General features: G+C 43.5%; 1 long non-coding RNA gene across 1 annotated transcript; it reads right to left on the minus strand.

The window, feature by feature from the left end:
* Positions 1-31,774: 31,774 nt before the first annotated feature.
* LOC142796332 (uncharacterized) lies at positions 31,775-44,786 on the minus strand. The gene is made up of 4 exons (XR_012893751.1): positions 44,393-44,786; positions 41,404-41,513; positions 37,903-38,112; positions 31,775-33,781 (listed from the first exon to the last, which is right to left on the minus strand). It is a non-coding gene; the product is annotated as an uncharacterized LOC142796332 (long non-coding RNA).
* Positions 44,787-72,089: the final 27,303 nt, after the last annotated feature.

A 72,089-nucleotide genomic window follows, 5' to 3' on the forward strand; every position in this document is an offset into this window, starting at 1 on the left:
TGATGTGCAATGGTGAATAATATTTCCAGGACCTATGCATTTATTTATTTAGGAATATGAAGCAAAATGGCGATTTTCTCAATATGATTAGAAATTTCAGTGTTGTGAATGTAGTTCAAGCATACAATCTTCACTACTTACATGCTCATACATAACTCAGTTATAAAAGGACGAAAATATGAACGCACAATTTTTAGTGAAATTTCAGGAGCCGCACGGGGAAGAAAAATCGCAGTAAAGATATTGAGCTTCTAACACCTTCCCAAGCAGCTTTTCTTGACCTATACTAACCAAACGTGGCAGTAAGTAATGAGCTTTACTGATAGAATGAATTTAATGAAAATAATTCTTATAAATTAAAAGGGCTTCCGATCAAAAAAACTATCAAAATTATTGTTCAACAATGCTGGTTTGAATTAGATACATAAGCAAGATATTTCGCAATACAAGGGAGATGGCTGTGAAAATTACTGTGACGTCTGGCTTGGAATGACAACTTAACATTTACATTCGCACAACAAAATACGCTAAGATTTTGTGATGCTCCGGATAACCTGGCTGCATGTAATTCATCAAACTGCCAATATGAGAGATCACAGACAAATTTTCGCGTTCCTTCTTTACATTTTGGGTATAGTGGACATGACCTTACCTCAAACGTATTCTCCGGTGCTGTGTTTATATCGCCACCCAGTTGTGGCAGCGCTTTGAGATTGAAATAAAATAGAATGGTGGAATTGTGTGCATGAAGCTTAGTAGCATTTCTGTCTAACAAAATAGAAAAAGCTACTAAACTTCATATTCTGCGCTTTAATTCAAGGATAGTTGCACCTGTGTGCCAAAAGCGTCTTGAAATCCTTCATTACTTCCGTGAAGTAGCCACCTGTTATATTTAACAAATTGTAGTTTAATTAGGCAACCACAGAAAAAGAAGTAAACCACTATTTGTAAACATCTCTGCTTACAACTTACGACCTCCTGCAATCGACAAGCAATGGCCTAAGTAAGAAGCAACCATTCTCTACGCCATCATGGCTAAGACTAAGATGGAAAGTAGTGGTGCAATCGATTAGTACGTGCTAGCTGCTATCGGAAGCATTTAACTGTGTTATCGCTGATGACTTTTTCATTGCAACAGTGCTCAGGTTCAATCCTACAGGACGAACTGTTCTGGTGCCAGATTGCTTCACTGAGAAAAGTTTGTGCCCCAGTGTGTCTTCAAAGACTCGTTATCCAGTTCTTTCAAAGTTATGAAATATACAATTCAGCCACATCGGTGCTGTACAACAGGTTGCTACTGATTCTTCAGAAAAAAATTTATGTTTGTGCTGGATATTCAAATCGTTTCTAGGATGGCTGAATTGAGCTGTATTACTTTCAACTTGTGTAATGCGGAAGTATTTTGTTCAGCCTAAATATCCACGAAAATGCGTGCGCTATACAATCAGGGCATCGAAGAACCACACAAGAACACTCGAAGAAGTCCAAAGCGGCACCACAGCTCCCAAAAGTTTCCATAAAAAGCGGCAAAATGTCAATAAAGAAGGGCGTGAAGTATGTAGACACGGCCTTCCCTAAGCTATTTATGAACGACGGGCTCAGATGAAGTTTTAAGGACACCAAGCTTAAGCTCTTAGGAACACGATTCAATGATGAACTGCAGTTTAGTGATGTGCTATTTTAATATGATATCGCCTTAAACCGAGCTTACTAAACCGCACAACAAACATAGATTGTAGCTGCAAAACTAATGCGCACAAAACTCTGGGAATGTCGAAGTATCTCGCAACAAAACACTTCTTTGCAATATGTAGCGAGGTACTGAACGTGGTAAACAAATATGCCTAAGTCGTGTTAGCGGGGCCCAACATGACGCCTAATAAATAAAGTAATAACAATATACTGGATAACATTGAACGGACATTCTCACGTCATGATTATTAGTTCACAACTATCCCTCAAGAGGAAGATGTGTAACAGCTGCATCTTTGCATAAAAGTATATGGGGCAGAAACTTCGGGCTTCAAGACGAGGGCTCTGCTCAATTTCACAACGACACCTCCAGTTATTTCATTGTCCGACGATGCAAAATGGATACCAAACACTCATTAGCTAGTTCATCCATGGTAGAGCAACGCCTGAAAATTGGTTCTTGAGTTATAGCAGTGTAAATGTGATATTTATTAGACTGCTATAAAAGCAGAATCAGCATTTTTAACAAAACTGTCATTGACCCCAACATGACGCCTTGATTATAAAAAAAACACATTTATTGTTCATTCTTTCGTTACAAAATAAACACCTAGCACCGCCACGATAATTTGAATCAAACGGATATTGTAGGGGCACTGGGTCTTTTTTCAAGAAAGTTTAATTGCCTGGCGTCGTGCTGTTTTAGAAATCATGAAGGTCTTCAAGAATGCTTGAGATTGACTGCTTTTTCAATCCCAAAGTAATAATAATAATAATATTCATAATAATAATATTAATAATATTAATAATAACGGCTTCCTAAGAAGGCTGGACCGTCAAGAAAAACTGTTAGGAGAAAATAAATAATTTGTTTCCTATGTTGCACTACTCTCGAAGTTTTTATTATATATTCCAGCTAATGGCTGCCTGCGTTCATCGTAGATAGGGCTTTAGGCTATTTCATGGACGAGCATCAAAACACGCAGCCTACAGTGCGTTCATCAATAGCACATGAAATCGTGCACAACGTGGTGATGAACACAAACAGCCGTCCATCGCTTGGAAGTGCTTGAGTAGCTGTGCGTGAGCGCAATTCCCATTTATATTTGGCTTGTTTCACGCATGTTCGTTGTTTTTTCGCGAAAAAAACCAAACAGGCCTCCCCCCTTTCAGCTACGGAACAATAGAACACGGGCATGTTGGCCAAATACGCAGCAGCAACGCAGTGGCAGTCATGTTCATGAGCCTTCCCTTGCTGCTTTCCAGTTTGTTCATTCCTTGTACGTTTTGAATTTGGCAGTTCGGGAAAAAGATACTATGTATACATGAACTGGTGTGTTTACCTCATGAAAAACGTTGACATGAGACTAGAAGGCGTACTATTCTTTTCATTCAACACGAGTTCCCAAGTTCTCTTTCTACCGCATGTCCATCCTTTATTTTGATTCTCTTTGTAGGCCAACACGTCTGCGTACAATGAGGGCTGACATTGCAGCAGTAATCAAAAAAAAAGTATTTTTGAATGCCAGTACTTTTATTGTAGTGCGCAGAGATGAACGGAGAAAAAAAACTTGTGCAAGAAAGAAATGTCGTGGTAGGAAAATATTTTAAGAAAACATGTTTGCAATGGGCGCTTATTATTCTTTCAAAGTACTAATTCGCGCAACAGAATACACGTTTTGATAAGTTCGGCTGGCACCTTGTAACATGAGGTAACATGAGACATCGGGAATTCAAAGCTGCGGGAATAGATTGCTCATTTCAAGTTAGTTCGGCTTAATTTTGTACCATCGGTATGAAAGAACCAGTAACAAAGGCTTCTTTCCAACTAAACACCAACCAGTGGACACTTAAGGCCTGTATCAGCGCTGTCGACACAGCCACATTCCACGTGGCAGGACACAATCCGCATGGAATTGGGGAGAACGCATTTACAAGCTTGTAAATGCGCATTACAGGCTCGTACTTTTAGAACCCAGGTGGTATAAATTTCCGGAGCCCTCTACTACGGCATCCCTCGTAATCATATGGTGGTTTTGAGACGGTAAACCCCACATATATATCTATGTATATCCAAATATAAGCACAATGGTGCGCAGACTCAGTGAGCACATATCACTTAGCCTACGGGATCATACGTGCTTTAAAAAAGGTAATTTCCTTTTGGGTTGTCGCCTTCTTAGGTTTTCGCCTTTTGCTAGTTGCCAAGAGCAGCTGCCGTACAAGTCTAACGCGACGGCATCAGTGTGCTCGGTTCGCCGAACTGTGGTGTCGGTGTAGTTTATTGTGAGCGAAACATCATCTCGCCTGTGATCAAAGAATTTAGAAAGAAAAATTGAATAAAAGAGATACTGAAAAACTTCCGTTGGAGTGACTATCAAACCCAGTCATTCTGGTACGCAGGTGTTCTACCACACAGCCACACTATTTCTTTATTCTGCTTACGAAAAAAAAGAAACAGTATACAGATGTGTAGCGCACTAGTGTGGATTACAAGAATTCGACCAGGAGAAGACAATGACGCACCAAGCACAAGATGGTTGCACCTGTTCTTGTTAACTTTTTTCCCTTTATATCAACAACCAGCTAATGACCGATCCCTGCAGTGAGCATTAGCCAAATGTAAAAGGTAAAGCAAGCAAGAAAACCTTGTCAGCATAAATAGCTTCCGACGTAATGTACAGCTCATGGTCTTACAGCCCCGACCTCTGTATGCCTCTTTTCACAAATGTGATTTAGTAGAGGCCTCCTTAGGTCTTTAATGTGGTTTCGTAGAAGCGTAGACTCGCGATGGGTGTCAAAATACCTGAATTGTGCAACGAGTGGCTGCTTTAAAGGGCCATTGATTGTAACGTTCTCATAGACCTAATTAATCATCATCCACTGCTGAAAAATCAGCAAAGTCATCAGCTCGTGCGTTATCATGAACACGCGTAGTGCGCCCTTCACTATTTCCCCAAATGAAGAATTCTGGCGTGCACCTAACTATACTTTCACTAGGCAATATAGGATGATTTGAAACCTCAATGTTACGGGCACAGCTGTTCGCTTTCTGACAGCATGGTTGAGACACGCACTGGGAACGTAGTTCTGGCTAGCAGTTGAGAAGGCGATGTGCAAGGGGGCTGATTACGCTATCGAGTTATACCAAGGGCAGCGCTGACCCCTCGAAGAATGCAAATAAATAATTTTAGGAATCCAGCACGAATTGCGCCCAAGCATTCTGCACGGCAGTCAAGCATTGTACCACAGAGCTACGTCATACAGGTCTTGGAACTACTTTTCAAATAGACGCTAATCTTCGTTAAACGTCAATAGTAGTTGCAGTGCTGCCTACCAAATTTTATAAACATTACATATGTACTCCTTTGATGCATCCGTCACGTCGAGTTAACGCAAATTGTGGTGTTGATTTATGTAGCAATGTCAGGGGCCAGCATCTTCGCGAGCATCAGCGCTTCATATCAGGTTCTGGTGTTTCTAATACGCATGTTACAGTTGACATTGTTGCGCAAGTGCAAATAACCGGTTATATCATCATCTGCAACTTTTCAACAGATGTCGGTGCGCGCAACATTTGTACATATATTTAGCATCATTTCATAACGTGTCACTCAATAAAAAAAATTGCAACACGACCACCTTTTCTCCGCATGCTTCATATAACATTGATTCTGAGGTACGTGGGATCTGCCGAATTTTGGGGTGATTTCGTTTATTAGTCGTTATAAATTTGGTTGTTCTCCCAATCGGCATTTTCACAATTCGGCCTCCTATTTTTCGGCATTTTAATAGGCATTCTAGAAAATAAAATTCAAAATGATGAATTATCACAATTATGAAATTTAAAACACCGCAAAAAGCCGAATTCAGGGAAAACCGAAATTTGAAATGCCCTAAAACCAAATGGCGAAACATGGAAATGTCGAAATGACAAAATGTCTGCGTAAGCTAGATATAGTGCAACATGAAGTATTTTTGCCTGAATAAAGGTTCCACCGGCTTTGTGCCGTGTTCATACGCTCTTGCACCTTTTTCTCAACCGCCATGTTCTCTTCGCAAGCCGTTAGTGCCTTCAAAAAAATGAATTGGCAAATCTCACGTACAATAAAAAATGATTATATGCGAATCAGGAGTGAGTAGGTGAGTGTTACTTCAAAATAAGCACAATGTTATGAGGAGGACGTAAATTATGCCGAACATGACATCCATGTTATGAATATCATGTTTGGACGTGTCATTCACCTTCGTCGTCTATTCACGTCACGTGATACGATATTTGGTATATGTGAAGGTAGCGGAATGGCCGCGAGCTCATGATGAGAGTAGCACTCAGTCATGTTCTCATATGACATGCTTACATGCTTCTCATGATTATCACGTTTGCACCAGTCACATAGCTTCGTCATGTATTCCCGTTCAGTAATACTAAATTTGTTATTTGTGAAGCTAGCGAAACGACCCCGAGCGCACCATGGGTGTGGCGTGTAGTCATGACTTACATGACATGCATGTCAATATATCTACGTCAGGGTGTGTCACTTGTTTTCGCAATTCAGTCATGTTATACCATACAACTTTCGCAAAAAACATATGAACGAAAACACCGCAAGAGCAGCCAGAGCATGAAATGTAAGTTATGACATTAATACTAGCCGTGTCGTGATTTTCCTGTTATGACTAGTCACCTATACTCTTCTTACAGTCATGTTATGCCAGACCAATTTTAGATCAATAACATTATCGAAACGACCAGGAGAGCTAAAAGTCGTAGGCGCCTAGATATATAGATAGATAGATACGTCAGCCAGAAGTGCACTTCAAGTACTGGATGCTCTGAGTCCAGTACTGGCGGCTCTTGAGTCGATAATGGTCCACCAGCCACTGTATTTCAGGGAAGAGGTCAAAAAGGCAACAATTTTTCAGTGGGATGCACGGGGACTGAAATCACGCATTGCACAATTCCGTCGGTTCGTTTCCACCAATAAGCTTCCCATCATCGTCATCTGCGAGCCAAATTTATCGAGCACTATCAGACTCTCCGGATACAAATCATTTATGTCGGCTTGTTATAGTGGAAACAGCAAGGTCCTGCTGTTTATTCGACTTGACCTGACCTACATTCTTCGGTCAGTACCACCTGACAACGATAACCAATGTATATGCTTAACAGTGAAGAAAAAGGGTTTTATTGTCACTGTTGTCTGTTCATACCTGTCGTCATCAAGTATATTTGACCACGGAATATTAGGACACATCCTATCATTCACTCCTGGCCCATGGGTGATCATCAGAGACTTCAAAACCCACCATACGCAAGGGGGAGCCCGAAGATTAGCGCAAAAGGTAGAAGTCTGATAACGTTTGCTTCGGACAACGAGCTGTGCTTGTTAAATGATGGCATCCCAACATTTTTACGTGGCCCTGGATACAGCAGTTGCCTTGACTTGGCTTTTGTTTCTCGAGGTCTCATCAGATGTGCCAGATGGTTGGCGGACATAGAAACACATGGGAGCAACCACATTCCCACAAATGTCAAGATCAGAGGATTATCACCATGCAAGGTACGCGAAACTATCCAAAGAGTGGACTGGACCAAGTTTGAATTTCTCATGGAAGAACGCTGTCACGAGAACACCTCATTTGACTTAGAAGAGGTGATCAAGTCCCCAGTGCAAGACACAGTGTGCACCCTCACATGCTCTTTGAGAGTAACCGAATTAGATGTGGAATTAGAACGACTTCAGGCTCTTCGATGGCGTGCGGAACGAAGGTACTGACGCAAGAAAGCAATCGACGATTTACGAATCGCTAGACGTCTTCAGAAGAAGATAAAACGCCGCATAGACAAGCTAGAGTCACAAGGTTGGGCAGCCTTATGCGAGTTGTTAGATCATCGCAAGCCTTTATCACACTTGTGGAGGACAATAAGAGGGCTCCGGACAGGTCTTATTCAGCGGTATCCATTCAAGGCTCTAGAGCTCTCTCAACAGAGACCTGAGGTCGACGCGGCGGAAGAGTTCTTTTCCAACTTATCTGCTCAACTCGCAGATCCCAACATCTCCATGCTCTCACGTCGTGGCACGACATCACACAATCACCACATGGACAATTTTTTTTTCTATTCATGAGCTTAAAGCAGCACTGGCTTTGTGTAGACAGACATTAGCACTCGGGCCTGATGGAATATCATACAGAGCACTGTGTCACCTTGGTGAGTGTGCGAGGAGTGCCTTCCTCGAGATATACAACGATTCGTGGCGAGAGGGCACCCTCCCAGTTAACTGGAAGACCAGCCGTTCAGTTCCATTACTGAAGCCTTGCAAGTCCCCATTGGTGCTTACATCATACCGCCCGATTGCACTGGCTAGTTGCTTGGGCAAAGTGATGCACAGGATGGTACTTGGATGGCTAGAATGATTCCTGGAGCATCACAACATCTACTCGGACGCTACGACGGGATTTCGCCGTGGCCGGTCATCAATTGATAGCGTCATAGACCTGGTCAGCTACGTGCAACACGAAAAAGGTCGTAAGCGTCTCCGCGCTTCTTTATTTCTTGATGGTAAAAGGGCGTACGATAACGTCACACATGAAGCTGTCCTCACTGCTCCCAAAGAGGTAGAAGTGGGTGGTCGGATGTTTCAGTGGCTACGCAGCTATCTCTCTGAAGCGATCCTTTTTCGTGAGAACGGAGGATGGTGATACTTCGCTACATTACAGCCACTGTGGTGTTCCCCAGGGTGGCATACTTAGCTCTGTACTATTCAACCTGACGCTAATAGCTCTCAATGAGCATCCGCAAGAACTTTCAGATTGTTAATGTACGCGGACGACATCTGTGTTCGGACGTCGGCAGTAGCACGTCTACAGCTGCGAGCGCGAACTCGGAGAGCTGCCACTCAAGTTGCTATTTATCTGCGTCAACGAGGTCAGGAAATTTTCTCTGAGAAATGTGCACTTGTGGCATTTACGCGCAAACCAATGCAAAACTACAGCGTTCTGATAAACAGCGAAAGGATACGTCACCTCAGATTATACAAGTTCCTAGTTGTTATAATTGACAGAGACATCTCTTGGAGATCACATGTATCATACATGAAAAGGCGATTGACAGGCATCTGTGATTTGTTCAAGTTCTTCACTGGAAAGAACTGGGGAATGTCCACAGCTGCTATGTTGCGACTATACTGGATACTTTTCCTTGGATTCCTTCGGTACAGCCTACCTGTGTTACCCAACGCAAGTTAAACAAGCATATGAATGCTTCAAAGTGTCCAGGCTCAAGCACTCCGGATATGTTTAAGCTTGCCCCAAAGTGCGTCAACAACGGCAACTATCGCCATCATAAGGGACAACCTCATCAAGACCCACATTAATGTGGAAGTGCTGAGTACACATATACGACACCTTGCTCGAACTCGACATCACCTAGCCTCTCTACCAGTGGTCCGACCATGCACATCTTACTTCAAAACAGTGACCGCACATGGTGAGTCGATCCCAACTTCGTTCTCTCCTGCCGCTAGACCTGTGACTCCGTCATGGTGCCTCGCTCAACCAAATAATAATATCAACATACCTGGCGTCCAGAAAAAGGCCAATTTGTCGTCACCAGCTCTTAAACAGCTCACACCACTTCTCTTGTATGAGAAATACCAAGACTCCACACATATATACACTGACGAATCGGTTCAGCCGGACAGCTCTACAGGAGCAGTAGTGATACCAAGGTTGACCACGACAATTAAATTCAAGACATCTCACGCAACAACATCAACGGCAGCAGAACTGGCAACACTTTGTGCCGCGTTGCAATTTGTAGTTGATCAACCTATACGCAAGTGAACTATTTTCTGCGACTCGCAGGCGGCACTGCAGTCTCTACTATCAGCCTTACGCCGTGGACCACACGAGCAGCTGGTACTAGAGATAGCTGAGATTATACACCACCTGACTGAGAAAGGGCACCAAATTACATTTCAGTGGTTGCCCAGTCACTGCAGAATCATCGGCAATGAACGGGCCGAGCAAGCTGCCCGCTCAGCCCACACAGAAGATCATAAACTACCACTTCCACTTTCTAGGACAAATGCTGCACGAAAGCTCCACAGGTTTGCTCGCCAGCAAACCACATCACAATGGAATCAGCCACACTTCAAGCATGCCCGACTGTACTCGCTTGACCCTACGCTAAGTCTTCAAGTCCCGTCGAGGCTTTGCTGAGCAGACCAGACCCTGAAATGTAGGCTGTGGTTGGGCGTCGCGTTTACCGACGCCTACGTTTTCCGCATTGAAATGGCCGACACCGCAGCTTGTGGCCACTGTGGCAAAAAGGAAACAATCCAACATATTCTTTGTGACTGCCTAGCCTATATTTAACAACGACTATGCCTTCGCAAGAAACTCAACAAATTAGATGATCAACCTCTGTCGGAGCAGGGAATTCTGCAGTATAGACAGGATGCGACTTCACACAAGAGGGCCCTGGAAGCGCTACTACACTTCTTGCGATCGACCGGCCTTACTGAACGGTTGTAGCTAGGACGCCCTTCCTGTGTGTGTTTTCGTTTTCTTATGAGTGCGCGTGCGTTTTTTTGTTTTTTTCTCTATCTACCCCTTCTTTCTTGCCCCTACTTCCCCGCCCCCAACGCTGGGTATCAAACCAGATACCAATATCTGGTTAACCTCCTGGCCTTTCTTTTCTCACTCTCTCTCTCTTTCTCTAGATAGATAGATAGGTAGGCAGATAGACAGACAGACAGACAGATAGATAGATAGATAGATAGATAGATAGATTATGCTCAAAGTCACCGAAATTCAATTAGAAATGCGTCGCATTCAGAACAATATACACATTACTGCATATGTCGTCGAACAGAAGGCCGCTTTTTTGTATAGATCGGCATGAGCTGAGATGTGGTTTGCACTGTCGTCACTAAAACTGAAATGTTGGGCACCGCATGACACACACATGGTTTGTGACGTCATGTGTTAGTGCTTTTATTACGTCTCTCGCAAGTTTTTGTTATTGACGTAACCGATTAAAGGAAGTGTTTCGGCGCGCTGGCATTCCGTTATCAAGAAAACTTAGACAGCACGAGAAGAAACACGAAGTACAGCGTTTTCCAGTGTTTTCGTACATTCGTGTTTATTCTGGTACTGTCGAAAGTTTCTTGGTATTGGAAGGAAGACACCAAAAGAATTATGGCCGCATCGTTAGCACATTGACGCAGGTTGAACGTGCTGTTAATATTGTCAAGCAGCAAAGGACGACGCAGTTGTCCATAAGGAAAACAAGTTTATTGGAGCGAACTTGTGCTCCCCTAACAACTGAAAGAATACACAGACGGCGAAGCAGCGGTCGGCAAAACGACGTGCACGCTAGTGAGCGTCGCCGATCGAATGTCGCGGCAACGGCTGTCCGGGAATTTATATCTCTCGGCGCGAGGGTTTCTCGAACAGTCGAATTGTATCGAGAACGCTGTGATAGCGTTTGTTCGAAACGCTGTTTGTTCGAAACGCTCGAAATGCTGTTCGATAGCGTTTGTTCGAAGCGCTGTGATAGCGTTTGTTCGAAACGCTGTGAAAACAGTGATAGCACAGGCCGGCGCAGCCAGGCCGAAAAAACAAAACACAAATAAACAAATCCAATGCATGGTTCGCGGCATTACCCCCCCCCCTCTAAGAGTGTCGACCCGATTCTAACATAAGAGACAATGCAAACAAATTAAAATAAAAGTTCATCATCGTCCGTAGAAAGGTTTTAAGCGAACCACATGGATGACTTCGGGCCGCGTGCTTCGTCGTGATGTACGAGAGTCACCATCGAGGATCACTTCGTACGTTAGTTCGCCAACACGTCGTAGAATCCGGTAGGGTCTGAAATAGCGTCGTAGAAGTTTCTCGCTGAGTCCACGTCGTCGAATGGGAGTCCAAACCCACACACGATCTCCAGGATGTTACTCGGCGGCTCGGCGTTGGAGATTGTAGCGTCCGGCATCCACCAGTTGCTGGTCCCTTATACGAACTCGAGTGAGCTGGCGGGCTTCCTCCGCACGTTGGAAGTATCTTTGGACGTCGGAGTTGAGGTCGTCGCCTTCTACATGCGGAAGCATGGCGTCGAGCATCGCAGTCGGCCGTCTTCCGTAGGCGAGCTCGAACGGTGTCATCTGCGTGGTTTCTTGGATAGCAGTGTTGTACACAAACGTGACGTACGGAAGGACTTCGTCCCACGTCTTATGTTCAACATCGACGTACATAGACAGCATATCTGCGATTGTCTTATTCAGCCGTTCCGTTAGTCCGTTCGCTTGGGGGTGGTACGCCGTCGTTTTTCGGTGATCCGTGTTGCTGTAGCGTAAGATTCCTTGCATGAGCTCCGCAGTGAAGGTCATTCCGCGGTCCTTGATTAGGACCTCAGGTGCTCCATGTCGCAGCACAACTTGGTTAGTAAAGAACTTTGCAACTTCTTGTGCAGTTCACCTCGGAAGAGCGGTGGTCTCTGCGTAGCGCGTCATGTAGTCTGTCGCTACGACAATCCATTTGTTCGCGGATCAGGATGTAGGGAACGGGTCCAGAAGGTCCATTCCGATCTGTTGGAAGGGCCTCGTTGGGACGGCAATCGGCTGCAGATGTCTGGCGGGTCTCGTCGGTGGTGTTTTTTGTCGCTGGCAGTCACAGCAGCTCCGGACGTAGTGGGTGACATCGGATGTAAAGTGGGGCCAGAAGTATTTCGCCTTAATTTTTGTAATCCTGCGAGCTGTTCCAAGATGTCCGGAAGACGGGTCGTCGTGGCACGCTTCCAAAATTTTGTCACGAAGGTCTGCGGGGATGACAAGTAGATAATTCGTTCCCGTTCCGGGGTTCAAATTCTTCTTCACTAGGATGGAGTTTTTGAGGCTGAACGCTGGTAAGTTGCGCTTGAACGCCCTAGGCACGGCGACGTTGCGTCCTTCGAGGTAGTCGATCATGGCGCGGAGGTCAGGGTCGGCATGCTGCTGGGGGGCTAGGTCGCTCTCTGTCACGACTCCGAAGAACGCGCTGTCTTCATCGGAGTCCTGTGGTGGTGGGTCGACGGGGGCGCGGGACAGGCAGTCGGCGTCGGAGTGTTTCCTGCTTGATTTGTAGAATATTGTAACGTCGAACTCTTGAAGGTGCAAGCTCCACCGCCCAAGATGGCCAGAGGGGTCCTTCAAATTGGCGAGCCAAATCAGCGCTTGATGGTCGGTCACAACCTTAACCGGTCTACCATAGACGTATGGGCGAAATTTTGAAATGGCCGATATGATAGACAGGCACTCTTTCTCGGAGGCAGAGTAGTTTCTCTCCTCCTTCGACAAGCCACGGCTTGCATAGGCGATTACCTTTTCATAACCGCTTTGCTTGTGGACGAGGATGGCACCCAAACCGATATCACTGGCGTCCGTGTGCATTTTCGTTTCGGCATTTTCGTCGAAGTGAGCGAGCACGGGCGGGTTTCGCAGGCGTTGTTGCAGCTCGCAGAACGCCTTTTCTTGGTCGTTTTCCCAGCTCAAAGGGGTGCTTTCTTTCGTCAGGCGCGTGAGTGGCTCTGCAATGCGTGCGAAGTTTGCGACGAAGCGCCGGTAGTATGCGCACAGTCGGAGAACCCTTCGCATACCCTTCTTATCTTTCGGCCTTGGGAAGTTCGCAATGGCTGATTTTTTTGCCGGGTCAGGTAGGACTCCCGCGGCGTTCATGACGTGACCCAAGAACTTGAGTTCCTCGTACGCGAAACGGCACTTCTCAGGCTTCAGCGTTAACCCCGACGTACGAATGGCCTCGAGTACAGATTGCAACCTTGTGAGGTGTTCATCGAAAGTCCGGGCGAATACGACAACGTCATCGAGGTATACGAGGCAAGTGTGCCACTTCAGGCCTGCTAGCACAGTGTCCATGACTCTCTGAAACGTTGCGGGCGCCGTGCACAGCCCAAACGGCATCACCTTGAACTCGTATAGAACGTCCGGGGTTATAAGTGCAGTCTTCTCTCGGTCTCTTTCGTCCACTTCAATTTGCCAGTAGCCGGTCTGCAGATCCATGGATGAGAAGTACTTGGCGTGGCAGAGGTGGTCGAGGGCGTCGTCGATTCGTAGCAGGCGGTACACGTCCTTTTTGGTGATTTCGTTTAGTCTCCGGTAGTCAACGCAGAATCTTGAAGTGCCATCTTTTTTCTTCACGAGTACAACCGGCGCAGCCCATGGACTTTTCGATGGCTGTATTATGTCGTCGCTGAGCATGTCATCTACTTGAGTCCGGATGGCTTCGCGCTCGTGTGAAGAAACGCGGTACGGTGACTGTCTGGTAGGTCGGGCTCCATCTTCGGTTATTATTTGGTGCTTCACCAAAGGTGTCTGACGTAACTTCGAGTTCGAGCAAAAACACTCGCTGTAGCGACGAAGCAACTCCAGTAATCTGTCCCGAATTTCTCGCGACAGCGCCGGATTCACGTCAAAAGGATGTGGCAGCCTGGAAGCATCTGTCTGTGCGCCTTCAAAGGTGGCAACCGCGATCACTTGACTCGCTTCTTGCGTTTGTTCGAGGAACGCAATGGCAGCGCCCTTGTTTAGATGCTGGTACTCCTCGGTGAAATTGGTGACCAAAACGTGGGATCTGCATTGCTTAAACCACGCAATGCCTCTTGCGACAGACACACCGTGGTCTAGAAGCAACCTTTGGTCAGTCTCCATGATAGTGTCGACGTCAGGAGCAGCACCTTCACAATAGACGGCGATCATCAAGCTTGCGCGGGGTGGCAGGGTGACGTGATCGTCGGCGATCCTTACAGCAGCACGGTGTCCGAGGTTCAGCTGTGGCGTCGTGAAGTGATCGGAAGAAAACGTTATCGACCTGGTCTGCAGATCAATTATTGCGCCATTGTCCGTCAAAAAGTCCATTCCGAGAATTACGTCGCGGGAGCAGTTAGGCAAAATGACGAACTCCGCAGGGTACGTAGTGCGGTGTATAGTGACGCGCGATGTGCACATTCCACTTGGGGTCACGAGGTGGCCTCCTGCTGAGCGTATGTGCGGACCGTCCCATCTGGTCGTAACTTTCTTTTGCTTGGACGCGAATGTCCCGCTCATGACCGAGTAGTCGGCTCCCGTGTCGATGAGGGCGACTACGTAAAGGCCGTCGATGGACAACTGGACACCGGATGCCGCTTTCCTCGAATTTCAAATGCGTCGGGGCGTCGTATCGCGGCTTGCACGTGTTCATGGTCTGGCACTATGCGTCGTCATCGTCGTCTTCTCAGCGGCAGGCTTCGTCATTTCGGGTACGCGTCGCGCAGTGTAGCTGTCGTCGTTTTCGGGGGTCTCGTCAGGGTGTCGTCGGGTCGTCGGGATGAGGGCATGTCGTGAATCACGGTCTTGCGTCGTTAGAGGGTTTTCAATTTTTCGCCGTTGTGCAACTTCACCTCCAGAAGTTGCTGCTTTTAGTTTCCCCCTCGTGGGCTGGGGGACCGTCCACGGGTGAAGCCATCATTGCTGCGACAGATGGGGGATTGGTACGGGTAGGGCGACGGCGAACGGTTGAAACGGGATGGTCCACGGCTGCTGTTCCACAGGTATTCTTCGATCTCAAATGGGCGCTGGCCGGCTCGTGGGCGGGGTGCGTCGACGGAGAACCCACAAAAGCCCAGCCTCTTGTAGGGGCAGCGGCGGTAGACGTGGTTGGCCTCTCCGCAGTGGTAGCACAGCGGACGATTATCTGGCGTTCGCCACACCTCGGTCTTCCTGGTTGCCTGGTTTCGGATTACAGGGGGTCGGGTGGGCGACATTGGGCGGCGGTAGGGCGGGGCCTCTTGATAACGGGTTGGGACGGGTCGGGGTCGACGAGCAGTGGCGGAGTAGGTCATCGCTTGTGGTTCGTAAGATGCTTCCGACGGCGTAGAATTCCCCAGTGCTTGCTGAACCTCCTCGCGAACGACGTCAGTGAGGGAGGCGACTTGGGGCTGCGGCGTTGCTGGGAACAATTTCCTCAGTTCCTCGCGAACGACGGCGCGGATGGTCTCCCGCAAGTCTTCCGTTGCCAATCCAGGGGCGTTTACTGGGTTCACCGAAAGGGTGTTGAGTGGTCTATTGTATTGCCGCGAACGCATATCCAAGGTTCTCTCGATCATCGAAGCCTCGGTGACAAACTGAGCGACGGTCTTAGGGGGGTTGCGAATGAGTCCAGCGAAGAGCTCTTGTTTAACTCCCCGCATTATAAAGCGCACCTTCTTCTCTTCTGCCATTTCGGGGTCAGCTCTCCGGAACAGCAGCTTCTTTTCCTCAGCGAACAGTACAACACCTTCGTTATGGTGTTGCATTCGCGTCTCCTACAAAAGGGCGGCTCGTTCTTTCCGCACAACCGTAGCGAATGTTTTGAGAAATTCGCTCTTAAACACAGTCCATTCGGTTAGGGAGCCTTCGTGGTTCTCAAACCACGTTCGAGCTGCATCCTCCAAACAGAAGAAGACATGACAAACGTTTTTTCGTCATCCCATCTGTTAAAGATGCGGATGCGCTCCAGCTTCTCCAGCCACTCTTCCGGGTCTTTCCCAGGAGATTCTCGGAATGATGGGGGCTCACGAGGTTGTTGCAGAACGACGGGAGGGTTGGTAGCGCTGGTCATGGTGCCTGCGTAGATTATCGTGGTTTTTACGTCTTTTTTCTTCTTTTTATCCGGGGGCAGTCCAAACTCTGGCTGAAGGCCTTGCTGTCGGCGGCTGACACGAGTTGGGCGTGCTTGTCGTGTTGGGATTGCTTGTCAGCTTGGCAATGGCTTAGGGTTCATGTACCCAGCACCTCCACTGGATGTCACGCAGCAAAGGACGACGCAGTTGTCTCTAAAGAAAACAAGTTTATTGGGGCGAACTTGTGCTCCCCTAACAACTGAAAGAATACACAGACGGCGAAGCAGCGGTCGGCAAAACGACGTGCACGCTAGTGAGCGTCGGTGATCGAATGTCGCGGCATCGGCTGTGCGGAAATTTATATCCCTCCGTGCGAGGGTTTCTCGAATAGTCACATTGCATCGAGAACGCTGTGATAGCGCTTGTTCGAAACGCTGTTTGTTCGGAACGCTCGAAACGCTGTTCGATAGCGTTTGTTCGAAACGCTGTGAAAATAGTGATAGCACAGGCCGGCGCAGCCAGGCCGAAAAAACAAAACACAAATAAACAAACCCAATGCATGGTTCGCGGCAATATGCTGAACTTACGTCATCTTGGGTGCCATGTTGGTGAAAGTGTATGTTACGAAGCTTTTACTATGGCGTCACGTGCGATTTGCGTATAGTGCATTTCATAAAAACAAGTTATGTTAAAACTTGAAAAGTAAATATTGTGCGGGTTGCCGAGAGAAGCTACGATACAAATTTTGCGTAACCCTTCGCCTAATAATAAAACTTTTTGTTAGGCTAGTTGGAACGTGCCTACTGAAATGCAAAAGACGCGTACTATCAAGGAAAAAAAATTAAGGTCAAAGCAGAAGGGGCGTCACTCGCCACAACTTTGTTCTCAGAACATCAGCGCCATATTTAACCTTAGCAACCATGCGCGTGCTCATCGCCTCACATGCTTTAAAAAAAACACGCGGTAAGTTTGAAAAATAAACAAATGGTGACAAAAAGCCACAAAGCAAAAAATATTGCGAGAAATTGAATTGATCACCAAGTGAAGCAACATATATCCCTAACAAGGATATCTTCCCTTTTTTAATGTAGTGTGCTTTCGTGAGTTCACGCATTAAGGCATCAATACTCTTTCCACGGATGCATACACTGGAAAACCCAGGCTCAAACTTGCAAGAAACCTAGTGCATGGGTAAATGTGCTGAAAGTTTTTTTTCACAGGATCTTTATATTCTCTAATTCTGTTGTTGATGCAACGGTCTGTTTGGCCTATATTAACCCTACTGCCCCTTAGCGATATTTCGTAAACCACGCCAACCAAGCAGTCCAGATGCGGCCTTGCGTGCCTCTTCCAAATAACAAGGAGGGGGGGGGGGGTCAGTAAACCCCTGGCTCTTGCTCTGTGAGCGCTGGTCCTGGTCTGTAATCGCTACCTTGACTTTGTCTTCTAGTCCAGTAAAAATGAAAGAGCCACACTGTTATAGCTCACTCATATTAGACACTGGTACCTGAAACAGCTGACAGTAATAGCAGAAATATCTTTGATATTTCAATGTAGACAGGGTATAAGCGAGGGGAAACTTACGTAACTTTCGAAAAAACTTTCCCATGACCGTGGTTTCTACCAGAACCTCGAACTTTTAAATTGCTTTTACAGCTCGAAGGAAATTCACCTTTCTACATTCCAGCAAAAGAGTGAGAGGCTTTTCAAATCTGACTGCAAAAATGTCACGCCTCATTCTTGTTCTTTCTAGTTGTGAGCAAAGCTTTTATGCAAACTCTGCACTTGTGAACAAGAACCCATTTAGTGTGAGGACATCACCCTGTTTTCGTCACCGTTTGCATTATTGTGAACGCAAGAAACTAATTGTTTTGCAACATAAAAATTGTAGATGTCGTGGTGAAGACTATGCGTACTTTTTAAGTGTGGAGTTGCTCCTGAGTTTTCGAAATTCCTAGAGTGAAGACAGAATAACCTCTAGTTTTAAGCTGACAGCATTAAAGACATCTTAGGTTTGCGTTCAAGTTGTTTTGCCTTTAGCTTTTCTAGTTTCCGAGATGCATCCCATAGTTATGAAATAATTTACAACGTACAAGTGCCAGATTTTTCACGTTCTCAAACAGGCTTCAGATCCAGATACCATAGCTTCACATACAGCAACTGTATTGTTGGTTGATGTTCATTGACGGCGAGCAGAAGTGCCAGGAGCAAACATCAAAATCATGAGTGAAAGTCATGTAGTGCATAATTTACGTTCACCTCGGAACGCTGCGCTGGTTTTATTCCGACAATTTAACCTTCTTCTTTCATGTTCCCGTATTACTAATTTCCACTGTACGTGGAATCTAACCATTTATTTTCTTTCTGGGAGAAATGAAGATGTCACCACCACCACAACCTCAAAGGATATTAGTCGGATCAGTTTAGACGTGTTTCTACTGTCTTCGCTCAGTAACCCCACCATCAAGAGCCACCGAATATTCAGCAGCGACTCAGAGGCCCCCAATAGAGACAGACATTCTCTGCGGACTTCAACGTGGCCCCGGTAGCGCCGTGCTTCCGGTGGGCCACCTGGTCGTAAAAAGTGACTGAGCCGCTCGTGGGGTGCCCGCTCCTGTGTCTGTTAGAATTGCGTATAGTGGAATAACCAGTAATAAAAGCTGAATGGGAGGTGCGGCACAGGGCGCGTGCAACGCGTGCAGAGAGGAGGGCTTCTAGAGAAAAAGGAAGAAGTGGCGTTCCATTAATAAAACGTTACTGAGCGCGCGATAGTCTCTTTGTCCTCTACATACAGCGCTATGTTCCAGTTCTTAGACAGCACGTAGACAGTCCACAAAGACTGCTTAGAAGACAGCATCGAGCCCATGCTGTCCGAGAAATGGAACACATTTAGACGACTTTCACGTGATGATGCGCCACCTCGCGTAGAAAAGAAAAAGCTAAATTAAGCAAACGTAACAGTTGTAATTTCTGGCTTATTTCGTGTTGAAATAAAAAAGAAATAAACGTTACTCAGATTGACCGTCTAGGGAGCATCTGCTTCTGTGCAGTCAACCATTCCGGCGAGATCCCACCTATCTGAGCGATTCGCTGAGCCGCCATCTTGTTTAGACAGCAAAGAAGCCTGCATCGTATTTGCCTACGATGCGGCCTTCTTGAAGCTGTCTATTTCGGCGGCTACGTGAGAATTCTAATGGGTCTTAAGATGGCTGCCGACCATTTATCTGTCTATTTAGCCGTCTACGGTGAGTATTGGAATACAACCCAGGTTAGTATTCACTGTTCGCAATGGCTACTATTCTGAGCATTATTTTATGAAACGTTAAAGGTTTTTGCAGCCCGTTAAAACAGGCCTAGGTGATTAGTGTAGCCTACGTTGCGAATCATGATATTTTGTGTTTACAAAAAACTAATTTCTTCTCGCTATCTGACGTACTTTCCTTTAAACGAAAGTTCAACCTAATTTATGATTTTCTTTCGCCACAACTAGCTTCACGAACGTAGGTAATAATATATTTATTTGGTTTTTTTGATGGGTCACCATACTTTTTATGACGGTGTGGGTACGGTTCTGGCCTTTGACTGCATCTACTTTTCTTAGTTGAGCATACTCTGTGTGCATGAACCAGCACAAGCTGTTTTCTCGGAATTTTTAGAGACCCGGATGTTTTTTCCCGATGGTCGTCATGTTATTCTAACTGGTGCCGTCAATTATGTGTTAAATACGTGGAGCGATGCACAGGATTCTCTTTGGGGTTGGTCTGCTTGGGGAGCGTGCGAGATGCGATGCCTTGTCCAACACTTTTCAATACACGATGTGCACATGGCCCTGCATGGGAATACTTTTGTTTGGACTTGGTGGTAGGACCATCCTCCTTCAGACTAAACCGGGCTTACATTCTAGGTAGTTTAGAGGCGTTCGTCTCCGATTCACGCGTTCCACTCATCCCACCTTCACCAGTGTACACTGTAAGCAAAAACTATCCGAGTTTGGAGTTTTTGCGGCTCATGACCTCTGAAAAATCTCTTGCGTTTAAAATTTCTACCTCGTGTAGAAATAAAAGATGGTACATGACATAGATTTACCACCACCTCTCAGGCAAGTAGTAAAAAGATGTCAAAATCCAGTTTTACCACGTAGGCAGTTTTCTATCACGTGATTTTTTACCTGCGTTTCAGAGTTTATTACCACGTGACTGTAAGGTGCATGCTTCGGTGGCTTTTGCCCCATACCCCCCATTGTGACGCTCTCAGTGAATCCTAAAAGTACGCGAGGACCACAGATTTTTTTTTTTGGCATCGCCGCGCCTCAGGACTGACCTTAAGTGAACGCACTTTCACTGGAACTGGGGGCCGCATAAGCACAACAAGCGAGAACAGCATTCTGTGAACGAAAAAGTAAAAAAGACAGGGGGGATCTCAAAAGAAGAAAAAAAAGAAAGAAAACCTGCTTTGGAAAGTTTTCCTGCATATTTTCGAAAATTGTTGGCTTTTGCTCAGCGGTGGTGCCTTGGAGACAGACGGTGCAACAAGCTCGGTATCACATGTGTGTCTGGTCGGGCTGATGGATCTCACGTGTTTCCTACATCGTCAAACGACCGTGCGCTTCCGAGCGCCTCCAAGCCTGCACGTCGCAGATATCTCGCTTCCGAGCCGAATCGCGAATATCTGCCAGTGGTAACAAAATCAATCTGGTGTCATCGTCCGTGCTTGCCTACTGGAGAAGCAATAAGCTTCACTCTGTTGTCGGCAACGAGTCGCGGCTGCCAGTGACCAGTGGGAGTGTGTCGCCGGGGCAGCTGAACGCAGCATCAAACATATCTTTTTTCCACAGTAGGCGATGTCTGCGTGAGTAAAGTGCTGCCAGAATTGCCCACCTCATGCACCAACTGTTCTCAAACATGTAGCGCGAAGCCGATACGAGGCCGACGGAACTAGCAAGTGGCTGCTGGTGAGCACGAAGAAAACCCGGACGGTGGTCTTTCGTTGGAAGTATGCATACACCACCCCGTCCCCGTAAGATAGCGGTCACGTGTTCATTTGTGTCTTAAATGACGACAATATTCGCCCAGAATATGTGTTCTGTGATCGCCAGCTGTGTTTCATCGGATAGCCGTGCTCCTCGAAAAGGCCCAGTATGCCGTCGGTAAGAAGCTTGTGTGCACCGCTCCTCTACGCCCGTTGTGATGAGTACGTGCTGCTACTGTGTTTGTGCACCGTCGCTCAATGAAAATCATTGAGCCACCATGGTTTGTGCGTACTTAGGCATATGTTATGAACTTGTGCATCAGCAGTACTAACACGCGTGGGGCCATGAGCCCGGCGTGCCAAATAATTATTGGATACTCAAAAAGGTAATACTGTGTAGATATATAATAAAAGGTTGGTGTGACATTTAGTTCCCTGCAGCCCACCTTAAGTTTACGCTTGCACCTTCAACCGCTGTTGTTAATCAATGCAAAAAATGAGCTCTCCTACCTGTCCTACAGGGGCGGGCGAAAAGTCGTGCCTACATATAAACCAGATTGTCAAAGTGTAGTTGAGCAACGCGTGCCGTCTGTTCAAGTGGTGTATTATTCTGCATTTGTTGTGTGTGCGTGTTTGTATGTATGTAAACCTATGTGTCACCAATTCTGCCGTTTAATAAATTTAATCAGTTCTGCTATTTATTAAAGTAGTCAACTCTGGGCGCATGCACCCGTCAATTTTTTTTTACCACCAGAAATAACTCCCAGAAATCACTTCGAAAACCGTGTGAAGGCAGTAAATGTTTACTCTCTCTAAACTCGCTCAAAACCTCCCTGGGGTAAATAATTACTACTCTCCCTAAACTCAAAAACTCAGTTAGCACGAGAGTAAATTTTCACCGAGGTATTAGGTGGTAAAAAAAACCTAGGAAAGGTAGTGCGCTAGAGGACAAATGGTTTACCCAGTTTTTGAGGTTATTTCAGGTCAATTTTGTTCAGTGTGTACATCTCTGACCGTCGTTCGATTATCTTAGAACTCGCAATTCCATTTAAGGGGTGAAGCTACTTACGCCGTGGGTCGTATGTCCCGTGTCGTTGACGTAGTAGCCACCTCTCGCTTAGTCTTTTGAATATCCACTGGATGGCGTACTTCTTAATGATGAATATATGATCAAAAGATGCGAGATGGCAGTGCTTGGAGTGTTCACTATATGTACGGACAGACAGACAAACAGACGCACGGAAGCACGGACTGACGCACGTACAGACAGACAGAAAGACGCACCGAGAGACGAACGGACTGATGGACAGACAGTGAGACAAACAGACAGACCCAAGGACGGACGCACGAACGAACGCACGAACAGCGGGACGGACGCACTGATGAACGCGTGAACGGATGGACGCATGGACGCACAGATGGATGGACGCATCGAGAGACAGACGGATGCACTGACGAACAGATGTACGAACGCTTCGCCCCACTCATCATCATTCAATTCCTTCATGTGCTGTGATTTGTTTAAAAGTCATGGCATCCCGAAGTTCGCGTCCTCCAGCAAGCGTGCTCTCGGTCAGATTTTTCCCGTGCAATACCCGCCTTACTCGCAGTGTCTGGTCGAGATCATTGTGATGCGCTTAAAGCACAGTGGTGCATTCGCTATTCTGTTCAAGGGCGTTCGGTTCGTCGTTGCGTTTCTGAGGAGTTAGCCGGTACTACAGCAAAGTTACACATCGCCTTGCACGACGAAGCGCCCTCGCCCCTGATACGAGCTTGACAGCGGGAGCTTTATGAATGTTTCCAGCGCTTAAGTAATGCCTTGGCTCTGGTGGCGGCTGCATAGCGTTGTAGGCACAACTCTTGTGCACACCCTGAAGTGCTAGCTGTGCCATGCGAGGCAATCGTTTTTCGGCAGTCACCGCCATGTGTTCCTATGACCACGGAGATACCACCTGCACAGGCGATTCCATCGCGTGATCGATATCTTTTTCTGGCACACTTCAAAGTGATGTGACCTTCGCCGATGTGGACGCATGTAATAAAGTACAGCCTATGCAGAAAGGTATGACCCGCGCTTCTCAACAAGCTGCTGATTGTCTGCACGTTGGTGTTTTTCATCAAGTTTTTGAGATGGCCGCACAACACATATCACAAAAAGTGACGATTCCTCTGCTGGTCCTAAAGATTGCAGAACTATCGCGCTCCATAACGTATGGCCTAACACAGTCGTGACGGCGATGGTTCAGCATTTGAGGGCTTTGTTGAACACCCTGGTGGGTCATCGCTAGCATTCATAATTGCGTGGACGAAAAATACACAGCTAGTTCTTTATTAATCGGTATATCATATCCTATACTCTGTCGTGATCCGCGCGTGGTCTCCTGATGTCTTTGGACCAAGAGTCAGCATTTGACTGACTAGGGGCGACGTATATCTTTAACGTGCTCACAGCTTCCGGTTTTCCTTGTTTGTCTGTGAAATATTTAGAAATACCTATTCTGATATACAAAGCACAATAGTTGTAGGTGCTTGGGAAAGTGCAGCGTTTTCTATTACACGTTGGGTTTATCCGCTATTTCCATTGTCCCCTGTTCTGTTTGTCCTCATCTTTGAGTCTTTTTATGAGCCCGAGAAACATATTCGCGTGTAGGAAGTCTGCAGCAGTGTCATGAAAGTCACAGCTTTCAAAGGCAAAACTTTTTTACCAAACTTCGGCGCCGTTAAGCGTATCTATCTATCTATCTATCTATCTATCTATCTATCTATCTATCTATCTATCTATCTATCTATCTATCTATCTATCTATCTATCTATCTCTCTATCTATCTATCTCTCTATCTATGTATCTATCTATCTATCTATCTATCTATCTATCTATCTATCTATCTATCTATCTATCTATCTATCTATCTATCTAGCTAGCTAGCTAGCTAGCTAGGCGCCTAGGACATTTAACTCTCCTGGCTGTTTCGATAATGATATCGACACCAAACTTGGCATGACATAACATGACAGTATGAAGAATATATTTCACTAGTCGTAAAATAAATCATGATATGTATGTCATGAAGGTCATGATTTACAATTCATGGTCCTGCAGCTCTTGCTGTGGTTTTGTTCACATGACATGTTGCAAAAGTGGTATATTATGGCATGATTGCATGGTGAATACAAGTGATAGACCCTAACAAGAAAGTCATGACTTGAGTGTCATGTAATAACATGACTACATGCCACTCTCATGGTGCGCTCTCAGCCACTTTGCTTGCGTTACATACACCAAATTTGGTATTACGGTACGTGAATGGATGGAGAAGGTATCTGACTGGTGCAAACTTGATAATCTATGGATTCATGTCATGTAAAAACATTACTACATGCAACACTGATGATGCGCTCGCGGCTGTTTTGCTAGCTTCACATATGCCGAATTTCGTATTACGTGACACCAGTGGATGACGAAGGTATGTGACTAGTGGAAACATGATAATCATGAGATGCCTGTCATGTGAGAACATGGTTGCATGCCACAGTAAAGGCGCCAATACATTTCGACGTGATGCGTCGCGCGTTCTCGCCGGCGTTCATTTCATCACGTCATGCCGGCGTTGCCACGCCAGGCGCTGGTCCTGCCATATACTCGCAGGCGCATGCCACGCTGTGTTGCTTTGATGCATGCGCGTTTTAGCGCGTCCCGCATACCCCCGTCACGAGAAGAGGGAGACGCAGTGTTGTCTTGTAACACATCGGCGTGAAATGCATCAAGTAGTATTTCACGCCAGTTGCTGTCGGGCCGCGCTGACGTACGCGACCGTAAGACTATAAAGTTGTCGCGTTTTGCTAACATAGCGTCGCTAAGCCCAGCGTGTGTGCGCGTCAACGCTACACTGTAGTATATTGGGCCTGCCATGATGCGCTCACGGCCGTTTTGCTAGCTCCACATATACCAAATTGGGTGTCACGTGACGTCAATGGCTGTCGAAATATATGACTACTGCAAATATGACAATCCTGACACGCGTGTCATGTAAGAACATGACAACACACCACGTTCATAGCGTGCTCACGGCCATTTTTCTAGCTCCACATATACTAAAGTTGGTATCACGTGGCGTGAATAGATGACAAAGGTAACCTACACATGCAAACATTATAACCATGACACGAAAGTCATGCAAGGCAACATTTACCTCCACATCGTAAGGTTGTGCTGATTGTAAAGTGACATATCAACACTAATCATTCGTGCTTCGCATATTATCGATTCCCACTTTACGTGGGATCTGCTACTTTTCCTGTCGACGTAACTATGTACCCTTCAGAGGCAGATAGCCTATCACACAGTTGGCATTTTGTGATTTCAGCATGGTGACTTTTCTGGTGCTTCACTACAATTGTCCGCATGGCGGTATTTGTTCATCGACTCTCAAAACTCCAACTTATTTCCGCTTCGTCTCCTAAATCATCTGCGTCCCTTTGCATTTTAGATATTTATACAACCACTTTTGCATCTGGAACTCCGTTTTGTTAAACGTCCTCGTAAGTAATGTTCAGGACACACGGGATTTCGTCTTTTCACTTGTTAAGCGGAGGTACCTTGGGCCTACTGTATTCTGCAGTCGCCTTTGGTGCTAGACATGTGCGCCGGTACCAAAACACCTTCGGCATGGGGTCTTTCGCATCGGCAGAGGCGCGGTGCAGTAGGGCGAGGGGGGGGGGCGGGGGCGGAAAAAGCTATTGATTCAAGATTTGCTGGGGAAAAAAACTTGTCTTTTAAACTTAAGCTGCTACCTTTTATGCATTCACTTAGATTTAATTCCTGATCTGATCAGTTTGTTTCGATCTCGAAAAGGGTTGTTTTAAATTCAATTTATGTCTCTTAGAGAAACAAAATGTCATTGCAAGTTATTTGTTTAAAATCGCCCAAGATGGGCTCTTCACGCTCAAAGTCATAATTACTAGTCCTGTGGACAAGAGGAACATGACTTGGCATAAATGAAGTTCTCTATAAATGTCGTGCAATTACCTAGAATCTCTGATGAGTCATATATGCAATGTGTATTTTAGTAAAAAGTATTCAAATTGTGTAATTCCATGTAGTTGCATCTCAGCCGCAGCCTTGCAACGTCACGTTCGCCCGTTATTCGTTGTATTTTGATATTCTAATTCAGTCTGTAGATTAGAGTTCCAGAAAGAGGTGCGGGAAGTTTCATAAAAAAATATGGATACGTTTTCGCGCCAAAAAAGAAGAACTGAAAGAGAAGTTTAAAAAAAAAAGAACTTCTTGAAACGTATGATGGTCATCATTGCAAGTTTATCCCACGCAAAAGCCGCCTGTCTTATAGCTGAGGCCTTGCTTGGTTGATTTAAGGTAAACATCGGAGTTCTTAGCAGCTCCTAGTCATTTTTGGTCTGTCTTTTATCAGCCCTTGACAGGCGCCTGGCGTTCTGCAGACGATTATTTTTAACCTTCACCCAGGCAACCTACTCCTATATATCCCCCAGCTTCAACGCCAGGGTGCCTCAAATGTCAATAAAGTACAATTTCTATTTTCAAATTGAGATATACAATCTTCTCGTTCATAAAAAAATGGTCAGCGGGCCTACGTAGACAACTTTACGTGCACGCAGCTTGCTAAAGCATCGCAATGAAGCCTTCAATTGTGTTTTTAAGTTTTTTGCAAACTCGTTTCGTAAAAACAAAGTGACTGAGTGGAAGTAAGCTAACGAAGGCTTCCCTTTGTCCGGAATGTGTTTGTGAAACCTCTCATCTGCTGGTGTCGTCCTCTGCCCACATATATCCTTCGGCACAGCAACGTTTCACACTTTGTTTTTTGGCTTTTGTTTCAATCAGAACCTGACCATACCTTGTATATCCTGTAAGAGAACAACGTAGCACACTGAGTTGATCAAAAATATGTTTCACAATGGTAGTAAAACATGGCACATTTTAAAAATTGTGTGATTTTATTAGCTCCCATGTGGCTGATTGAATTAAAAGTAGTCTTGAGTACTACCGCTTAATGTTAATAAAGTTTAAAATATTTTTTTGGATTGATATTTAAATATATCCTGCATTCTTCAGCCCAGTGATAAGTTTGCCTTATTGATTGAAGTATAGGCCGCGTGTTCATGAATTGTTAGTGTCAGTTTCATAGAGGTCTACCAGTATTAAAAATCAACACAAATTTTAAAAACTATACAGGAACGTAGTTCTTGCTGCAGCACAATTATCGGTATTTGTACATTTCGCAAACATCGAAAAGTAAAAAAAACCTCGTTTTCAAGGTTGCTTGAACGTAGCTTAGGAAATTAGGCGACGAGAACCTAACTCATACGGGGTTTCTTGTATTAACAATTTATTCCTTTAGTGTCGCATAAATTTTTGCATCTTGTTATAAATTGGAAAGCGCTATGCTAAGAATACGTATCATCAAAGAATCTGGCGTCGGTGATTACTTGAGGACAGCGCTTGAACGAAGCAAAATCTTCCGGTAAACAAACGTCAGTATGTTGAAGGATAATATACGTAAATGTATGTTTACTGGCACAGAACATTTATTGAAACACTCTGAATCAATGTTTTTCAAAACGATAAAATCAAGTCTTATGATCACCACGATGAAGAAATAACAGCGAAAATTATTTCAGTTGCTTTGAACATAGGCCTGCCTACATATTATACTGAACAAGAAGGTCAAGCTGTACAACACCATGGTGACTTGTGGAGTTGTGTGCTTTCCCGCTATCTGTGCTAGACACTTGTGTAGGCCCTCGGCATTGTGAAAAAGACCGTCTTAGTCTGGCGGAACGAGAACGGCTTAGTAAAAATTGCTTTCTGTTCTGGCTCACGACAGCAGCTGCCAAGAGTTGTTTGGATGTTTGGGTGGCAGGTTAAGAAATTCTGTATGCGGACAGTGAAAAGTGTCAATAAATGGGGAAGATTTATGATGCTATGCCAGGAACATAAGAATTAGGAGATAAAGCAACTCTCTTTCAGCTATAATAAAAGCTGTAAAATAAAAATGGCAGGGTCTACATTTTTGTTGATATTTACCATAGATTTGTTTTTAGCACAAGTGATGCCTGTTACTGATTGTTAAAATTGTCTCATAATTCAGCTTTATTCGGTTCACTAATTTCTTGATCTAGATCATTAACTACAGCTCAAAAAATGCAAAGTTATGAGTGATAAGATAAATGGAATATTAGCACACTCCAACCTGAGAATTGATTTTATTATGTGAACTTGGAAGAAAAAGCGACTACTGCCAACTGTATTTACAAGATAACCTTGGTAAATTTCAAAGAACACTGAAATCGACCTCCATTTTCCAGAATGCAGGCGTGCTGCATTTTTTTTGCTATACGTCTTTCGAAAAACAAAACAGAAGAACGAAAATTATACTACTTTTTTATTGCAACAAAATTCTGGCACCGACCTATCTCCTTCGCGGCCTTGCACATTTCTAGAAAACTAAACCAACGTTTCGGTGAGAATAAAAAAAAACAAACTATAAGAATACCTCACTCACTTTGGTGAGAAGCGTGCGTTTGATTACGCTTAGTCTCCATACAAAAAAAGAACAACGCTAAAAAATTATAGAGCCCTGGAGATTTGCCTTAAGGTGTTGAACAAAAGAGCGATATGCTGTTCTAGTGCGAACTTCAAACACTTAGTGCATTAGATCTTTTAGAGCCTGCTGTGCACGAACTACGTTGCCTTTAAGGTGCAGTTGCGTGAGTGCCTTTTGTAGTGGGCGACTGGCTTCAAACCACAGAGCCATTATGAATATAACTCTTTCGTTACCGCGCAAGACTGGTTGCTTTTATATGTCTTAAGAACATTGTTTTAGCCAGTTTGAAAAGTACTCCAGCAAGCATTGTAGCGTACTAAACTTAGCAGAATGTAATGCACTTTCAAAAAAATAAATGGGGTAGAGTCGGAAAAAATATTCTAGAAGGAATGAATATGTGAAAAGTGTGAGTTGTTGTCACCAGCTGGTAAACAGTTGAATAAAAACACTATATATAAAAAAATACTCAAAACAGAGAAAGTAATAATATAATTTTTGAAAATAAATGACCCTAGAACAGTATAAAATAATTATTGTTGTACAAAATGCTTCTCTTCACACAGACAAATGAAATAAAATACGAGGGGCTACTTCATTGTTCATGCCATTCGGTGAAACACAGAATAGTTTTTCGTGACACACAAGTGTATTCGTACACTCTTCTGATATTTTTGGTGCCTTGCGATAAGAGTCTCCGCGTATTTCAATACAGATGGATATCCGTGATGTAAATAATCCCTCTATGAATGAGATGTCCAATGAACGTCGCTATTTCATCTAGCGTCACCTCTTTCCTTGAGTCACCTCACTCTGGATAGGTTGGCGTTTCAATATATGCATCCAAGCTCATTTCATTTAATTTTTGTCCATATCCTAAAAAAAAGGGACAATATTACGCGCAGTTCTAAAATGATTCGCACTGCTTCGTAGTCAGGGCCAAGATGTGCTCCGGGGGCCTTCTTCCCGTAAGGAGAAGGTCTGCAGCCAGTGCCACCACACCGCGCCCTAGCGAAGTGTAGAGCACGCATGTAACCTAAGTAACTATAAGATTATGCGACAAAATCAGGAGCTATACGCACTTCCGGCGGAGAAGATAACTTGAGGATGTTAACAAAACAAACCCATAAACAGCTACGGATGTCTCAGGCTGACGCAAAACATCATCTTCATAAAACTTGAAGCTGAGGTGCTGTCATCCACGAAATTTCAGCTCGTTCTCAATCAAATTAGGTGGGGTCGCAAGACAGTTTCAAGCAGCGCATGTGTTTTGCAGCACTGATGCACACCCATGCGCGTGCGACGGCCGCGTAATAGGAGCGACTAGTGACACTAGATGTAACCCTGTGTCTGATAGAATGATACAAGCAAAACTAAAGTGGATGGAAACTGGCCGTGACAGCCACCTGCACACTTTATACATGCGGCGAACCTTAAGAAATATTTTTTGTAGAATTAAGTTTTCTTGACTTCTAGCAACAGCTCTCTAAGATTACTTGGCACCGATTTCCGACAATTATTACTGCTCAACTCGGCCAAATTTCGAAGCGCTAACACATCAATTTGATATTTAGCTTGCAAAGTTTTTTTTATTACAGAACTTAGATGTTACTCTAGCATGACTATGAGGAGCACGCATTATCTCAAGTTCACCAGCCTAGTGTATTTGCCAACTACACACGCACATTGGTTCAAGCAAATGTCTGTGAAAAATCACTATGTTGCTCAACTTGGCAATTTCAAAAAAATTCTAAAAGTTCAGTGGCTTAACTAACTACTAGAGATCGGTGGTTGCACAAAAAAGAAATTTAACATGCCAAAATTGATGACCAAAGAGCAACGATCACCTGTGATCGATTTGAATAGGCGTGGTAACAAAAGAGGCGAGATGTTCTGACTTCCGCTGGCAATAAGTGCTTGTACTACGCATTATTATTGCAATATTTCATGTTACATGGGAAGTCAAGTATACAGTACGCATGTGCGTGTAAATCATGAAAGCTACTTTCACTGCATTTGCAGCCACAGGAAGCTCTATTCACTCTATTCACAAGCAGACGCGTGACCATGTTGTAGAACATTGGCTTACCATGCAAATGACCTCGGTTCGATCCCCACTCGGACCCAAATGAACCGATCATCATTCGGTATAACCACAATTATAAGTAAGCAGCTGCGCTTGAGTGAAATGTGTTGAAGTGCGAACACCAGCCGACGTCAAAGTGGGTGCTTCCTTAGAGCACAATACCCACTTTACAAAGACGTCGACATTTCGAGTGCTTAGGGTGCTTCGCACATAAACCGCCAAGTGAAGAAACGTTGATGGTATACATGCATAGGTAGCCTTACTTTGATCAACATGAACAGCCCGGCTACGCCCACTATGTTGCTCCAAAGAACCAGTTCCGGCACTTGCGGCTGTCACGTTACCTCCGCCAAGTATCCTGCCTTACTGAACTTTATCGTGTCCCTCGTGCGTGTGCCTTGTTCTAGAATACAGTCCGTTATTTTTAAAACAACAGTGGCACATCCCACGTAAAGTTGAAATCGATGATATGCGAAGCATGAATGAGGACGGTTGATATGTCAGTTGTAGATACGCACAGTTACGGGGCTCCTTAGCCGTTTCCCAAGCTAACAGGCCAGATTCAAAGTGGCCTCCGGAATAGGCGGGAGAAGGATTAGCCGGGATTCTAAGTCAAATTTTTTCTGGCTAGGTACGGCCTGTGGTTACACGTGACGTTTCCGTAGGTCACCTGATGCTGACGCGGTTGTGTAAAAGAGTACTATTGTCACGTGCTTGTCCAAAAGAAAGACAATGACAGTTGTGCATGTGCCATGAAGTACAATGACATGGTTGAAAAAGAAGAACTCTCTTGCGCGTTCTGATAAAAAGAACCTACCTGCTTCAGGTGGGTCAGTTTCCCCGGCAAGACCTCTGTTTTGACGTCGTGACACTGGTGGAGGTGCTCGAGCCTACAACCTGATGCAGGACAGTCACTCGGACCCGTTTACCTAGTCCAGAGACTCAGCCCCTCGTCACGACTCCAGTGCACCGATTCAGTCGGCGCCTACTAGGCCTAAGTCCATAGTCCACACCTGTTCCGCCTCTTTCCAGCATGGCAGCTCCTACGACATCCACGGTTATCCCGCCATCGCAGACCACTCTTTCCTCCCAGGTAACTCAAGAACATCCTCGCGTTCCGGAAGTTTTCCTTGGGGAAGAGTACGAGGATGTCAAGGACTGGCTCGAACAGTTCGCATGGGTCACTGTATCCAACCACTGGAGCGCACAGCACAAACTTGGCCGTGCATATTTCGCACTGGAAGATAGCGCTCGCACGCGGTATGAGAACCGCGAGGCTACATTCCGATCTTGGGAAGACTTCCGTCGAAAGCTCCACGCTACATTTTTGAATTCGGACTGACGGGATCGCGCACAGCAAGTGATTGAGGGACGCGTGCAAAAACCCAATGAAACAGCCGCCATGTGCGCATCCGTCTGTTTCGACGAGCTGACCCTGACATGCACGAGGCGAAGAAGGTGCGTCACCTAATGCAGGGTGTTAGGAAACATGTGTTTGCGGGCTTCGTACGAAATCCACCTACAACAGTAGAGGAATTCATAAGAGAGGCGACAGTCATCGAACGCGCACTGCAACAACGGCGCCGACACTTTGACCGCCTGCAGAACCACGCGGAAGTAAGTGCTGCAGCTCAGAACACTGCCATATGCGAAAGTTCTCTGCGACAAATGATTAGGGAAATACTGCGTGAGGAACTTCGGGCCCTCTGCGTTCCCCCTGCCCAACCGCCAGTCGCATCTGTTGCCGAAATCGTCCGCCAGGAGTTGAGGTAAGCCATTACACTACCCAGCACCTCCACCAGTGTCACGACGTCAAAACAGAGGTCTTGCCGCAGAAAATGAGACACCAGAAGCAGGTAGCTTCTTTTTAACAGAACGCGCAAAAGAGCTCTTCTTTTTCATCCATTTCATTGTACTTCATGGCACATGCACAACTGTCATTGTCTTTGTTTTGGACAAGCACGTGACAATATTTTACGCATTCGAGAGCGCTTTCTCGCCGATAATCCCTATTGAAACGTTCCGTATGATGCGGAGACCTCAAGTACGGAATTATCGGAATATGGAAGACGTATGATGCGGACTCCGCATCTCATGGAGAGACGCATGATGCGGACTCCGCATTTTATGGAAAGACGTATCATGCAGAAAAACTGAAATGTGTGCATGCTACGTCTGAATCTAGTGCAAAGCAATATAATGTGTAAATTGAATAGACGCCCACATCTTGAGTACATGCAATACTGTGTACAAATCACAATATTTTCTAAATATGCATGATGAGGGATTGAATGATCGGCATCTTACTAATTATTGTGTGGCGGAAGCAAAATTAGCTTTTAAATAAAATACGTTACAAAGATACTCAATCAACATGCTAGCAATCATAAATGGTGGTTACATTGCAAAACACTAATGCAGTGTTCTATGCAAGACATAAAGAACTTATAAAGTTATTATTTGCGATAGAGAAGCATTATTGTACACATCAGCCCTGCTACAATCAATATATTTTTTTATTTGTCTGTATGCTTCAGCTGTGAATAGCGACATTGCAGTGTTGATGGTACACAAATGAGGTGACTACACCGTAACTTCACAAGCTCCACCGAAGCCACAGGATGGTGGCACAAAACCCAATGTAAAAGCAATTTTGGAATGAAATTTTTGAACATAAATAATAATCATAGCACTGTGAAAGTGTGGCGCTGTGTTTATCTCATGAACGCCTTGTGGAGATCGGCGAAATGCTGCTTGAGGCTCTGGCACCACTGTTGATTTGGGAGGTCACTGCCACAGAACCTATGTGGCCTTCGTAGGCACCTGAAAATGTAAATAATTGGCACAAATAATGTCAGAGACACATGTTAGCACCTTAGTTCACATGCACAAGAAATATAACACACATAATGAAACTGAAAATGTAAGGCACACAATTCTTCATGTTCTGCATAGGTGAATAATAAAAGAAATAAGTGTATAAATTAGTTCTGCACATTAAAGAAAACAACATGCTTATCACAGTGAAAATAACTAGGCTTTCACAATTTTCAATGGTAGAGATAATCTATTGATATGTCCTTATAGAATTATGATTTAAATGACTCCTGCACAGTAAAACTTTAGGAACTACCAGTGAAAGCTCTCAATGTAGATTTATTAGTGTGTGCATGTACATCTGGAGCCTTCATACTATACAGTTTGTGCACAAAATTGACATCTTGAACAATTTTGAGAGGTAAACCTTGCAAATTATGAAGGTTAAATTTACCATGAAAGCAAGCAGGATCAGGCAGGTGCCATTAAAAATATGTGCAAGCCAGACAACTATAACCGAACTGCACAGAAATAGGGGCGCAAGAGTAACAGAAATTTGGCTGCTGACCCGCAGGTCGAAGTATCGAATCCCGGCTGCATTTCCGATGGAGGCAGAAATGCTGTAGGCACGTGTGCTCAGATTTGGGTGTACGTTAAAGAACCCCAAGTGGTCGAAGTTTCCAGTGCCCTCCACTACGGCGTCTCTCATAATCATATAGTGGTTTTTCGGACGTGAAACCCCACATAAAAATCAAGAATAACAGAAATAAACTGCCAACAGAAAAGTTGAGTGCATGTGCTATCTGTAAGTGCTTACACCTTACTACATACAGCATGCTCATTCCATTTTAAATACCGATATTAAAAATAACTGCTCTATTAGGAATGTAAAAGGTAAGGTAGAACTGAACGACTCTACAACAAGTGACCCTATTATGACATCACGTTTTCTTATAACAAAATTGACTAAGACTCTGAAATATCATTATGCAAGAAAAAATCTTCAAAAGAACAATCAAGTTTGAAATCATATTTTTTAATATGGCTACTATGACTATAACCAAGAAATCGGCCTAAATATGGCTAATGTTAGTTTTTATGGCCTATGTTCACTAGACAATGAACTATATTACAAAAAGCACAGTGTTCAGGCAAAGCACCACACAAAAAAAGAAAGAAGCCCTTTTTGTTATTACCTACAATGCCTTCGAAATGGTATTTTTACCTCTACTTTCCGCTTTTTATCTAAGTAACTGGTGTGAAACAAGTTAGCTGAAAATGCACTGTGCCTCCAAAACCTGTTGGTGGAATCTGCATTTTTAAAAAATGGTGAAGCTTGCACTGAATTAGGCTCCACAAGCCTTGGAACAGCGAGACTGCATGACTCTTAGGACTACTTTGGTTACTTGTGTTTTGTTTCTGGGCCTAAGCATAAAGACGAGGGCTTAACTGAATTGCTGCTAACAAACAAATGCTTTCGAAATTGCCCGACTGTCAAAGGATGCTCAGACATTTGTTGTTTTTCGCACTGGGCTATTCTACACCAAACATACAAACCCTACTGCCTGGCGACCATCACAGATGTATAGTTAAAAAATCGATGGTAATTTACTCTTCTGAAAATAGATATTTGCAGAAATGTTTTGAAGAGAAAAAAGTAGTGGTCACGTGGGTACCTTCAGAATTTCGCAGATTGTCGTGTGGGTGTTATTCGTGAGAAAAATTTTGAAGTACCGCTTTTTCTTGCCATATCATGTTTGATCTACATATTAAGTAAAGGTGCTTCTTAAAGTATTTGAAGCCGAGTAACATTAGTGCAGTTTTTCCGCTACATAGTCTTTGAAGAATTCAGCCAAACTGTTTATCGTTTGCATTTCTTTTATGGCAATACTGCACTTTGTATGAATATTTGAGCCACAAATACTCACTGCACAGAAGTTATATTTCATGAAAAAAAATAATGTTAGGTCCAGATTACAAATATCACTATATAATCGTTTTTGTCCACATTGAGAGGCAGTTTGAGCTGTGTGTTCGTCTAATTGAATATTACTTTTATGTGTAAGTTGAAGGCAAAAAACATTTCTTGTTTTATGGCAAGTGTTATCGTTACAATTTTTGTTTAAATGAGGAAAATGATTTTCGAAGTCTCCTATTGAGGGCCATGGGAAACTTCGGAACGGAAGCTGTCGTATATCACTTGCAGAAAACAGCCATCATAAGAAAACTTCAAAAATTCATTTCTACTGCAAGACAACGTGTAATCATATAACTTGCCATATAAAGAGAACTGCTTCCTTGCTTTTGATGTGGCAAAAAAATGCACTAATACTACTGAGCTTCATGCACTACACACAATCACCTTTACTTAATACCTAGACCGAATTTGGTGTAGAAGAGGCAGTATTTTTGAAACGCTTTTTACTTTTTACAAACAACACCAAAACGACATCCTGGGAAGTCCAGAAGGCACCAACGTGGCCTAATATTTTGTTCTCTGCGATATATTTTAGCATTTTCCTGTTTTCGATACAGTAAACGAGCACAATATTTTTTTTTCAAAACACATTTAGGACGGTTGGCAAAATGGCTGGGATGTTTGATGTGTAATTGCCTCACTGCCAGCATTTATTCTTCCGAAGCTCAAGCTATCACCTCTCTGTTACTGCCTCTCTCACATACAATGCCTGCATAGGAAAGAAAAAGAAAGGCAGGTCCGACAAAGTTCACAAGGCAAGATATTTTCATGTGGGATAAATTCATTACCATAAACAACAGCAAAATAACATTCATTTTGAGTAGTCCAAGACACAAGCTATATACCCGCATACTAAGAGCCAAGCACAAACTTTTCATTTGAACATGTGTGGTGATAGACAGGAAGCACTTATTGCAAGACTAATCAGTCTCTAATTAACTGAATGGAGTACAATGCACTATTCAATCCAACACCACATAGGCATCTTTGCGATAGCAAAACCATGTGTCACACTAGATGGGACAATGCAAATGTAACAAAAAAGGTGAAAAAAGAAAACAAGGAAAAAAAGAAGAAAAGGGGGGATGCAAAGTAGGAGCAGTGTAGCACTACTTTTACTTTGCATCCCCTTTTCTTTCTTCTTTTTTCTTCTTTTCTATCACTTATCTTTTTTTGCTTCCCTTACCCCCAACTCCCGACAGAAGAACACTTTGTATCAGCGTAACCTGAAAAGAAGCACGGGCTTCACTTTTTTGCGTTATAGGTTTTTTTTCGCACTAACATTTCCAACAGGCACACACGCCTACACCAAAAGATGATGTCATTACTGACCCCATTTAACACGCCAAGGAGGACAAGGTGACTTCTAAAAAATAGGTCCTCCTATTGCAACATCGGCCAACCTGTCTGAAGCACTTCCACTGTTCACCCTGATTACCCCACTAGATGTTTCCATCTGTCGACTCACATCTTCATTTTGGATAACACTAAGACGAGCTTACATTGATGAATGCGCACGAAAGTTTATTGATGTATCATGTATCAGATTAAGCAACTCTGTTAAAAAATTATTGATAGCTTGCTTTCAGGCTTTTTATACTGTAGCCAGAAGCTTCGTAATGTCTTCTATGCACATGAACCAGATTGACAACGTAATGCACAACATGCTTAAGAATACTGCGAGGAACATGATAACGACAAAACGACCAGCCACCCAAATTTTTTGCTGTACATGTTTAAAAAATGTTCATGTACACCCAAACGAGGTGCTTATGATACAAGCCGAAATAACCTACAAGTAGGGCCTTGGAGCCTTCTGGAAGTAGACGTGTTGCATTTTTTCTGTGGAGGGCTTTACACCCATAAGTGAGGAACAAAACTCCTGTTTAATGAAGAATGTTGGCAGCTATCAGTTATTGAAAAACATAATGCAGCTAATCTTCCCCGACACATCTGTACATTTAGAGAGGTGACGTAGCTTCTGTGATCGTGGCAGTAACTCCAACAGGACCAGTGCGAAAATTGGCACTACTTGGCTAGACAAATGTCCAAACATGCCTGCCCGACTCCCTCTAGCCATCCCGGCTGAATCTGACACATGATTTCTTAACTGCTGGCTGGACAAAAACAAACCCACTGAAGCACTCACAATACACAGCGTGAAGTTCCTTTGGAGTGGTCAACCTCGTCTTCTGCGATGAAAGAGCAGCACTGTGTACTGATAAGGCACTCGTTGCAATGGTTTTCAATGCCACACAGTGACCTTGCTGTTCCTGTCGAAGAGAGTTCCGGGAGCTTGGAGGGTGCTTGCTCTTTTCTGGGGGCTGCTGCCACTCCTCGTTTTCTGCTCAAGGTCAACCTGCACAAAGTTGTAGACGAGGCTTTAAGAGTTGTATATAATGATATACAAATTTTCGCTGAACACACAATTCCTCGTGGCACACTGAGGAATTTCTTATAAAACTTAAGGCCTCGCATATTCAAACATTTACAATCGATCCGAAGATGCACTCGACTCTAAAGGAGCAAGTTCGTTATATAGTGTATATAAAGAAAGGTCATTCACCACAACCACAACTACAGTTGCACACGAAAACGACATTTTACACGATGCTGTTTATTTACATGGTCCATTTTATTTTATTTACACTGTCCATTTTACACGGTCCTGTTTTACACGATCTGGTCTGCATGAACTCTTGAACCGGCACCATATAGGTTGAAAGACACACACAGAGTTTGAGAGAAACCCAGTTTCCCGTGGAGCATCCTCTTGCACTATAACAACACATCTCAATCTAGTTAGTTGGTCAGAACGAGGTGAAAACAACTCGCACTTGAAAAGCACGGGCAGAAGGAATGACGCCTGCACCCTGTGCTCCCTGTTAATTCTCGTTGAGGGTGCATGTTTCACCTTATTCTTATGCAATTTCGCATTTAAAACATTGTTCGCTGCATAATCTTTGTGGCGTTAAAGTGTGTGATACCGTCATGTGTATCCCATGTAATTTATAAAAATAGATTACAAGATAGCTTGATTCAAAAATAACAAAGTGCATCCAGCGCCATGTCCTGTAGCCATTCTTTAGGCAAGTGGCAGAATGATTTATTCTTCAAAACATATCTTACTTGTAACCACTACAAGAGCTAACTCGTGCACTGGCACATTCTGTTTGCCTCTTCAGATTATAAGGTACCTTTTTTACACCAGAAAATCTTCAAGAAGAATAGGAGTGTTGTAATTGGGAAGAAAGAAAAGTAGAAGAAAAAAAGATAACCTGCCCTCTACAGGGACCGAGCCTGCGAACTTCGAATAACATGTCCGACGCTCTATCAACTGAGCTACCATGGCGGCTATCCCTCTTCCACTTTGTACGGTATATATGTGCCTTTATACATGAAAGAGTCAGTCAGCGCTGCCTAATACCATTATGGCGAGTGTGGGACACCCTTTTTTTTGCCTACTGGCAATTACATTACGATTGCAATTACGTTACGATTACTTCCAATATTCCTATACTTCTTTGGCAGCATTATGCATCTGTCAGTTCTCAGAAAATCTGCTAGTCACAGGAGGTGGCAATGATTCGCCCTCCCACCAAAATGCATGTACTTGAACACATGCACAACTGATAAAAAAAAACAAGTCACACACCGCTAAGATTACTGAGATTCACTGTTTCAGATTCATGAGTAAAGGAAAGAACTATAAATTTAAGGGTTTGCTGTCTTTGTTGAACACATTATAATGAGAACTAGCACAAAATGATGCCAGACAAACTATAGGGGATGTTATAAAAAGTAACTTTAACAAAATTGTGAAAAGAAAAGTGAACAAAAACGTAACTTGGCAACGTTTTTCGACAATTCAATTGACATTACTTTATACAACATCCCTATATTTTACTGGGTAATGTTGTCGGGTAATTCTCATTATTAGAGTGGTGGGTAGGCTGACAAAGAAAGTATATGGCAAAGAAAGCATATGACAAAGAAAGTATACTTCTTTTGAACACCTAATAGTTTGAGGACCTTAAAACAGCGCAAGCTACTTTGAGTAGACCAGTATATTTAGTTGGAGCAAAAAAAAACGTATACACATTTTTACCAGGCTTTTAACACACTTTGAAACATAAAAGTGTATGCTGCCAGTAATGTTAAGTACCACTACTTTTGTCACACCATGCACTGTAGCAGGTGTAGTTAGAGTGGTGATAGTGAAGGATTATTCAAGCACGCTACCAACTGCGTTCACATCAATGGTCGCGTATTTTAAAAATAAACCTGCTGTATAGTAAAAAAATTTTAGAGCATTTATGATTTTATCTAAATCAAGATAAACCGACGGGTTAAGCAAACCATTTGCATAAAATCAAAAGGCATAAAGTGATTCATGTATTATAACTAAGTGAACAATTTCAGCAACGCAAGGCAAAGTGACAACAGTTCTATTAAAAACCCCTCTCATTATAACATGCATGAAAAGCACCACACCAGAATATTTTATAGTGCATGTAATATCGAGACTACTAGACTGTCTATTGACCTTTTAGAAGAAGGGTATCTCCTTCACGTTCAAGGGGCAACCACTTAGCCTTTTCCTGAGCTTTTCTGTGAATTTTTCCTGAACTTCAGATATCATTAGGATTGATTTAGAGTGAACAGATTTTGCTTACGCATTGAAACCTAGTTCTGTATGTAACTGCATTTATGGGTGCCAAACCACCTCCAATTAATTTTTAACATTAAACCAATTTTAACTGCAGCAGCACAACTAGCTATGGGTTCCCAAAAAGTAGCTAGAAACAATACCTTTACCTCTTTGAGCCTTTTGGAAGTGTTCAGCTTCTCAGTGTTCACCTTACAACATTTTTTTAAATACGTGTTTGTGTGCCCACTGCACTTGCTCCTTGAACAGTGAGGAGGAGCTAATGGCAAGAAGAGACAAGAAAGGACCATAGGAAAAAAAGCGAAATAAGCGAGGACCTCTTTTGTATTGTACAATTTGTGTAACATTACTATTGCGACAACATATAGACAATAATCACGGCTATGCATCTATTGTAGAGTCATACACAGCTGCAACACCACGACTAAATTTCAACCTTGTGTTGGTTTAGGATCCCTTTATAGTGGCAAGCTAATGATATCTGCATTTGTTTGGCACATATTAAGATGCAGTGAAATGTGATATGGTAATCTCATTTAGAATGCACGTTATGTGGCTTCATTGTATATGTGGCCACAAGTAACTCTGGTTGCAAAGCTATATGGCAGAGCCTAAACAGACGTCACCGACCACTCCAATCTGAACTTGCCTTTGCTACTTGCCCATTATCATCCCAGCAAAAACTGAATAATTGAATCTGCTACAGATATGTGCTAGCTTATGCTAAGGACCAAGTATGAAGGGTGTTTTGTCATTATTGAGATCAGTTATTTGTTCAAGAACACTTGCTGTCATCAAACACAAATACATTGCTGTCGAAGCACCAAGACTCAAATATGAAGCAAAAAGAAGTGTCTCTTTAAAAATTAAAGGCCAAAAGGTGCAAGATAAATATTTGATATACTTGGGATGTAAGGCACGCACAAGAGGTGCTGCCATATTATACTTTTCCTTGTATTGAAACCTGCTTGCTTTACTCACCCAACACATCTGTAAAGATGCCGTGAAAACACCAAGGAGCTGATGCAGCAAGGTTGAACACATGTCCAGGGATTCCACCAATCCTAAGCAGCCCTACAGCCTCCACAGTCCTGCAACCATTTGTAAGATAAATATAGTTTTATCCAAATTTCTTGGTTTGCAGACACACATGCAAGACGCATAACCACTCTATAGGAAGTTTTCATGATAATGTGCTGGGTAGCAAAACGGATGCCAATATCAAGTATCCCGGCCTGCCGCTTCTTTATTTCCGTTCTTAATTAATCAATCCATGGTTAATAAATGTTCCCCCAATGTGAAGTGTACTGGCAGTTCGGTGAAGAATCGCAATGTATTTCAAACACAGTCCAATTCATGGCAAGTAAGCAAGCAATAGCGTTTTGTCAGCTGTTCGAGAAAAGAACATGAAGTTTAGCTAAAACCCATGTTTTTTATAAACACCATTCAATTTGATATCAAAGTTGTGAGCATTATGTGAAGGAACACGGATTCATGTTTAATCAACGATTTCTTATATTGTACTGATATGAATGCAACTAACTGAATATGAAACGATAATTTTTGCTTAAGAATTTAGAGTTATGAACACTACCGTACTTGCCAGCTGCATCTTGCCCAAAACAGCGGCAAGATGGGCTAGTTTCTGTAGGTGAGCAGTAATGAGCAGTGCAAAGTAACAACAAGAAACACCAGTAACCACAGTATGGGGCAAGCACAGACTGCCAACTGCATAATTTATTGCACAAAAGTTCGCCTGAATATCAGTCAGACAACTCGTGCAAATGAAGATCCAGTTGGGAATGAACAAGTTACGAAATCAACAATGCCTGCTTTCACTAACAGGACCCTCATTCGCATAAAGTATGCAGCGATAGGCCCCTACCGAGGTACGTCACAGCATGATGTCACTGGCACACGTAAAAGGTGTGGCTGGAAAAACACTCCCGCTGGTGGCTCAGCGCGGTACAGTCGTGCGGTGTTTGGGGCAAGTTTTAATTTTTCAAAGCTTACACTTCACGTTACAGTGTTGACATTAGCTGTAGTATGTGTCAGCAAACATGTAGCTGTGTGGTAAAATATTTGCCACGCTGTCTGTTTATCTTGAAGAAGTGAACACACGTGGTGGCCTGTGCGAGGAATGGCGGCATAGTCTTCAAAAATGTGCACTGTTGATTGCGGCATGTAGTGTGCATTGAAAGGTATTGAGAATATCGGTTCAATTGAGAATATTGTGTGTGGTGTGTGCAGTGTCAATAACAAAGTGTCTTGTTTGCGAAGACGTTAGCACTCATGGCAGGGACCGGTTGATGAAAAAACTTGATTCGACATTTTAGTCAAGGTAAATATGCACTTGACGCGACCATGTGCGAGAGGGTACATCTCGGTGTTTTCGCTGTGTGCAGAAAAAATTGCATGGCCACCGGGCTTGAAGATACCATTTGCTGAAGCTGCATGTATGAATCGCCCCGACGAGTGCGCAAGCCCAATAAAGGTATAACTCGTTTTATCGAAGGCCTCATATGTCTTAATGTAATAAGCAGAGATTCTTGTTTCACGTATACTCAGTACTTTCACCGCTCGATATTCATGAAGTGACAATGCACACTACAAGTTTGTGTGTTAGGTCCTAAGGGAGCAATGTAAATATGCAAATAAGTTGTAGGTGTCAGATGCAGCGATGTAACTGCACAAAAGATTACGTATACACTAGGCTACAGGTTTAGAATCGCATACATCTCAGTGGTCTATCAGGAACGTCACAAACAACTTTCTTGCCAACCAGCCCTTGCACAGAGGTAGGGAAAGGCTGGCACGGTGCTCGAAGTGACGTCACACTATTTGCAAACATAGAGAGGTTTCTTACTTAGGCAACATTTTGAACAATATATTTTTTAGATGCAAGACTGTACTCGTCCACATTGATCATACTGATGTCTTTTGTTGTTATTTTGTGCTGTAAATTACTAGGCATTTAGTCACCATGATCTTTAAAAGCTAATTTCAGTGTTCTCTCTCATACTGCTGACAACTGTGTTGTTGCATAAATTGGGCAAAAAAGAAACACAGAAAGGCTGTCACAATAAATACACCAAAATGCGTATTCTCCTGCAAACAAAAGTCGGCACTGGTCCTGTCATTACCCGTCTTCCTTCTCACTTTGCCTTAATTGTGCTGAAACAGCCAAACACCTGATGAGTTAGATGAGAAATATTAACGCATCAAAACTATAAGTGCTTGCATCAGCAACTACACAACAGCGTGATAACTGCACCCCTGCCACACAGCAGCGAAACATATTTTGAACATGCTCGCAGTGTACTATTTTATAAAAAGCAACTCTGGCAGATTACAAAATCTCACATTGTGCATGCAAGTTTTTTTCAAAGTCAGGCGTACAATGTAGGTTCTGGCCGGTACATTATTAGTTACAAGCAAAGGCGCCTTGCAGGTACACATGAAGATTGCACGAACACCTCTCTCTCTCTACACTAGACACACACATTATATCTTTCAACAAGCACACGCCACTGTTTAGGGGCATAATAACGCTCTACCGAGAACGTATTCTAATCAACCCCCTTAGGCGGTTGGCTAGGTGAATCGAGCCAAGTTACAAATTGTATCGCCCGCGAACGTAAACAAAATGCTGCTTTGCATCAAATTGCACTGCAGGCTTCGTTTAATCAACAACGTAGCAAGCGCCGTATGCGTCTTCCACACTACATTGCACATATGAAAAAATCGATCACCATACACATGCATGTTGCCGCAGTTGTCTCGAAATAGCTCCAGTAAGGCCGCGCCGATGCGCCATGGCTCTGCTGGCGTTAGCGTTGTCAAAGCGAATCGGCAACCGCACTCGCAAAGGCGCGTAATGTTGCCGTTTCACGACGCCTCGTTCGAGTGCAGCAACACACACTTGCACTGAGTGGCATACTTAGTCTACATAAAAAAGTGTCCCCCTTACCTTTAGTTTCTTTCACACCGTCCTGGGGAAGCGACCACAGGCGTCAGCCGTCACCTCGGAGTCCTTCGAGCGCCCGCCCAACCCGCCGATTCCTTGGACGACTCGCACTTGATCCGGTCTCGAACAACCGCGGCAATAGGGCGCAATCTTGGCACATCACACGAACGAGGAATGGCGCTTCCTTGCGTAAATTTAACAATTCGTGTTCTCGTGTGTAGCAGCGCAAACACATGAGAGACGCACCGAAACGGCATGCCCACGAAAACAAAGAAGAGAAACAACATGTGGCTTTAGCTGTGAATGGATTTGACTTGGATATCTCTGTGAGTAAAATAAAATAAACATCTGGCGCTGCTATAAACTGAAAAAAATGTATGTTATCTGGCAAAATAACTTTAAAAGTGATAAACGGTTATTCAGAAAACAAGTTACAACTTATGAATATTTTCGCAGGTCTTTGTTTTGTTTTTGTTCTAGCAGACGACAGCCTCCTACTGCTTCTACGACAGACGTAGTGCGGTCTCACGTTCGGTGCGTGTCGCCGACACAATGCTCTACAGTAGTGATATCACAGTTATAAATTCTGAATGAATCATAGGATGGCTACAAAGCAGTAACATTTCGACATAGTGCAGTACGCAATCTTTCAATGTATGACATTCCTTTGCTCTGAAGCAAATCGAAGCAAGCCGGCTGGCGCAATCAGCTGATGTCGCCACTACGCGAGGCATGGTCGTGCGCAATAGCGTCGCTCCCCGCGCTCGATTTGTCATCAAGCGATAGAGCTACTAAGTGGAATACAGCTAGATGCAGAGATTAATGGCGTATCACTCTAATTCCCTGTGGTGGCCGACTCAATCGCAAGAGAGCCCCGGGAAACAACCTTCAACTGCTCAAGCTTGTGTGTGGGTGTAAAAATACTTGTTTTCATCTGCGGCGGGGCAGCAATCTATAGTTGAAAGACATGCGAAAAGTATGTGACGTATATACAATCACAAAACATATGCACACAACAATAGATACGATCGCATATCGTACATAAATATGCCAACACATAGCGTGTAAAAAGCAAAGTTTTATACGTAACTTAAACTTACTTGAAGTCTAGCGTGAATAGCTTAGCAAGCTAACGCACTCAGTTCACGTACGCGAGCATACCTGAGTGGCGCAGGTTCGAGTCCTGCCAAGTGTATTTTTTTTTGTTTTTTTTTCAACGTTTTTATTGTACTGCTATCTTTTCCAATGCCTTAAGTTCTAAAACAAAATGAAAGCAATATTGCGTTCAAGTACGTATGTGGGACTGTGTTTTTGCGCAACAGTTATTAGTATTTTTATTTTCAATATTAATTTTTTAATTTATTTCATAATAAAACAAAATTAAGGAATAAGGGGAACATTGGGTCTGCTTGATTGTGAAGGGACTCGAGAAGTGAGAAAACTCAAACCAAAAAAATTATTTGAGAAAAAACTGAGCATTTCACAGCCGGACCAGTTTCTTCAAGGGTAAGCCCTAGGTATGCGCGAGACTTGCTATATGACTCATCTCAAGCTGTGGCAGTTGAGGGAAGGCTATATCACCGAGAAGCAGTTCCAAAATATATTTTGGTTGATGTTTTTTGATTCTTCCAAAATAAGGGCTGCACAATTGTGATCGAGCCAAACCAAGAATCGCGGGCACGAAGTCATGAGACAAAAAATGAATAATGTTGATTGTTTGAAAAATTGCCCTTAATAAAAGGAAGAGTTATGGAATGCTACGTAGCTTAACTCGCAGTAGGAATTTTATATATACATATAGATAGTTTAAAATGGACAATGTTGCACACACAGACATTGCTTAAATTTCTTTGCAGCACAGTTGAAGCATCTATGTAGAACTGAAGCATCAAGAGAAGCTCATGCGTCCTCACTTTATTGCGCTTTACATAGCTTGTATGCGTCCATGCAGCCATGATATGATATATTTTAAAGCATTTGCTTAACCTATAATCTTCTTATTCATTAAAGCTGGCCCATAAGTAGTGTCTTATGTAGCACTACAATTGAAGCTTAATCTGCATGGTGGTCTGATACAATGCTTTTGAAAATCTCAAAACGACCCAGCTCTATACACGACCATCCGAGCAACAATGATAAGCACCATTATGTGTCCGTACATATCAGTTGTGCTCTCATACTTAATTATTTTTCTGACCACTCCCTCTGCCCCTACCTCGTTTCTGTCGTGAAGCTGTGGCAAGTTGTGTATAGCTGTATTTATATTGTAGGAGCACATACTATCAATAAAAAATTATTTTTAGGCTACATGCGAATAGTTTTCATAGATTTTCCTTTCTTTTGTCGGTGCTCAGGAGAGCTAAGGTCATGGTCGATATTTTAGAACATTTCTCTTTGCCAATGTTAATGAGAACAGTTTCATTATTATTGACAATTTCATTCACATTGAATGTAGTTCTCATTATTATTGTTTCTACCAAAAAACGAGCCCTTGAAGTTATGCTTTTTTGGCTTGATTTGTTCTCGTGTGACAGCATGCAAGTAAAACGACAGTTATTGTCATTCCTTGTGAATGACACATTTTCCGTGTGACAGACTTTAGCACCTAGCTGGTCATCTGCAGAAGTTGTATTCATTCTGGAAAAGGGCGAACAGCGGTGACTGACAACACAGACTAGCCTGCATTATTCTTTTGTACTATAAATGTCACTGTGCGTTCATTTATAACTTTATAGAGCTCGGATTTCTTGCTGAAAATGTGACAGCAACTGTAGAGTTTCCACATTTTTGCAACAATCTACATGCCTTTCATACACTAGTGCACATTTTCGTAAGCACCTTACAAAATCTGTATATTTCCGTAAGACCTTACATTCTGCATTTTCCTTATGAAAGCTTCTGTACACTCCATACACTTTCCTTATCCTTCCATAACTTCCATAATGAAATCTCCGTATGCTCCATAAGTTTCCTTATCTTTCCATATTTTCCATAAAACTCACTCCATCCACGCCATAAAACTTCCTTATCCTTCCATATACTCCATAAAAAGCCTTCCATATATGCCATACATTTTTCTTATCTTTCCGTATTCTCCATAAAGAGCCTTCCGTATACGCCATACAATTTCCTTATCCTTCCATATAGTCCAGAAGAAGCCTTCCGTAAATGCCATACAACTTCCGTATATTTCCATAAAACTCCGTATTTTTTCCGTATGTAGCATAAGGAAATGTTACGGAGTCCATATATTTTCCGTAAGATTTCATACGGAACGTTTCCTTATGGATCTGTTAATATTGTTACGGGTAACTTCTTTACTAATCTATTTACAACGCACAGAACTCGACGAGCAAGATGGCGCCAGTCCACCATAAAAAGAAAACTCACTCCGCCCTGCTTTTTCATGCAGACGCGTTTAGCGGCTGTTATGCATCATAACCCCCGGTGGTAGAAGCACCGTCCCGGTGCTAAACATACGCAGATGATGTCGAAGGGGGGTAATAGGGCATTATCCAAGTCTCGAGAACGGGGTTGCTCGGAGCTGACGATAACTTTGTTGGATCGATTGGAACAAACTCGTACGTGACGCCTGTAGCTTTTTGAACGATACGTTATGGTTCAGTGTAGGGCGACAACAGTTTCTCAGACAGTCACACACGCCGAGTAGATGACCAGAGGAGCACGAGAGAGCCCGGGTAAAAGTGCACGTCCCGATGGTAAGAATTATAGAGCTGTTGTTGGTGCACCTGTGAAGCCTCTACACGGTTACGGACGACTTGGCGCGAGTGGTCGGCACGGGCAATGTCTTTCCCGGCATATTCAGTGGCCGCAGGTAGCAAAGTGTCGAAGGGTAGAGTTTGGTCCCAGTCATGTAGCAAATAGAAGGGCGAATAGCCGGCAGTGTTGTGACGGGATGAATCGTAGGCTAACGTCACACACGGCAAATGAATGTCCTAATGCTGGTGGTCCGGCGCAACGTATTTGGCAAGCGCATGGGTTAGGGTCCTGTTGGTGTGCTCCGTGAGGCCATTTGACTGGTGATGGTACGAAGTAGTAAATTCGTGCTTGGTATGGCAAGAGCTCAGGATTTCTCGAACGACTGCTGATAACAACGTGCGGCAACGGTTGGTGAGAAGTTGGCGGGCGCACCGTGCACTAATATTATGTCGTACTGCAGAAAGTCCGCAACTTTGGTAGCGCAACTGCTCAGGAGTGCTCGTGTGATCAGGAGTGCTGCAGGAGCGGAAAATGTGGTCGGCGTTGATGGAGAAAGTGATGGGGACGACTGGCGGACAGAAGTGGCGTGATACTGGGGTGCTTAATGTAACGGCGGAGCCGAGCGGCTGCGGCAGTGACGAGCTATATGACCAACGCATAGATAGTTAACACATATGGGCCTGTCGTCAAGGGTACGCCATTCGGACGTATTGCGTTGTATGCGAGGAGCAGAAGGGGGACGAGAAGAAGGCTCAGCAGGGTATGCAGCAGGAACAGGATTTAGACCTACATTCGACAGCTCTTGACAAACGACGGCTTGTATCAAAGAGATCGTGGTTGGGGAAGGCGCATGCGTCTGCAATGGCATGGCTACCGATTGTGCTGCCTCAACCTCTCGACGAATGATGCAAGTGAAGTTGTCACATCAAGGGGCCTGGTGGAAGGCGTCGTCACACGAAGAAGTAGCCGCTGTGTTCGGAAGGCGCACTGCGCTTTGGGCTACGCGGCAGGCTTTAGCTTGTTCGAGACGTCGGCATTCTTTAAAAATGGTGTCGATGCTCGAGACGTTGTTAAAAATCAGCAGGTTGAAAGAAAGAATCGTCGGCAATGCCTTTCAAGACGTGGTTAATCTTTTCGTCTTCCGACATGCACTGGTCGGCCTTGGAACAAAGGGCCGAAGCGTCAAGAATGTAGGAGTCGTAGGATTCGGTAGAAGACTGGGCTCGTATGGCAAAAGTCTTCTTCGCAGCGAGCTGACGATCAGATAAATCACCAAACAGGTCGCGGATCTTTTCTTTGAACAGATCCCAGCTCGTTATGTTGGCTTCGTGGCTTTCAAATAATGTTCCAAGAGTGTGAGATCCCACACAGTGAGCGTGGGATCCCAGCGGTGAGTAGCACTGACGCGCTCGTAGCGGTTCAGCCCAGTGTCAAGATCGATCGTACCATCACGAGATAAAGTGTCGGAATCCCGGAGGTGCACGAGTGTGACGTTACGGGTAACTTCTTTGTTAATCTATTTACATCACACAAAACTCGGCGAGCAAGATGGCGCCAGTCAAGCATCAAACGAAAGCTCACTTCGTCCTCCTCTTTCATGCAGCCGCGTTTGGCGGCTGTTATGTATCAATATTATGCTATCGGTAATCAGAAAACCATTAGTACCACATTTACCTACATCTGCGATATTAACATGCAAACCGCACGCAGCACTGGAATCGAAATCTGGACCACATGCACGTGAAGCAAACGTTTTACCCGTTGCAACACAGCGCCACCACATGCACGTGAAGCAAACGTCTTACCCATTGCACCACAACGCCACCGCATGAAGGCATGTTTTTGTGCGGGTATATATCTACGAAGTGGCATTTTGCAAACCATCTGCCGAACCTTCAACTTTCTTAGCGCCATATGCATTTGTCTGCGCGTGAGTGCGATCAGCGAATAGTTTGTAGGGCTTTCTGGACTCGAGATAACTACGGTGAGCGCTTTCGACTCCGTCTTCGGTTCGTGGTGCGCCGTTCCGCAAAAACGTTTAACGTGTGTTTGTCCGTTGTTTTAGTGCTTCCCCGTCAACCGCGGGTATTTCGCTCACCAAAATTTGCAGATGCCAGCGTGACAAGGCTATGTTCGGGTGTGGGAACCTACGTATGTTTCTCTCAGGTGCGTTTGGCGTGAGCGATTTCACTTATTTGCGTCGCGAGGTACTCGCGTGTCAGTGACAGCAGCCTAATCTCAGCAGTTTTAAGACAATGCGCTTTAGCACGTAAATGTTGCATGGGTATTTTAGCGTGCCTACTGTAACATTTGCAATTTGTATGCGTGAACTGACGCGAGCTGCACTCTAGGACAGCAGCGCCATTTTAGCATTTCGACGATTACTTATTTTTGTAATTGGAGTTTCTGCAAATTCTTTCGCGATATGTAGTATTTCTACTCATTTTCAGCCTTTTACTGATCCTATTTGTGGGAAGTGCCTACTCTTACATTTATTTAGCATCACACCTCTTTTCAAGTGAATACCAGTCATGTTCTTCCGAGGTAGCACACAAACGAGGCTCAGTTCAAATGCCGACTAACCTATGCGGCCAGCGGCAAGTTTATTTCAATGATTATAAGAGCGATAAAAGGCGTCATCCTGTAGCGGCATGTGAAACTGCTTAGGTTGATGGCAGCAACAAAACATTCTTTCCCCCTCTCACAAAAAGAAGCGCAAGAAGCGAAACAACAAAAAAAGAACAAGAACAACAAGTGCTACATTGGGCAAGCAGAGAGTTCAGCTCGTCTACTGGGGCACATAACGCAAAACATGTTTCCAGTTTCGTGAGCTGCGGTGAAGTGGAGTTTGAGAAAGGGCCTCTGGCTTTGGGCCATCCACCGGTGCACAGGCACAACCACCCGGATCACTGGTGACTCGTGTGTCCTTGAATTCTCCAGATGAAACACCCGTAGTTGCAGTAAAACAAGTGTTGCCTGCTGGTGCGTAGGCCGTGGCAGCATCCGCAGCATCCAGAGTAACAGCTGGTGGCACGCTTGAAGCATCTGAAGGGTCTGGGCGGAAGCGGCCAGAATACTCCGACAAGTCAGGCGGCCACGGCACCACTCGCACACGATCATGGTGCCATGTCCCTTGGCGGCCATCTCGTAGTCTTAGTACTGCTGCATACCCTTTGTCTGCCTCTACCGTTGCTGGTACCCAGACAGGACCTGGACGAAAATGACAAGCGAAAACAGTCGTTCTCAATGGTTTGCTACGGCTCCTGCCGATCCTCTGTTGCCCGGGAGACTCTGAGAGATCTGTTCAGACATCATCGTGGTCCGTACGTCGGGCCGTAAATCAGGCCATAGTACATCTAATGCCATTTTCAACTTCCGGCCCATGAGAAGTTCAACCGGACTACAACCTGTTACTTCATTCGGAGTGGTCAGGTATGTGAGCAGAATTCTCGCTGTCTGTACGTGCAAATCATTCTCTCACTGCGCTTTCTTCAGCTTCTATTTAATGGCCTGTACTGCATGCTTTGGTGCTCCTTAAGATACTGGGTGATAAGGTCGTACAAGAATTTGTCGGATGTCGCTTCCATGCAAGAATATCCTGCCTTTTTCACTAACGAACGCTGAATCATGGTCGGTACGACTACATCATGGAGTCCATGAGTAGCGAAGATTTTTTGCAGGCAACCAGTAGTGGCTGCAGTTGACGGGCTGGATACGGGGAACACTTCTGTTCACTTCGAGTATGCGTCAGTATCTATGAACAAGTAAGCATTCCTTAGTGATCCAGCATAGTCCACCTGATTCCGGGACCACGGTCTCTCCGGGAATGGCCATGACTTGATTGGAACCCATCTCGGTAATAGCTGATTTTATTGGCAGGTGCGGCATGCTTGCACCGCTGCCGTGACGTCACCCTCTATGGCTGGCCACCAAACATGGCTACGGGCCACCGCTTTCATTTCCGCCACTCCTCGATGCCTTTCTTGTAGCAGTCACAACACGTCAGCCTGCTTAGACGTGGGCACAACCATCCTGCTTTCTAGCATAATGCTATATCTCTGCACATTCATTTCATGAAGGCGAGTGGCGTATTCCTTCCATGGAGCTTCCAGGGGAACTCCCCTACCAGCCCAAAAAGCTTTGCCAAGATGTGGCAGCATTGGGTCTTTACTTGTAGCAGCTGCAATAACTTGCGATGCCATCACTCTGGGGTAAGACCCTTGGAGCGTAAATATCTCCGGTGGGTTCTCAATTTGAAAAACAGCTGTTGGAAGCGGAAGTCGGCTCAAGGCATCAGCATGTGGAATGTAACCACCAGGTCTAAATTTTAGCTCATACTCATAGCTCGACAGGAAGAGTGCCCAGTAGAGTAATCGATGCGTGAAAGACTCTGGGGTCGGCTTATTTCCCGCCAGAAGCGCCAAAAGTGGCTTGTGATCATTTGCTATTCAGAATCAACGTCCCCAAAGGTACTGCTTGAAACGTGTTACCCCGAGCACGACTGCTAAGGCTTCTTTATAGAGCTGGCTGTAGTTTTGTTCAGCTGTGGCCAAGTTTCTGGACGCAAAAGCGATTGACCGCTCTTTTCTCGATGTTTCGCGCCGGACTAGAACTGCACCAACACCATATGGCGACGCATCAGTTACAAGCACTGCAGTTTCTTTCGGGTCATAGTCAGCCAATGTCTTCGCAGATGCAAGGGCTGCTTACTTTTGCGGAAGGCCTCCTCCTGAAGGGCTGCCGACGTCCATAGTGTACCTGGTACCAATAGAACATTCAATGGATTGAGTACCGCTGACATGCGAGGGATGAACTTCCAGTATAAGTTGATCAACCCCATAAGGCTTTGCAGAGTTTTCACGTCTTGTGGCCTTGGTGCCGAAAAGATGGCTTCCACATTCCTGAAACTGAGATGCAAGCCTTCATTGGTGATGACGTGTCCTAGCTACTCAACCCGGTCTTTCATAATTTTGCATTTTTCTAGCTTCAGGCGCAAGCCAGCATCTTGGAGGCGCTTGAGAATTTTGTTCACGTTTCTCCAGTGGTCCTCGTCAGTGTCTGCTCTCACTAGGATATCGTCAAAGTAGACAACGGCGTGGGGAAGGTCGTTGAGCAAGTTGTCGATTTCCCGCTAGAACAACGCGGGCGCTAAAACGACAACAAATGGAAGCCTCGTAAATTGAAACCAGCCTTTCACTGCGTTGATAGTAACTAGCTCCTGCGGCTGTGCATCGAGCTTTATCTGCTAGTAGGCGTCCTTCAAATCTAATTTTGTGAACTTCTTTCCGCCTCAGAGTTTGGCGAACAGCTCTACGATCCAGGAAAATGTATAAAACTTAGTCAGCGTGACGGGGTTGATAGTGACCTTAAAACCACCACACACGCGTAGTCTAACATCTTGATTCACCATTGGAACTACTGGAGCGTCCCACTTGGACGTCTTCACAGGGCGTAGGATGCCTTCGCGCTGTAACTGCTGCAACTCTTCATCATACCTCTCAACAAGTGCGAACGGCACTGGTCACACCTTGAAGAATTTTGGTCTAGCTCCTTCTTGCAGTGATATTGTGGCCAAAACTTCCTTTATTGTACCAAGGTTGTCAGAAAAAACTTGGCTGAATTGTCCGACCAGGCCTTCAACGGTGCTGATTGTTTTCACGTCTAACGGCTTCAAGATGGTAATACTAAAAGCTTCCATCCAATCTCTTCCGAAAAGTGTTGCGCACGCTCCCCTCACAACTAATAACGGCAAAGTTGCCTCCTGCGCGCCCGCATTTACTCTGGCTCACATTTTCTCTAATACTGCCGACAGCTCTCCGGAAACTTCACTTAGAAGACCATCTAATTTATTAAAATGTGAATTTCTGCAGCTTTGGTGCTGTAGATGACTATGGCCAATAACATACATGTAGAAATTCATTATAATGTGTCAAGCGAAGAATTCACGGCACTTGTTTGAAATAAATGCTACACCAGTGACTAAAGTTCCCTTAGAGATTTCCAGACAATTTTCCCGTAGCACGCATTTAACATAAAGAATAAACGAGCAACTCATATATGCATCAAAGGGAAGCACCTATATTCTTCCCTGGAAAAATAAAAAAAATTTGAAAGCGCTATTGGGTGAGCTTTTAAGTTACGGCAAAGCCATTTTCACCAGACTAACCCAAATCAGCTTCAAATTACAACAGTACAACAGAGGTTGAAGAGTGTACTACAAAAATTTGTTGCTTCAGACTATTGGCGACCATAATGATCATGCTCAAAGAAGGCATCAATGAACATATGAAGAAACGCACATTCTACAGAAGGGAGTAATGCACTAAAAGTACTAACAAAACATACTACATTGGAAAACTGTACCGAACAAGCAAATGACCTTTTCTGTCTAATTTTCTGATGTATGCTCTGCTAATGCCTTTTAATGAATACAATCAAAATTGTCAAAGCTCCAACTTTTCTAGCCCATTTCATTTAAAATAACATAGGGCAAACCAGCACAGACACGTAACAACTAAAAAGTGCAGCATTACAACACCATAACTTACATTACACTATAATAAATTGTCCGTGACGTCAGCTTGCATACTTGCGCGCAGTTGGGTCATGCCATTTCAAATCATCCAGCGTTTTTCCGACCACTGCGTACATAGGTGAAATCATTTCCTCGTGTTTCTTGGAGTTCAAAACTTGTCCTGCTCGTTAATTTTCGTTGACGAAAATTTTCCGGCATATTTATAAGCGTCTGTAGTTTTTCGTCGACTGAGATACAGGGCAAGAAATGACATTTTTTTTTCAAAAGCGTTTTTGGATTGTACCCAATAAAATGGTATTGAAGTCAAGGTAATGAATTGATGCAACTGCAGAAACAATGACTTATTTAAGTATATCAATTATTTGAGGGCTTTTCACAAGAGCAAAATATATGAATTTCTTAAAGCGTATTTTTTCCAGGTTCTTGGCTAGCTCAAAGAGCTCACTTAGAATATGTGTATTCTGCCTGTTTTACATGCTACAAATTAAAAGTAATTTAGGTGCTCAAGTTATAGCAGATCGCCCGAAAAAAATGCAAATTTGTCTTTTTGGGGGGGGGGAATTTTGATACAGCAATAAAAAACTTACCTTGGTGTCGGACTAAAAATATGCACGATAGCTCATTTGAAAGTGTTACATGTGAGCTAAATGTAGATGCAATTACTGGGCAGTATTATGTTTATAACTTTAGAAATTTTTTTGAAATTAAGTATTCCTTACAGCTTTTTATTTATGCAATTCAAGCAGCATGATGCATTCACAAAGGCAATCCTCAACTCGAGCCGACTGGCCTAGGATGCAGATGGCAAACTTTGTGCTATCTAGAAGGAAATGGATTTATCATGTGCCTTCTATTGCTAACAGAAATGCATACCAGTGAATGTGGTCGATGTGGCAAGAAGCTCTTCTACTGAATTCATTCTATGGTTACTTGAAAGAGTGTTTCAGGGCCCCTTTAACGCAATTTGTTCGACAGGTGTCATGACCGAAACGAGCCCGTTCGGCGATAATAGCGCGCGCTTATCAAATCTACTCTGTGCGTGTTTGTGTGCGTGCGTGTGTATGTAACGAAGCATATAAATAAGAATGCACTAAGCGGTTCAAGGGTGAACTAGAGGCCGGATTTCGCAATCGCTTTCAACTCTTAAAGGCTAGGCTTAAGGGTCCCCCTATTTTTGTGACAGCATTTATACAACACTAAGCGGTGGTTTAAATGCCCTGCCACCACTCTTAACGTTACCAATAACTGCAATCAAACTTACCAAGATAGCACCAGTAGAGAAGCACTTTTGTGAGAACAAAAAAAGAGCAGCAGGGCAAAATATTCACCACTAATTTTTGATTTCATGTCAAGAGCTTTTAAATGCAGCTGTTTGTATAAAAGTTGAATAATGCATGCTCTGTGATTATTTCTCTATGTGATTTTCATGTGTATTCTACATGAGGCGCAAGAAGGTAGGCTGTTCCAGAAAATGGTGACTGCACTTCAAAAACAAGTTGTCTATCATTGTGAACCGCAGGGACAATATGTTTTTCTGCACCAGGTAAGGCCGAAACAGTGCTCGTTTCTGCGACAGAAAAAAGAGAGCATCACTTTAAAATTGCTGATGATTGGGCTACTACGTGTTTGGACATAAAATACATTGCGAGTAGTGCAACTAGACAGGACTGATATCAAATAGGAACGGACTTGCAATGGCGCAAAAATATTGCAACAATAAACAAAACTGAGCAAAGTTGTCACATTCAGTGTCGATGCAGTTGAACCAATAGAAAAATATTCTTTAATCACGCATGGTTTGTCCAATTAAGAATGACAAGACATGTATCACAGCCATGTCTTATTTTGCTGGTGTCAGGGGCAATAATATCTGTCTTGCATGAATGACATCTCAAATGTTGGAGAGCCGAAATTGTATAGAAGGGGCGCAGTAGAGTTCTAAACGAACCAGCATTTGAAAGGAGGATCGTACTTAAAGAATTTTCTTAATTGGTTCATTACTGACTATGGGCGCTGATTCAAATGACTGTGGTGATGTTCGGTAAGGTAAAATGGTAGTTTCGAAAACGAAAACAAGTTTCTCAAAAAAAATCGAAGCTTGTCGCCAAAGCACTCAACCAAAAAGTTGGAAGTATTGCCTTACAAAACGTTGCAGAACTCGAAAATAGGGTAGACAAAGGTGAATAAACCTACTGTTTCCTGAGCCCATCCATTTATTTATGCTCTATTTTGGGAGGTCAAACTTGAGTGCCTGTGAGAAATTCATGCTAGACCTTTGTTTCGTGAAAAGTGCTCATCATTATTAAATGTCTTCGTAGTATGGAATTAACGAAAAAATGAGGAATGTTTAGAGTTCGTTTTCCAACCTTAAGAAAATGTTAATATTAACAAGCAAATCGATGATAATATAAAGGGTGTTATTTCAAGTAATTATAGTGTGATAATGTGACAGGTGCACCAAAAGCCAGTTCTCCTTTGGCAGAGACCAAACCTGCCTAATTGGAATACGTCCGATTCTACACCACCTTGTTCTTTAGTTCTAACTAACGCGCCTAAATGCAGGTGCGCAAGCGCTTAAAGTTTTCCTCATTCTGTTCATTCATAGTAAGAGTCTCATTCGCTTATGTTGGATGGATTTACGTAGTATGCAAAGAGTATTAGTCAGCTTCGAACTCATAAAATATTACGCGCTTTACCATTCCAGCAGGCAGGAAAAGTGTTCTATAGACGCCGACGTGGCTTCTAGCTGTTTTGACACTCCCAGCACATACGTGGGACATGAAGCCACATATTTCTTGCAACCTGTACTTCTGTGTGTCTGTGTATCCTTTCCCTGAAAATTAGAGTTTACTTTAATAGGCCTTTTGTACATGAAAAGGTTTTGAAAAACAGGATTATTCAAGACGCTGCTTAATCATTATAAAGCCTTTGAAGTATAGAGCGCAAACATAGTTTTTCCGACGGCGTTTTCATTACTAAAGTGCATTCATGTAGGTTAATTCCGAAAGGTTTTTAAATGACCCTTGACACAATATGGAAACTAGAGATGCTTGTGTTGTCTGATATTTCAGCATTTCAGCGTCTACGCCACCGAGCCCAGCAGCCTGCCGAGCCATTTACCAGTTATATTGAGGATGTGCTCGACCTCTGCAAGCGTGTTAACCCATCTATGCCTGAAGAAGAGAAAATTCGGCAGATTCTCAGGGGCATCGAGGAGGGCGCATTCCAGTTGTTGTTGGGGAAAATCCCGTCCACGGTGGGCAGTCCTCGTGCCTTTGAAGACGTGGTTAATCTTTTTATCTTCCGACATGCACTGGTCGGCCTTGAAACAAAGGGCTGCCGTTCACTAAACATTGTCCCAATGTCCGCTTTCAGAAGCACTGAATGCACCCCATTGGAATTGAGGTTCTGAAACCCAGTATGAACTTAATCCACACACCACTATTTCGTACATATATAGACTGTCATAAAACCTGTCCATTATGGCACTCTTCCATTTGCATTCAAACTCATAATCTCAACTATATACAGCAAATAGCCTTCCGCGGTCCACAATCAAGATTTAAAAGAGCTACTGGTAATTTCAGGCCTGACGCTCAAGTTATAGCATCCCACACGAGACGCAGAACAGCCCTCATCACCTGGCTGGAGGCAAAAATGAAATTACCATGAAAGAATATTCGACACTATGTTTGCCTGTACCTACAGCTATGGAACATCAGGTCCTCAACCATCCAACCGCTCGCGTGAATTCCGTACTATCTGCCATCATGCTGGACGGGTTGCCTTCAAACACGCCAGTATCACAGTGTCTGAAAAATAGCATGAATGCCTTGCTTTGATTTGTCAACTGCCGATAATCCAGGTGGCTTTATCGAAGCGCCTTTTGCACCCCAAAATTCGCAACAGGGCAAGTTTCCTCCGACACCGCAATGAACTGCTGAAATATAACTCTCTCAAAGATCACTTCTAGTTAGTTCAGCTGCCTTTTCTGTTTGATCCTCCAAACATTCAACTATTTCATCAGGGTAATGTTGCCTACTCTCACTATCACATAATGCTGAGATAATTTTGTAGACACCGGTATAGGGATTGAAGGTCGGTGTTATTTGCAAGGAAGGCAATATCGTCCACGTACGCATATAACTGAATATCCTTAGTTGATGGAATGGAGCTTCAGAAGATGTTAAATAAAACTGGCGAGAGGACAGCCCCCTGTGGCACGCCGCGTGTCTGCTTATATCTATTCGTTGAGTACCCATCATTAAAGCAGTAATATTCTCTCCTTCTTAAAAACTCCGGCACCCACGCAGTGATGTAGTTGGGAAATTGGTGATATTCTATCTGTTTTAATAAAATTCAATGTTCAACCCTATCGTACGCTTTAGCCAAATATAGAGTAACTAATGCACAGTATTGACGCCGACGCCGACCAAGTTATATTTGGCTCTCTAAATTAACATGCGCACACCATATCGAGAAACCAGATCTAAAACCAATTTGGATGCAGTTTTAGACCACGTTATTATCCATAATTTTCATTACACGGGCATTTATAACTCTTTCAATTATCTTAACCAGATTTCAAGTGCGTGATATCGGCCTTACATAGTCTAGGCCATATCCTTTTTCCTGATTTTTAAGAAGTTGAATCACTTTAAACAGCAGGTGTCCAAGCTTTTGTCAAAAAAAAATTGACAAGATTAAGTACTTCAGTTGAAGAAATGTCGAATATTACTTTTATTGTTGCATTTGTTACCCCGTCTGGTCCAAGTGCTGATGGTGATAAGTGCCTTATTATCTCTGCCAGCTCATCTAAAGTAATCTTCTCGAATTCCTCACCCGCCATTGGGTTCACAATGTGCAGTGGTATGGTTGACATAAATCTATCTCGGAGCCCTTTCACAATATATTCTACTAAATCAAAGAGTTCATGGGGGAAAGAACGGAAGAGTCAATATTTTCAGCGGATGGTAACATCTTTTGCGATCTTAAAAATCTGAAGAGCGCTTTTTTGTTTCACCTCAAGAGAAATAATCCTATCGTTTCATATTATAGTCATCCTTTGCTGTACTTACTGTGCGTTTGAAGTCTGCTGCTGCGAATTTATATTCACACCAATTTTTTGAACATTGGTTGACCAGCAGTTGTTTCCATGCAGTTTTCCGTTTTCGATAGCTCCTTCTGCACTCTTCAGTCCACCATGAACAAAAATAAGCTCTTGTGGGCGAACTTAATTTGAACGTTGCGTCTTTTACTGATCTATTTAACACTGCGCACAGACTCATTCCCCTAATGCCACCTTGTGCGGCGATCAGAAATAGCCGTCAAGTCTTTTTCTAATTTTCTATTGTTGAGGAATGAGCCGCCCTTTTCGGCGACAAGTATTCTCAAAAAGTTGAGTACAAAACTAATAGGCAAGTGGTGACTGTTAGTACCACAATCTAAAATTTGCCATGAACACATATTCAGAGATGAGCTTGAAAATGTCAAGTCAATTACAAATTTAGAGATACCTCGGACAAAAGTAGCAGACTGCAAATGTAAACAAGATTAATTCTTGTCAATTGCCCATACTTACAAGCGTTTTCCGCTCAAATCTGTTTCGAAACTCCAAGCCACATGATGTGAATTCAAGTCTCCAATGAATATTATATCCTCTCTGCAGGCATAGAACATATCGTCTAGACTTCGTGTGTCTGGCATCCCGGCTGCGAAATATGCATTTACAAACGAGAAGGAAGAACCGTCGGGTAATATTATGTCTACTATCAAAATTTCGCAATCTGGAGTCATACAGCGATAAGAGAGCTTAGCTTTGTGACTAAACTTACTTGCTATCAAGACAGCAGGTCCACCGCCTCGGCTAGGTCGGCCCAATCGAAATAGCCGTTACTTTTTCAGGTAGAACTTCTGGCTGGTTGGAAGCCAGGTTTCTTGCAGTGATATTATATCCGGGGAAACTTGTAAAGAAAGGTATGATAGGTCTCTGGCTGCATGAAATATAAACCTGCAATTCCACTGTAATGAGATTAGTGAACCTATTTTGATGACAGAACCGTAGCAGAAACTGCTTGGTCTAAAATGTCCTTTCGCAAAAAGTCTTTCTTAAACATTTTCTCGAAGAATTCATTTTTGGAAAGATACTTTTTAGATTTGGAATTATGCGAAGAATTTTTTTATTGGGGAGATCAGACTCACTTCCGAGCCTTATGAGAGTCCGTATCCATATCTGCACATGCTTCCGAATCATCCGTTAGATCACCCTCTTCCGTTGTTTTGGAAGTCCATGTCTCAGGAGAAACCGATCGCTGACGTGTTGTCCCTCTGTCTATCTCTGTACGCTGCGATACCCCGGATGCCTGAAGATTCCGATCGTTTGTATATGCTACACTTAGAACTTGAGACAGTTGATTCGAAAGCAATTGTGCCAACCTTTCAAAAAGGTTGTTTGCGAGGCGTTGCATTGCCTTTTCCATTGCCTTTTCTATGGCCTCTGTGATAGATGTTGCGAGAGATGCATCCATGGTCGTGGTATTACGTGCTGCAACACCTGTATACCCTTTGGATTTCTCCTGCATTTCTGTAACGGCTTCTCTTCGAGAGCACCACTTGCATTCTACAATATCCAACATAGCAAGCTCCCTTTCTTTTGTGGCACAGTCTGCGGAGTCTGCAGGGTGCGCCCCATTACATCAGCACCACCACTCTTTCTTAGAGCTGCACTGGCGGCTGTTTTGCACCACACTGACGGCATCTAAAAACAGATCGGCACCCTCTGACGCTATGTCCATATCGCCAATATTTCAAACGCTGCAGGGGTTAGGGGGAAAGCAGCTCTACCTTATAGATCAGTGGCCATGTTTTAGTTTCGGAAGGTCGGAATGTTCCTAAAAAGGTCACTATCACTGATTCCGTTGGGGATTTTATGTTGTGAATTGTACGGTTGCACCTGTACGTTGAAATTACACCCGCCACCGAAAACAAATCAAGCACTTCTGCAAGTGTCAGGCTTGTGTCTACACCGCAGACTAATTCTTTCGAGCATGCGAGGTGAGGCGAAATAAATGGGCTTACCGGATGCGCTGCCAATTCGGAGCATCGCAGGAGCTCACAAATGCATTCCTGATCTGCGGAACAGCGCAGGATGCCTCCGTGACCAAACTGGTGGACCTCAGTGGTCTCCTAGAAATGCGAAGTGGCTTTTCAAAGCTCCATTAGAATCACCTTTGGGTTCTTCATCGGACTGCTGCACACATCTGTAGGTACCTGAGGCACTGGGACACTGCTCGCCCCACTGCGTAACAGATAGTCTTTCGGGCAATCCTTGGCGGGAGTGTAAGCTAACCAAAGAAAGTGCCCTTGGCCGGGAGAAGAAAATGACATCAAGTTCGAATGACTCAATTCAGCTGACAAAGACCGATACAGTTACTGAAAATAACGAACTCCCATAAAGCAATAAGGATACAGCCGCCCGGTCCTGAGCCCGGGCACCTTCTTCACAGTCAAGCTTTACAGTACAGGGACAGAAGGTGCGCAAGACCAGTAGAAGAAATAACCAGTGCGCTGCTCCTTATGGTCGTTTTCCAGCTGTCCAGCTCCACACAAAGCACCATGGAACTATTACTGGGCGAAAAAAATTCTATTGATTCTTCTTCATTCACATCAGTGCCAGCTTCATCTTGCTTACCGAATTCCAACTTGGTTCATGGCGCGCACTTCAAATTCCGCTGACTCATTGCGTTTAAAGTTTTGCACACTCCAACCACTTTAAACTACGCGCACTACATCACAGTTTCACAATGTTAGTAGAATATGGTGCATTGTAAACACGGTGTTATTTCATAAGCCCCCATGTGGCCATTTCAGTTAAAGCTAGTTGTGATTACTATCGCTTATTCTTATCAAATTTTCTTGCACTTTATCTTAATATAGTCTAAATAGATCCTGCATATTTAAGCACCGAGGTTGGTTTCCTTAATTGATTGAAATGTAGGTCTTGTTTCAATGAGATGACCAAACATTATCAGCTCGCCTGAAGGATTTTCCCCTTCCTCCTTCTAAAAACACCTCTGTCTTTTACTTCCCAGCTTGGTTCCTCACCACTTAGGCTAGTCGATAGCTATAAAAACTTAGGTGATACAATAACAACTAAGTTATTGTGAAATGAACATATAAATATTATTTACTCCTCTGTATTCAAAAAGCTCTGCTTTATAAAACATAAGCTTCATAATGCCCCAAGCAATGTTAAATTACTGGTCTATTATTCTTTAATAAGACCTAAATCAGAATCAGCGAGAGCAGTATGGAACCCATACACTCAAACTAACTTCAAGTGCCTGTAAAGAATACAGAGGAAAGCCGTGCGGTTCATTTTAAAGAGGTTCTCATGAGTCGACTCTCCTCCTGAAGTAATAAAGGCCAATAGCATTTCCCTTCTTAGCACGCGTCAAAAACAGAGAACAATTGACGTTCTTTCTCTTTTCTGAACCACAAACTTGCGATTGACCATCGCCGTACCTAAGGTCATTATCAACCAGACCCACAAGGCATCATCACGCCAAATCTCTAACATCCTAGTTCTGCAGAACAGATGCTTATATGTACTCATATTTTCCACGCACGATCTCAGATTGGAACGGAACAACTCAGGCATCCTCATAGAATCCATTTCTCCTTCGGTAAAAATTGCATTATTTTGAAAATCCATGTTTCCAATCATAAAAGATCGCAAACCTGGATTTTCAAAGGAAATAACAACGCTGTAATAAAATACAGCGTTTTTATTTCCTTTTCCTTTTTTTTCATCTTGTATGTGCAGTACTTACTGTATACATATGTATTCATTGCTTTCTTCACTTGATCAGTCAAAATAATTGTGTTTATTTTTTTGCCTTTATTATGTATTTATTCGCACATCAAATGAAGTATGAATTTGTGGTGCTTTTCTTTCTCTTTGTCCGGTACTAAGTTATTATTAAATATTATTCTATGTTGATCCTTGTGTTCACTATGAGTGTATGCAACACTGACTCCAGACAATTCTTATGCTAGTTAATGCTTCCACTATGTCCTCTTGTAACTGCCCCCCTACTTCGGCAGTAAGGGTCGGCAGTATGTAGTTATTAAATATATAAAAACGTTTGTAGGGCCCAGCCATCTATCCTCCCAATGCTTCAAACCAGGTCGTACCCCAGTCTTCGTTCCCACAGCCAGTTTATTGAAAGCATCGATCGAACATGCCCGAATTGTCGCACCGTATCTACGTTAGACCACATGCTCTGGTAGTGCCCCTCATGACACGATTCTCGGCGCATATTTGAAGAGTCATGGAACTCTGCGCTAAGAAGCTCAGAACTTGGGCATCAACTCTGGGCCGTCCAGAGGGCCCATGACGCGGCGGTGAGGCTCGGCCTACCCGTTCCAACGTGGGAGCGGCCCGCTGCTCACTGCTCCACCTTCTTGAAGTAGTGTTCCTCAAAACCTCAATAAAGTACTCTGTCTGTCTGTACGTCTTGTATTTAAAAAAATATGTCAGTATCAGTTTCATGGAGGTCTACCAGTAGTGAAAATCAACGCCACTTTGAACAAAACTAGATAGGAACTTCGTTATTATTCAAGAACAATTCTCTGTGTGTGTATATTCCGAAAGCATCAAAAAGTGAGAAAAACACCGTTTTCAAGAGTGCTTGAACGTTACCTAAAAAGTTTAGCCATGATTTACGTCATTCGTTGTGTTATAAATTATAATTTTCTTCAATGAGCGTCTTATGAACGTTCGCGTCTTGTTTCGAATTGGAAGGCACTATGCTATGAATTGGTATACTCAAGTATTCTAGCGTCAGTGATTACATTGAAAAAGCGCTTAAACGGAGCAAGATCTTCTGGTGAACCAACAAGAGTATGTTGCGTGGTATTATAATCATGTATGTTACCGGCATTTCTTTCAAAACAGATGATTCAATAAAATAGAAGTGATGCAATGGTTATAAAAACTATCAAATCAAGTCTATGATCATAGCGATTAAGAAATAACAGCGAAAGAAGGCTTCAAGTTACTTCGAACATAGGCCTGCCTACTTGTTAAACTAAACCGAAACGTTGAGCTGTACAACATCATGGTGGCTTGTGGAGTTGTGTGCTTTCTCGCTATCTGTGCTACACACCTGTGTATGCGCTTGGGATTGTGAGAAAGACCGTCTTAGTCTGGTGGAACAAGCACGGCTTATCCAAAATCTCTTGCTTTTCGGCTCACGACGGCGGCTGTCAAGAAAGTTGTTTTGGATGTTCGGGTGGCAGGTTAAGAAGGTATTTATACGGACAGCGAAAATGGTCATTAAACGGGGAGGCTTTATGATGCTACGCCTGGAGTATGTGAAGTAGGAGATAAAGCAACTCTCTTTCAGCTATATCAGAAGCTGCAAAATAAAAATGGCGGGGTCTACAATTTTGTTCGACTCCACTATACATTTGTTTTTTTTTAGCACAAGTGACGCTTAGTATTGAATATGAATGTGGGCTCATAATAATGTTTTTCTTAAGTTCACTAATTGCTGAGTGTAGAGCATGAAATAAAGCTGCATTCAGGATGCAGAGTGATCAGTGATAAGATAAATTAAATGTTAGCACACGCTGACCAGAGAAGTTTTTTTTTATCTATGTGCATTAAAAAAGGACTTCGGCCAACTGTATCCACAAGATAGCCTCGGTGAACATCAAATAACATACACATCAACCTCCATTTTCAAGAATGCATGCATGCTGCAATCGTATTGCTCTACGTCCTTCTAAGAAGAAAAAACAACAACAATAACATACCTAATTTATAGGAACGAAATGTATAAAGTAACTTTTTTATTACACACACCGGAAAAAAACTAGAACAGCAAATTATTTGTTTTGTTGCTAAGCATGCGTTTCATTATTCGTGATCACTCTCCATACAAAAAAAAAGACAAAGCTAAAAAATCAGAGGTCCTAAAGCTTCGCTTTTATGAGTTTAGTGGATAAATTAGAGTTAGCGGATAAATTTAAATAATACTTCGCATCTATAACTAAAAGCTCGCATCAAACAAGTGCTTTTGAGTACTTATCAGCATTACTCAAGGAATCAATATTTTTTGGTCCGACAGATGAAGATGAGCTAATACGACTGTTTAAAAGCTTTAAGATGTCTAAGAGAGAGGATTTGAAAGGCCTAAAAATGGAAGCAATAAAATATGTTATTGACCTACTTAGTCCATGTCTAATACACATTTACAACGTTTCCTTAAAAACCGGCATTTTCCCACAGAATATGAAGGATGCTAAGGTGACGGTGATCCACAAAGGTGGAGACAAAAGCACTTTAACAAATTACAGGCCGATTTCAACTCTCCCGCTTTTTTCCAAAGGACATGAAAAATTATTCATACTAGATTGTTGAATGATTGAAAAACAGTCTAGTTGAACTAGACTGTTTTTTGATAAACATTTCGTTATAACTCAATCACAATTTGGTTTTAGATCAGGCTACTCAACCGAAAGAGCCCTATTGTTTCAAAAGGAATTGATTCTCAAAAATATTGAGGCCAAAAAGTTCACACTTGACATAATTTTAGGTATGTCGAAAGCATTCGACAAAATAAACCACAAAACAATGTTGGGAAAACTGCAGTGTTATAGAATTCGTGGTGTAGCCTTAAATCTGATCGAAAGCTACCTAACAGACAGGACACCATGCAGTGCGTATCTATAAACAGGGAAATTTCGTCCGTGAAAACTGGTAAAGATGGTGTTCCCCAAGGTGGCATATTGGGTCCCCTTTTGTTCATTATATTTATAAACGATATTGTACATGTTGACGCTTCAGCCCAACACGTAATTTACGCAGACCATACAAGCTTATTTGTTTCATGTACGAATGTTAGTCATCTCGTAAACACTGCTAACTGGACGTTACAAAAAATTTACAGCTGGGCCCTTAAAAATTCTTTACTTATAAATTGTCTCAAAACAAAAGCTGTTCTTTTTGTGCCAAATCTCCCCTCAATGAAACCACTGAATCCTACAATCTCATGTTAAATAGCACCATAATCGAATTCTTTTCCACCGCGAAGTCTTCGGGCGTTGTTTTCTATGAACACATGAAATAGGATTATCACACGGAATTTTTATACAATAAGCTTTGCAAAGTCTTGGGTGCCTTGAGAAATTGTCAGGGTTTATTGCCAGTTACTCAAAAATTTCTGATATTTAATGTGCTCTTTACATCACATCTGAGTTACTGCAACCTAACTTGGTGTAATAGAACAAAGCAATCTATTAGTGATCTTATTATGTTACAAAAAAAGGCGCTTTGATCTGTTGCTAACCTCTCCTTTAATGCCTGTACTTCACAATTATTTGCTCAATACAATATAATCAAACTACACCTGCTCTATGAATATTCTTTAGCAGTCTCTTTTAAATCTGATACCATAAAAGGTCGCGGCTATATACGTAGTTTAGCTAACTTGCAATTATATCTTCCAACACGCCTAAACCGACACTCTGAATATTAGCAAGGGCCGAGACCGCGTACAAACTATGGCTTTCAGACATTGAGTTATTGTTTGCCTTAATATACTAAATAAATTAGGAATTATTTATGAAAATGTTCGTATGCTCTCTAATATTTTTATTTTAAATATGCTTTATTATTTGTGTGTAGGTTTATTTTCTGTTTTATTACTTCTTTCTTTCGATGTACAGCATGTGCGTTTTTGGTTAGTATAGTTTGTTTAAATTTTTTGTTCTGATGCAAAGCATAAGCATCGCTGGTTTAAACTGTTCTGTGTTTAATTTGATTTTGCCGTTTTTGTTGCAACAGTTGCCAGTGGGATATGGGGCTCTGTCAAGCTGTTTTATACAGCTTTTTCCATCTGTTCCAGACACTTACTGTACAACTGTACGTGGTAACTATACTAAACTCAAACTCAAAGCAACAACATTACACTGTTGGTAGTTAGTACTTCAAACGCTTAGTGCATGGCACCTTTTTGAACTTGCTATGTACCTAATACGTGACCCTATAGCTGCAACATCTGTGAGCTATTTGTAGTGGGCGACTGGTTCTAAACCACAAAGCCATTATGATAATCATATTGTCCTTTTATTACCGTGACAATATTCCCCAGCAATTTTGTGATTTACTGTGGTGATAAGAGCCCGCAAGGTTATACTGATGAATTTAAGTCCTAAATACCAGCGCTTCATAAAGTAGAGCGTTCTCGCCTACTCAGAGGAAATCAGCGATTTCAAAACCAGCCCATTATTTGCGGAATTATCCTCTAGTTCTCACAAGGACAAGCAGTGTACCGTCTGGTTAGATGTTAACTCCAAGCTGCCGCCTACACTGCAAGGTAGTCTTTCTCTTGCTTTCATTCAGCGTCTGCTTGCTACTACGCCAAAAATCAAGCAGGCACCCGTTAGCACGTACGAATTTTCAGCCAAAACTACCAAAAAGGCCCATCCGACAGCACGCCTACCGTGTATGCCGACGAGAACAGGCAGTCATTCGCGAACAAGTTTAGTAAATCCTTGCAGACGACATCACACAGCCATCTACAAGCCGATGGGCGTCATTAGTTCTGCTAGGGAAAAGAAAAACGGCACACTGCGTTTTTTTGTAGATTAGCGCAAATTGAACGATGTCACAAAGAAGGATGTCTATCTGCTTCCTTTCATTGGCAGACTCACTCAATCACCTTCAAAAAGTCATATACTTTTCATCCATGGATCTGCGCAGTAGTTAGTGGCATATCAAGGTTAACTTGCTGGACTTCAAAAAAGTTACATTTATTACGCCAGATGGGCTTTTTGATTTGAAGGTGCCTTCTTCCGGACAATGCTCCGCTCCCGCAAGTTTTCAATGAATGATGAACACAGTATTGTTTGATTTTAAGTGGCCATGTCTTCTTATTTATTTAGACGACGTCGTCATTGTTTCGGAGACCTTTGAGCAGCTCCTTTATTGTCTTCGCAGAGTACTTAATGTGCTTCGAATGGCTTGTCTATCACTGTAGCCCGAAAAATGACACTTCAAATTCAGGGAGCTCAAATTTATCGGCCATTTGTAAGCCACGATGGAATTCTGCTGCATCCAGAAAAAATGAAAGCCGTTTCTGCCTTCCAGCTCGTGCAAATTAAGGTGAGCTTGGTCGCTTTCCGGCATTTTGCGCCTTCTACCGTCGCTTTGTACCTAACTTTTCTCAAATATGCGAACCCTTACACTCTCTTACAAGTGCCAACGTCACTCATGTCTGGGGTCGAGACGAACTCCATGCTTTTTTGTGAGCTGCAGCGACAACTTCAAGCTCCAACAATCATGGGTCACTTCTACAAAGATGCCGGCACAAAATTCACACGGATGCAAGCAATGTTGGCCTCGGGGCCATCCTTGTGAAGTGACCAGAATGCATCAAAAGAGTGATCGCATACGCTAGTCGTTCCTTATCATCGGCTGAGTCGAACTACTCAACTACAGACAGAGAATACCTAGGTGTCGTGTGTGCTATAACCAAGTTACAATCCCCCCTGTACGGACGACCCTAAAAAATATTTACCGAATACCACTTTTTGTGTTGACTTGCCGGCCTCAAAGATCCACCAGGTGGCCTCACCCGATGGAGTATGCGTCTTGAAGTGCTTGACGTTATGGTAGTCTACAAGTCAAGGCGTAAGCACACCAATGCGGACTGTCCGTCACGCGCCCCCGTCGAAAAGGCTTATCCCGACCTAACGGACAACGACGGTGTCCTTTGTGCCATCACAGCGCCGGACTTGGCTCAGCGACATCGTGACGACCTTGAGCTTCTTCCACTCATCTACTTCCTTGAAGGACAGCTTACGCATTCACCGCAGACGCACAATTTCGGCGTTATTTCTCCACCATAACGTCTTATCGAAGCCCTGCTGTGACCCTAGCGCTTAGACCGATCACCCCCGCCATAATGTCTCATCAAAGCCCTGCTTTGACCCTAGCGCTTAAACCGATCTCTTGGTAGTGCCATCTACGATGCCAGAAGAGATCCTCAGTTCGTGTCACGATGAACTGACTTCGGGATATTTTGGGTTCACGCGTACTCTGGCACGTATCTGCCACAAATACCACTGGCCTAAACTCTCCAAAGCTGACATGTACCACGTTAAAACCTGCTGTGACTGCCAGTGGCGCAAAACTTCGTCCATTAAACCTGCTGAATTTTCACAACCCATTGAGCCCCAACTAGCGCCTTTTCAGCAAATTGGCATAAACTTACTTGGTGCATTTCCTAAATCTTCAGCTGGTAATCGCTGGATAGCAGTTGCGACAGATTATTTAACGCGTTACTGCGAAACGTGACCAATTCCCAAAACCACCACTTGTAATGTCGCCGACTTCTTTGTTTATGCTGTCGTCCTTGATCATGGCGCAACGCCAGTGGTTATTACTGGCAATGGTACCACCTTCACCCCCCACCTGCTTGAAGATGTGCTGACACTGAGAGCCACCGTTCACCGCCGGACAATAGCATATCATCCACAAGCCAACAGCCTGGCTAAACGGCTCAACGAAACCATTGCTGACATGCCATTCATGTACGTGGACGTGGATCACAAGAATTGGGACAGCGTTCTACAATTTGTAACCTTCGCGTATAACACTGTCATTCAGGAGACTACAGGATTAACACTTTCCGCTTGCTTCACGGCCGCGAAGTTGTCACGATGTTAGACGTTATGTTACAGTACTACCTGACCCACTGGTGACCACCACAGAAAATGCTGCCGAAAATGCTCAGCACGCCGAAGATTCTCGTCAGCTAGCCCGGCTTTCCATCTGCTCTCACCAGCAATACAACACTCACCGATGCAACCATCGTCAGAAAGAGGTGACATACGGTCCCAGAAAAAAACGTATAAATACGTACTCCCGTCCGCCAACCCAGCAAAATCTAGGGACTCCTATACGTCTTTACTTCAGGTCTTACGGAGTTCTCGAACGACTAAGTGATGACAAATACCGTGTTATTCCTGTAACAATCGGACGATCTTCTAGTCGTGTGCCACAGCCGGATGTAGTCCACGTGTTTAGGATGAAGCGATATCACTCACTCTGAACGCTTTCCCTTACCTTTATCAATTCGAAAGCGTCGAGGCGATTATTTTGAACAGAGGTAGTAAAGACACCAGCATACAGCGGGTCCTTGGCTGTTGTGCCAGGCAATTTGCCATTTTCGCGTGGCGGAGTTTTGTTTTTGAAGGCTAGTAGAAGAAAACGAAGAAGTTCATTAGGATTGTAACTGACGTGGTGATAACCGGGATCATAATGATTTTCATTTTCTTACCGTGACAATATGTTGCGCCACCCGCTGGCAACAGGCGCTTGTACAACGCATTATTACTGCGATACTTCTATATAATTTGAGAAGCATGTATACAAGATGCGTGTGTTTGTACGGAAAGGAAGCTACTTTCTCTAAATATCCAAGCAAAGGAAGTTATTGTCACCGTATTCACAAGCAGACGCACGGACGTGTATTAAAGCATCCGTTTGCCAGGAAAATGACCCGGGCTCCAGAATCACGTAGACCCATGTGGTGCTGGTTTGGTCGCCACTGTGACCTACAAGATTTCCTTTATAATTTATTTTTATTGTTCACTATTTTAGGTTACAAATAAGATAATGTTTCGCTCACAACCAACGATGCCGACACCGCATTTTCTGCAAAACGAACTCTTAGACGCTATTGCGTCAACATGGGAGAGATCGCATGTATGTTACGAATTGACGTAATATGAAGCAGCCAACGTTGATCTGCTTTTATTGTCAAGGTAATTTGACACAAGTGAATCGAAATAAGCCATTTATGTTATGATGTCTAGTCCACTATACATGCAGTATTTGGTAAGGGTGCATGCAGCTGCAGTCCTTATGTAGCATGCTATAAAAACGTATATTCTGGTAATAAATTGCAGTATTTCCTATTCGTGTTTGTCATGCACAAATTTCCCTTCATACCAGTTTCGTTACGCATTCAGTTAACTCATTGGCAGAACCGCATATGATAGGCACAATATAAATCATGTGGCACATAAAATTCATGCCATAATATATATCTTTCTACCTGTCACCTATGTTCACCATACAGACACGTTGAGAAATACTCATTTGACTGTATACCATGCTAACCGCAAACACAATATGAGAGCGGCAAATAAGTGAAGTCGTCATGTCATGCCAGAATTTCATGTTACCCTCTGTTATTTATGTATTTCGTATTGTAACGCTCCTAACTATATGAACAGCAAAACCTAGTAGTATTTAAAGCACAACTACGGAAGGATGAAACAAGGGCAGGAAAGAGCACTGTTTCCTGTCCATGTTTTTTGCTTACGTAGTTACGCTGCAGCGACAAGTAGGTTGCGATGTCCTTATTA

Source organism: Rhipicephalus microplus, chromosome 2 (assembly GCF_043290135.1).
Source record: "Rhipicephalus microplus isolate Deutch F79 chromosome 2, USDA_Rmic, whole genome shotgun sequence".
Classification (NCBI taxonomy): Eukaryota; Metazoa; Arthropoda; class Arachnida; order Ixodida; family Ixodidae; genus Rhipicephalus; species Rhipicephalus microplus.